Here is a 69,853-nt window from a genome sequence, read left to right on the forward strand (position 1 = left end):
TTTTTTGATTTCATGATGGATGCGTTGTGTGACATGAGGCGAAACGCCATTGATGGTGATTTGTTCATGTTGTCTGTTGTTGTTGATAGTTTTGTCAGGGCCGGTCATGTGTCTAGAGCAATTCAGGTGTTTGGGAACTTGGATGATCTCGGGGTGAGGCGTGACACCGAGGCTTTGAATGTGCTTTTATTGTGTCTGTGCCGGCGGTCTCATGTTGGTGCTGCGAATTCTGTTTTGAATTCGATGAAGGGAAAGGTGGATTTTGATGTTGGTACTTACAATGCTGTTGCTGGGGGGTGGTCTAGGTTTGGTAGAGTGAGTGAGGTTGAGAGGGTTATGAGGGAGATGGAGGCTGATGGGCTTCGTCCTGATTGCAGGACGTTTGGATTCCTTATTGAGGGTTTGGGAAGGGAAGGTAGGATGGATGAAGCTGTTGAGATTTTATGTGGTATGAAGGAGATGAATTGTCAGCCGGATACTGAGACTTATAATGCAGTGATTTTCAATTTTGTGTCTGTTGGGGATTTTGAGGAGTGTATCAAGTATTATAATAGGATGCTGAGTGATAATTGTGAACCTAATCTTGATACTTATGCTAGAATGATTAACAGGTTTCTCAGAGCGCGGAAAGTGGCTGATGCACTTCTGATGTTTGATGAGATGTTGAGGCGAGGAGTTGTGCCTTCTACTGGGACCATAACGACTTTTATCAAGCGTTTGTGTAGCTATGGTCCACCGTATGCAGCTTTGATGATATACAAGAAGGCAAGAAAATTGGGGTGTGTGATATCGATGGAAGCTTATAAGATACTGCTTATGCGGCTTTCTATGGTTGGAAAATGTGGAACGTTGTTGAGTATCTGGGAGGAGATGCAAGAATGTGGGTATAGTTCGGACTTGGAAGTTTATGAGTGCATCATTAGTGGTCTTTGCAATGTAGGACAACTGGAAAATGCTGTTCTTGTTATGGAGGAGGCTTTGCGCAAGGGGTTCTGCCCAAGCAGGCTAGTATATAGTAAACTAAGTAACAGGCTGCTTGCTTCGGATAAATCAGAAAGGGCTTACAAGCTGTTTTTGAAGATCAAACATGCCCGTTCCCTTGAAAATGCAAAAAAATATTGGCGTTCTAATGGTTGGCATTTTTGAACAGGCATGCTAATCAGAAGCTCTTACAGTAGATCCTCTTGTTTGCTCTTCACTTAGCTGGTCTTTGAGCCTGCTTGGATGCTTATTTTGAAGCTGATCCCAAGTGCATCAATCTTTCCAACTTTATGCGAGGTTGGGTAAATTAATTGGAGAAAAATAACTTTATCAACTTCGAAATACAATTTTCAACTAATGTTTTTCTGCCATGTCTTCTACTGTCTCTATCAGATATTTCCGCCACCATTGAGTAGCTTTGGATTAGTTTTTTTTGGGGGATTTATTTAGGTATCTGGTTGCTTCTCATTGCTATTTGGTTGATTGTGAGAATCGTAATCTCCTACATGATTGATTGAGTTCAGCTGCAATCTGGTTTTTCCAATTGTTTCCATTTGATTTTTGGAAGATTGTGAGGTTTGAAATTGAAAGTTTGTTTTATTTTTCTGAAACAATGAGTTTAGGGATTTCGGTTCTATGCTAGAGTTTCTCCTAAGATGTTTTCTGATAAGTCAGCCAGACAAACAATAGTTTGTGGTTTGGTTATTGGAACTTGAAGGATTTATCCATTACAAGTTGAATGATCTTGGTTTGGTTATGCTGTGCCTTTGGAAAAAGATGACTTTGAATGGGTTTGATAATTATCGTTGCTGAATGACCTTTGCTTACACTGGTTGGGAAGAATGGAAGGTGACATGTCATTCACACAAAGGGGAATTTCGTCCAGTCTCATTAAGAAATAATTTCTGAAATTGTATTCATTTAAAGATGAGAAATCAAATTTATAATAATATAAGAGTTGATTATACTTAAAAAAAATCAGATTCAGAATTATTGGATAAATAATGCAAAATGCTGATATAGGAAAAGCAAATGCTGCAAAAAGTGTTCCAATGAAAAGATTCAGTTATTTGAAGTCGATCTTATAACAAATTAAAAAGAAAAATAATTTTGCATAGGACTAAGTAAAAATGGTAACAAAAGAAAATGGCAATAAAAAATAACAATTGAACGCATTCACAAAAATCAAATAAAACAAATAAAAAATGAAACTGACCCCAATATTTTTCTATTATAACCTTATAAGATGAAAACTACTGCCTAGTTGACATTTTCTTCTTTGAAAAAGTAGAAGGAATCATAAATCATAATATTATTTTCTAAAATGAGAGATTTATCTTAGGAAATAAAGTAAGAAATTATAATTATTTATTGAAATATTAATAATTGAAATTTTTATAATTATGTAATTTATTCTTTAGTCAATGACTATATCCCTTTAACAGCAGCAAAAAATATGTTAGTAAGGTAAAAGGGTACTTAATTAACCCTTTACATATTTGTTCAAAATTAACCTGCTGTTATCTTAAATAGCCTAAATGATAATATCCTAAGCACTCCTTAAACAAAATATTAATATATTGTAGTCATCATAAAAGAAAACCAACCCCCTACATATTTAACTTATATTCCTATGAACCTATCCCCCATAAACCTGATACCTCGTATAACCGTATCTCATCATTTCCTATACCAATCACAAACCAAAAAGAAAAGTATCATCCCCTAACACCCCCACTCGCCACATGTGATAGGAGAAGAAAAAAATCTACAACACATAGAAAAAGAAAGAAAAAAAAAAGAGCATGAAAAATCTTAAAGAATTTGATCCAAATTGTTTGATGAATGTGTTATTTATATTTTTTTATTAAATAGTCTCATAAAATTCATTAAAATTTATCATAACAAAAAATTCATAAAAAAATTAACTTTTAAATATCACATGATTTATAATAAGTTTGAAAAAAAATTAATTGAATAGCAACTAATTTTATTGTACTCTTAAAAAAAAATCTTAATTGTCTTATAAATTATCACAAAACTTATTTATTTTTATTATTAAAAAAAATTAATTAAATACCACAAAATTTTAAAAAAATTAAATTCTTTAAAATCTTAATCCAATACATCCGTTGATCAATGTTTGACAAGATTTTTGTAATATCAATATGAAAAGAAAATCCAAAATATTTGTGACTAACAACTTATATATTTTAAAAAAATATTTAATTTGACAAGGTCTTCACAATCCCTGTTATGCATTATAGAAGGAGTTCTGGTGGAGGGGTTGCGCATACAATACTTGTCTGCTTACGAAGTTTTTATCGTTCTATGACTTATTTTGATGCGCCATTGAGGTGTTTGATACAGTGTTGTGACATCATGACGCCGCCATAACGGCATTTTGATTTTGTAAGAATGGCCTCCGCCATCCATTAGGCTCTATTTGGTCTCATATAACGGTGTCTGCCATTTGAGATATAGCGCAGGCCATGGCCGATTGTAACATTGTGGCGGTTTACGACCATTAGAAACAACCCAACCCAACCCAAAACATAACTCTTTGTTATTATACACCAAACCCTTCATGTGCATATCCGAATCTCTTCTCACACTCACTCCAACCCTATATGCGAAAAACCTTCCCTCTGTGCAAAGCCATTTTTCCATCTGTATGTCTTAAAATAAAAAGTAATGGCAAGAGTTATATTTTGAAGGTTGATGAGAGAAATTATATATATTAAAAGGTAATTTAAGAATAAAAATTATGTATACCAAAAGAAATAATTATTTTTATTAATATATATATTTTGTCCATCACGCCATCCGTCATATTGACATGACACATAAATGTGCTCACTGTTATCCACCATAAAATAGTATATTGATAACCTTGCTTTGATATAATAATATTGAATGTATCTGACATCAGAAAGATTAGAGATTAAACGGTCTTCTTACTGAATATTAAATCAATAATTAAAAAATAACAAAAATATCAAATTTACAAATAGCCTTTTAGACTTTAATTACCAAAAAAAATCCTTATATTACACGACAAAGACTATATATCATTAAATGAACAAATGAGTTAACCTATGTTATTTGCAACCTAAATAGAAGTAAAAGTATTTATTGGGTGGTTTGATTTGATTTTAAAATTAAAAGTCATCTGGGTTAAAAATAAAATAAAAATACAGTTTGAATTAGTTTGATTCAAACCTTAATCAAATCAAATTAATCTTTTATAATTCTATAAACTCAATTTATATAATTATTATGCAATATTATTTTTAAAAAAAAATTCTATTAAATTTTGTTTAACATATTTTAGTTAAAAATTATTATTTTTACTTCCATTTCACAGTAATATAAAATGATATTACCAAATCTTTTTTAACATAATTTATGTATCACTTATATTTAACATTATTTTTTTTAACATTATTAATACATTCTTTTAAAAATAATTTAATACAAAGAAAAATACGTATCTTAATTATACAACAAAGAAAAATTAATAAATTATTTATTATTAATTACCACAATAAAAAACAATGTAATTACAATATATGATTTATTCGGTTTGTTTTGATTTTTATATAACAAAATCTGAAACAAAATTAAACTGCAAAAAATGTCATTTTTTTAAATTGTTTTGTTGGATTTTGGTTTAAGTGATTTTTTTTTTATCAATTTAATGGTTTACAGATAATTATAAGTAATGTCCTATTTAAAATGGTAATCACTAAATTTTAAGTTTTGTAATAACCAAGCGAAAGAAATCTAAAATAATTTAACACTAACTCCCTTTAGTTTTTATAAAATATTTAAGTTGACAAAACTCTGGTATTGACCAAATACAAAAGAGATTTAAAACGATTACCATTAACAGTCAATTTTCATAATAATTGTCTAAATAAGAATTATATTTAAACCAACTTTTATGTAGGGAGACAACACATAGTTTATTTTATTTTTTAAACTCAAGACAACACAGAGATGACGGAATGTAATTAAATCCTCATTTGTATTAATTGTTTTAACTTCTTAATGTGATATTCTCAGTTATTTCTCTTGGTTTATAATAAACAAGCTAAGTATTTTAATTTCAATAAAGATTAAGACATAATTAAAAAAAGACTACCAGTAATTAATATTATCACTTTTTTAAATCGTAAAATAAATAAATAAAACTTTTAGAAGTGGACGGTTAGAAAGATACTGAACAAATTATATATTACTAACATTTCTCTTACTCAAACACTACTTAAATGTTTTATTTTAAAAATTAATTATTGATTAATCCAATAATCTAGAAATAAGAATGGAATAAAAAAAATACAAAGACATATTATAAATCAATTTCAATTTTAAAGATAATAACTCAAATGAAAATTATAAATACTACTTATTTTTAATTATAATTCTTTCATTTTTAAATGATTTAATTTTGTGTAGTAGGTAAATAAAAGTAAAACATGACCTTGAGCAAAGAAAACTACATCAATAAATGAAAATATGTACCAAAAAACACATCTTAATTTGTCACTACATAATTGTACTTTATTTTAAATATTATTTATAGATTATTACATTTTAGATTTTTATACAATTTAAGAAATTTAATTAAAATAACTTAAGGTATAAAACATTTTATACTATTATTCAATTGTAGATTACAATATAATTAAAATTTTGAAAATTTACAAAAAAATATTTTGAAAATTATATCTAAAATAAATTTTTATTAATTAAAATATAAAAATACTTACACTAACATATATCAAAATTAAACTCAAACTTAAAACTTAAGTTACTTATTAATAAAAGTAATAATATGTTTGGCATACAAGAATAAAAGCCCACTAGAAGGAGAGGAAAATAATCTATAGACATATCTAATGCTAAATGATAGATTGAAAAGGAAAAAGAGAAAAATATGATAACTATTATAATATAATAAAAAATGTCGAAAGGAATAATAGATATTAATAAACTATTATAATATAATAAAAAAATGTCGAAAGGAATAATAGATATTAATAAACTATATGAGATTTAAATTTATATATCATTAAAAAACAAGACAACAACAATGAAAATTTATAAATATAAAATGTTATGAAAATTGTCAATTAATTGAATGAACCCTTAATTTCAATCGAGGTACACGGGGCCAAAATGTCATTCAGATTAAATAAAATATGAATGAAAATGACTAACTTTTGTGGAAGAAAAGATAAAACTCGGACTTTAATTATATTCCAGTTCAATTTTTTTATCATCTAATTGTATATTATTAAATGTTAAACCACTATTTTTATAATTAATTTTTTTTAATGAAATCATGACATGTAGATGGTAAAACATTAAAAATGCTGATAAGTTTTTTCTCTCTCACACCTAAACCAAAATAAAAATATATATTTGGACACCCTGATGCTATTTTAAGAAAATTATACGTATAATAAGTGATATGGAATAAAAAGAGAAATACAGAAAAAAAAATATTGATAAATGATTTAAAAAAATTAGGTGTGCAAACATCATGGTTAAACCAAAAATACTACATGGTGTCCCAAACTATTAATCGCTCTCATTTCACAGGTTTTGTATGAGTGACAAATTATCTCATGAAAATGAGTTCTTAAAAATCTTTTGACAAAACAAAATTTATTACTACAAAAAAGATATCATTTGTAAGAAAAATAAATTTTGAATTATTTTTTGTATAAATGTTTAAAGGCTTGATTTTCCAATTTTCCATGACATTCTCGTGTATTCGGTTGTAAGTTTCCTTAGAAAGAGAGATATCATGAACAAAAGCACCAAAAAGTAGAAAATTTCCTCGAAGACATGAAATGGTCAAATTCTACACATTAAATTGAACAAACAAATATACTAGAATGAGAAAAAACTATCGTATCAAGGAGAGGAAAAAATATAGCAAATTAATCATTCTTGACTGGCAAACGTACCAATTAGCACCTTGTACAAACAAGGCTCCAGTGAAATTCAACACCGAAATTGAACAACAAATATACTAGAGTGAGAAAAAAAAAAACAGTTCTTCCTCCCATAATTAAGCCAAGTTAAGTACCTAAAATATTTGAGGAGTAAATAACTTTTTTCACAACTATTAAAAAAAATTGTTAATAAAAGCTATGAGGCACCACCCACCACTTTGCCATGAATTGAAAAATGAAACAAGAGGATTCATAACTTGATATGTATTATGACTTGATTGAGAGATTATATATAACAAAAAAAAAAACCCTGAATTACAAAACCAAACGGCCATTTCTTTTTAGACATTGCAGGGTAGTAGCAGTGATTAATGTACAAAAAAAAAGGAAAAAAGAAAATAAGAGAGGAGGTGTAAATCTTAAAATCTAAACCTACCTTTCCTCTTCTTTTTTCTCTTCATTATCTAATTTTCTTCTTTCATTATTTTTTCTCTTGGGAATTCATCCATCATTCATTGGCTCACTGTCCCCACGCGCCCCAAATCCTTTCACCAACGAAACTCATGAACCTTCTCACCGACCCTTTCTCTTCAACCACAACCCCTTCACAACTTTCATCGCCACTAATATTAGTGTGAATCTCCACCACCGGTTCCGACTCGGCCGATTCGCGACTCGGCGAACTCGCTAACTCGGAGCGCTTCAACTCGCTCGAATGCGCGTGCTCGTGCGTGTGATTACTACTAGTAGTAGTGCTACTACACCCTTTCTTGTTGTTCCTCTTCTCTTTCTTTCCCTTACCGTTCTTCTTACCCTTGTTGCCCTTTTTCGAAAGCGAATCCTCGTAGGCGTCGATGATCTCGTGTATGAGCTGGTGATTCGGTGACTCGTCCCACCTAACCCAGTAACTCGTGTAGCAGCAGAAGCAACTGCAGCTGAATGAAGGGGAATGTTCGGTTTCCGCGCCGGTTTTCCGCCGCGCGTTGCCGGAGAAGGTGGAGGTGGAGGTGGCGGAGGAGGAGCAGGAGATGAGGTAGGAGAGGACTTCTCTGTCCTCGGGTGAGAGCGCCGCCGCGAGGGTGAGGATGGCCGCCGGGAGGAAGGAGAGTTGGTCGGAGATGAGGGGTGGCGACGGGTGAACCGTCCCTTTATGGTAGAGCTTCTTCATGAGGAGGGAGAAGCTGGTGATAGAAAGAGAGAGAAAGTGTTGTGGTGTGGTGTGGTGCGTTGGTTACTCTTCTCTTTTCTTTTTTCTTATCTAACGCTGAACAGAAAGAGAGAGAAAATGGGAGAGAGCTTTGGACTTTGAAGGGTTGGGACAGTTCATAATCAATTAATGAGGGTCTCCTTTTTCTTTTAAAAAAATTACTATTTTTTTTTTTTGAAAGCATGAGATATTGATATGTTAATTTTAAAAAAATAAAAAATTAAATTTAATCATTCAATATGAAAAATATAATAAATTAATTAGATTGTGTATGCTTGTTATTTATGGCACTTTTTAATTTTTGCTAAATATTGGAGAGGTTGGTGACGTAGATTTTGGGTTAGGGAAATGTTCCACTGCTTTATGTTATGAGTGACATAGTGTAGGCTTGTTATTAGGGCAGTGTTGTGATGGGACCATGTCTCTCATCTGCTTCTGGTTTTGAACCCCTTTGCTTGTAGGGATTTCATATATCTTATTGCAGTGCTGTTACTGTTATCACTTTGTTTAAGGAAAGAAAAGAGAAAAATAACAATCACCAAAACGCGAGTTTGGGTCTTTTTAATTACGCGTTATTTGACTTAATCACATTATTTATGTGTATGGTCCTTTTCTTCAATAAACATTCTCATTTAAAAGAAAATTCATGTACTTTATATTAAACTAATAAAAAATTACAAATCAAAGAAACCAAAAATAAAAAAATTTAAAACTGAACTCATATTTATGTATTTATTTTATTTATAAATTTATAACATTATTTATGATTATATTTTTATCTCTTATATCTTTATAACATTATTAAATATATTTACCAAGTTCTGAATATTTATTTTAAATAGTATATTGTTAAAAAATTATACTATTGCTAATCATATAATGTCTTATAGATGATATATTTGATATTTTAAATTTTTTATTATGTTTATTGTATATTTTATAATTTGTTAAATATTTTTTTCGAAAAAAATAAAAATAAAAAACTAAAAATTAATTCAATTCAAAGTACTTTTAATTAGATTGTATTTAAATTATAAAATTAAATTGATTGAATAATAGATTAAGAAACTTAAAGTTACTGGATTAAATTATTTTTCTTTTCAAAAGTAATTTAACTTGATCCATCAACACTCAAATTTTTAGTTGAGAGGTGTGTCTAGATGTAGTGTGTGATGGTGTCTTAAGCAAGATTATCGTTTGGTTGGTCGTAATATTTTTATTAATTACTTTAATTATTTTTATATTAAATAGTCTAATAACAGTAACTGTGATATTTTTGTTGAAATAAAAAAAATTATCCCAGCAAAACTAAATTTTCTCACGATTTTTTTGTTTGGAAAACTTGGCTAAAAATAGTTCCAAGAATTTTACTAGAATATTATTTTTTTAAAAAAATATATATACTAAAAATATAAATAGTAATTATTTGTATTGTAATTTATAATTATTTTTTTTCTTATTATGTAATAAAGAAAAAAAAATCAAATCATAAACGAATTCTCAAATTCTCAGACTCTCTTCTCCTTCTATTATTTTTTTGGTGATTTCTCTTTCTAAGTTGAGCCATCATAACATCGCCAACAACTGCCGCAAGTACGTCATAGGGTTTTGTTTGGTGGGATTGGTTTGGCCTATATATAAAATCTATGATGGCCTTTTTACTCCCTCACATGAAGTTGTCACTTCTATTATTGTTATTATTATTATATCAATTCTATATCGTTATCTGCATAATGCTTTATCGTGAGCAGACTTGATTTATCTTCTTGATATTTAGTTTTTATAAACACAAAATTTGTATTTCTTTAATTTCAGCTCAATTTAGTCGAAAGTAATATATAATTTTACCATAACTTGTTATTTAGATCGTGAACTTTTAACCTTGCGTGGAGGTGAAACTTGTTCTAGTTCAAACTTTCATTTCAAATTTAAGTCGTTTTTTCTCGTGATTAATATTTTAGTATTAAATTAAAAGATGATTGAGTCAAAGAGATCTAGTTTACCTAAATTATTATAAATTTGTTGATATTATTTACGATGGAATTTTACTGATAAAAAAGTTATTGAAATTTTCATGCCAAACCGATCCAAAATTCACATACACTGTTGGCAACGTTGGGCTTGAAAGTTGAAACTATATATATATTTTTTAATTAAAGGAGAAAAGGGAGCGAGAAAGGTGTGGCTGAGTTTATTTGGATTTGAAATTAATCAAATGAGTGTTATTTTCAAGTATTTTAAAAGTATAGGTTAGTAGGTTACATTAACTTTGGTATACATAAATAGAGTTTCAAATCATTTAGATTAATATAAAATTTTATAAATAAATATATATTATATAATTTTTAAAGGGTTTGCTATGATTTATTGTTTAGTGTAAAAATTAATTTAAAATCATTTTTAAAACAAATTTTAATAAACTTGTTGTAAGAATTTATAAACTTGAATAATAGCGTAAAACTTATTTATATATATGGTTAATATCAGGTCCAGACATTTTTTCTGACGGCAAGAAATAATTTATAATATATTACCACACAAAAAAATATCAGTAGTTATCATAAAATATGTAATGTTATCATAAAAAATCCAAAATAATTATGCTTTTATAAATTATCATTATCTTTTTATGTATTTTCATACTTTAAAAATGTTATATAATTTTTTTAGTGTCAATTCTATCAAAAATTAAAAATATAAAGAAATAAGATTAATATGAATTTATTTTTCCTTTTTTAATTCTTATATTTTCTTACATTCGTTTTAAAACAATTCATCTTATGGGATACTATCTATTTTTCTGAGGCAATTTTTTATTATTATTAAACTTACAAATAAAAATAAAAGAATCTTGCGGGGGCAATTGCCCCCACATCCTATGACCTGCATCCGCCAATGCTTAATATATTAGTTTTAGTTAAATTCAACTTTCAATCTAATGATATATTTTGAAATAAATCATTTAATTAAAATATTCAACAATATTAAAATAGATATATCTTTTACCAATATTTTTTATCCGCATTGAGATTTAAAAACACATTTTTTAAATATGTATTAGATAGACATTAGTAAGTAGTGGTGCATATTTCGGTCAACATTATTTTGTATATTAATCCTGACATAAATATGAAATATATACGATTTTGTTGAAAGCGATTATGATTGTCTGTTGTGAGTCATCAGCACACCAACAAGATGTGTATTTATTTTTTAATATAATTTATGTCAAAGATTAAGATTCAAATTAAATTATTTGGTTAAGAAATATAAATTGTTATTATTTCTAACATTTTAAAAAATGAGACATAAAAAATTGATGAATATATATTTAGAGGAATTAAAAAGATGTTTAATCCTAACTTATATTCATATATTATTATTTTAATACTTGCATGAATTTTCATAAAAAATTTTCTTGAACGAGAGTATTTTAGAGATTTTTCATTATCTTTTATTATTTCAATCTATCATTTGTATTATTTAGTTCTAAATCGAATTTTCATATTTTTAAATTTTTTATATATAATAAAAAATAATATTATATCATAATATAATTTTTTTATTATGAATGTAAAATAAAATATGTTAAAAATATTTGTTTATTATAATAATATAATTTTTAATTATAATATAATTCTTATGTTTAGAAGTATTTACATGTTAAAAAATTAATTATATAAAACAAATATTTACTCTGTGCAAGCACGTACTAAAATATTAATTGTATAAAAAAATTGTACAACGTAAAAAAATGAGGCTACGAAGCAAAACAAAGGGAAATGAATGAGCTAGGTTTCAATTCTTCCTTAAAGCCAAATACTTACTAACTAAGAAAGCTTAACAACCAAAAATATCTTATAAACTTTGACCACGCCACATCTTATTTAATGTAAGACAATATCCGAACATAATACTACAAAAAAGACAACATCCCAGCAAGAAAAACTCCACACTATATTTAAGAGAGGAAATAAAAAAAAATTAAGACATTTGGTTTGTTTTTATATTTTTATTTTATTCAATGTATTTTTTATTGATAATTATGAATTGTTATTTTATTTTTATTTTCAAAATTTCACAAATGAAATAATACAAACCAAGACAGAGTAACTAAGGCGACCATATATGGATGTGCGAAAGAAATATTTTTTTCCTTCCCTTTTAGTTCCTCCTTTTGGGCAAAACAAAATATAACACCTTTTTAAACTCTATTCCATAGTGTTTTACTTTTAAAATGCATCAAACACAAAAATAAAATTTAGGCTTAATTGCATTATTTTACCCTCAAAATTTTACAATGTTGCTAATGTTATATCCCCTTCCATTTCTTTTTTCCATATTTTGTCCAAAACAACACAAATTATGTTCTCAAGTTAAAAAAATGCCACAATGAAGACATTTTGTGGTAGTTGTTTTTCTTCTTTAAACAGCCTTAATTAAAACAATTTTTCATTAATTGTGATTTTTTTACATAGGGGTAAAATTCGTGATATTTCATAAATTAGAGGCAAAATTCACGGAAAAAGTTTTAGGAGCCAAAATTTGAGACATTATTATAAAACTTTTGGGACAAAAAGTACAGTTAAGCTTAAAATTTATGTTCATCTCATTCTAATATGTCAAACCTTGCTGGAATTCGTACTCAAGTTTTGAGCTGCAGATTGCAGAACAAGAGCGCAATGTGTACACCAAACATGAATTTAATATCGTTACTATTTATCTTGTAAGGCTCTAAAGGATTTTTGTATGGTGATGATGATTCAACTAGAACTTTGAGACCGAGGGGGTTATAAATTACTACAACGTGCTTGTTTACTAATCACTAGAATTAAACACCTAACCAACTAGTTTACGAGCTAAAGTGATTTTACAAATCATATATAGTAGTATAGATGAAGTCAAATCAAGCTTGCAAGTTGCAACCAACAAATTGTGGTTTGGAGGGTTCAAGATGGAAAGGAAACACGAGTTTGACAGTTGTTACAATTTATCCAGCTCTGAATTTTTGAGCAGTGATGATTCAAGTAGCACTTTTGGAATAAGAATAATAGGAGAGGGGTGGGGAACATTATTGATTACTACAACGTGCTTGTTCACTACTAGAACTTCAACTCTTAACCAACAAGTTTTATCAATGAGATAGTGACCAAGAGGCTTTGTATGCTTAAAACATGATAGCTATAAGATGCATTTCATCTGTCTTCTTTAAGGATTTCAGATGTTTGCTATTTGTTGGGTACTCCATCTTCATTATCCCAAAAGAATCATCCCTATTTATTGACTTCATATTTGGCGTTTTGCCTAAAGAAAAAATAGCAAGTAGAAGGATTAGGTAGGTAGAGAAAAGCCACTAGCAAGAGAGAGAGGAAAATTGGGTTCATAACGTTAAATCTGATATTGTAAAATTGGGCACACATGTTTTGGATAATTGGTTATAGATAATATTACTTTACACAGAGACAATCATGGCTTAAGATTTTCAATAAAGTCTGTTGTTATATAGATAGTGCTCAAAAGCCAACAGCTTTTTAGTAAAAAAACAGTTTTTGTCAACTCGTTGTCTCAAACCCTAGATAATATGGATTACCCCATAAGTAATATCCAGCTCTGAATTGGTCCCCCCTAGAAAGAAGCAGAAAATGCAGCATAGCTACAGTAGCAACTTGCAAATAAATGAAAAAAGAGGGAAAATCAAATTGGCCAGAATTCCAGAAAGTAAATAGGGCTCAGAAAATAGCATTACTGGCTATTTTGTTATTTACCACTTTTGCATCACAATTTTCTGATGAAGTACATTATGCACCTATTCATCCATCGTCAGATATCAGAAAGTTCCAGGCTTTTCAGTTGCTTACATTTAAGCTATTTTCAGCTCAAAGATTATTGATCCCCTTAATTATGATCCATGATCATCATTGCTTTAAATTTCATAAATTAAATCTTTAGCTTAAAGCAGATTATTCCATTCACCCAAAGCGAAAAAGAGCAGAAGTATAGTGTTTTTGTGAGATATAGGAAAAAGAAAAAACTAATGGTTAGATGTATGAAATGTTTAGCTGAGGTCAAAGAAATTTGTTAAATATTGACAAGAATCGAATGCAAAGATCAATCAGAAGGTTTCCCCATTAGATCTACCATAAATATGCGATGCAAGATACTTATCACTTGTGATTCTCTCCTCACCAACATCTTTCAGCCATTGAGTTAGAATAACTGTCTCTCAAACCATGACTCTAGATATAGTAACTCCTCATTGCTTATAGAGTGGTCAAGATCAGGATAAGGCTGCAATTAAAATACATGCTAGTATCATGATGAAATCAAGGGGTTCTATTGGAGGTTATAGAAAATTAGTATTCAGTTAAGAAGTTAGATAGGAATGTGCTCTATAAATAAGAGCATTCCATTGTATAACTATAATCTTTTATCAACCATTTTACACTGAGTGTTTTCTATGGAACTCCTCTACTATTCTTCGAGTTTTATGATCTTTGGCCTCATCCAATGGGGCATTACTTGCATTTCTTCTCTGAATTCTAATAGGGTCAACGAATGAATTATTGAATTGTTGAAAACTTGAAATCACAGCCACAGCCAAACACCAATTTTTTCAAGGAAGGGGAAATCTTATTGTCCGGCTTCGAACAAGACTGTTCAATCGACCATTCCTTGGGACCACAATATGGATGTCTGCAGTCTGCAGACTTTTATTTACACTAGGTCTATAAATTAAATGGATGAGTTTTTTTTTTTTTTTTGACAGAAAATTAAATGGATGATAAGCATATACCGATTGAATAAAATAGTATTTGGAGACAGAGTATACAAATTAGTATAATGCCTTAATTAAAAACCACATACTCCCCGTTGACTGATATAAAATCACGTATATTGACTGATGTAAAGCACCTATTTGGTTTAAGAAAACATTTCCTGTTTTCACAAAGAATTATAAAAATGTGACATGAATATTTTTGTTTTCACCATTTTATATACGAATATTTGAAAATAAGAAATAAAATGAAAACAAGATGATAACTATTTACGAAAATAGAAAATAGTTAAGTTTGTGCCAGCAGGCAGCAGTTATTTCCTTGTTTATTGTGACATGCACATTGTGAACAACTTTAACATAATTAAAGAGATGAAGAGGTAAGTTACAGTTGCAAGGGAGTGGAGGGGAAGGAACAAAACAAAGCTTGGAGCCATCTACTCCTCACCAATTGATGATGTATTCTTCTCAATTACCACTAAATCCTAAGTCCTAACCCAGCGTCCCAGCCCAACTTTTAAATCATACAACCATGCCCAAAAAACAGAAATATAATATTTTTATTAAAATTTTCGATAAAAATATGCCAGCTAAAACCCCAAAAACTAAACAAGACATATCATTTACAATTTTAATAAAATATTTAAAATGTTAATTTAATTCAGTTTTTAAATGTTTAATTTAATGATCATAAATACATTAATGTAATACAACTAATACTATTTTCATTCATTTATAAATTATATTATCTTTTAGTTTGATTATTGTAAGTTTAAATGATTAATATTTAAATAATATTGATTTCATTTATTTTTTGGCATGCTTAATTAAAAACATCTGTATATAAGTATTTTTTATTTTATACTATTTTTTTTTTATAATTTCGGTCTACAATTGGAAAACAAATTGCAACTGAAAGTACATTAAATAAATCAATAAAATACATTTTATTACATGTATGGATCATAAATAAAAAATATGATTTAAAATTATTTGTGGATATTGTTATCTTTTAATCATTATTTGTTTCTAAATTTTTAAAATGAATAGCCATTAAAGCCATATTAATTTTTAACAAATAAAAGGTATATATTTTATTATCCATATTGATAATAATTGGAAAAAAAATTCTTAATATAATATGAGTAATTACTATTTTAACTTATTGATACACTTTTCTTTTTTTAATCTTATTATTATTATTTTAATAAAAATATATTCAAACAACATCGATTTAATTGAATTCATAAATGATTAGTTATAATGCCTTTCAATTTGTTTACCCACAAGACGTTACACAAGTTAAGTTGTTAGTAGTTTGGACCTTCTAAACATATGATAGTGGTTTCAATTCCTAATTTTGTGAATAGAATAATATTTATAGGGAAGAGAAGTTGTCCTTTAGGGATTAGTATAATTATCTAAGACTTTTAACTTTTCAAAAAAAATATTTTTTTTCTTCTAAATTTGTATAACAAACCGCAACTGAAGTATTAATGTAAATTATAATGATTAGATATTATTTTAAATTATTTATGATTACTGTTAACTTTTAATCTTATCCTTCTAAGTATTTACATTTTTATTTTAAAATTTTCAAGCACGTGATTATACTAGTTTTCCTCCCCAAACCAAAATAGGTCAACGTGAGAAAAGTGTTGACCGAGTTCAAGACACGCGTCGCAAAGTGATTTGACTACGGTTGCGGAGTGGATCTCCTACATCGTAGATGATTACGGTATATAATAATAATATAATAATATTGTATATAAATATGTTGTTTTTCTCTCTTTGCCGCAGTGTTAGAAGCTGAACCCGTTTCGCCTTCGATCAAAGGGAAGAACAAACATTCAATTCATGGCGGCTGCAAAGCTTCAAGCTTTATGGAATCACCCAGCTGGGCCTAAAACCAGTGAGTTGATTTCGTCGAATTTGTTATTTTCTCGCGCTTCTGATTTTCATTGCTGAGTGGTTGATTTTTTTACCTGAACTTTTTTTCTATACATAAATCAGCGGCAGGATTTGGCATAGATTACGAATTTTGATTTATTAATTTGATAAAAGGTCATGTTACTGCTTGATTTACAACCTAAGTTTTTTTTTTAAAAAAAAAAAAACCTAATTTGACATTGGATTGCATCTTGAGAAAAGGGTTTTTTTGTGGTTGAAACGAAACTGTTGGTTAGATATTTGGGAATGTTGGAAACTTGGGCTTCGTCTATTAGTTTAATTTCTGAACATAAGGAGACGGTTGGGTAGATAAAATGAAAATGAGATGGATGACCTACAAAAAATTGAATGTTAATATTTTGTAATCTGGGTAAAGTGGAAGACACCAGCAAACAAACTTGTGCATTCAAATGAGATGCTGCTTTGAAGGGTATGATCATATTCAAATATCACATTTTTTTTAAGTATAATGTTTGCTAGATTTTGTATGAAAAAACTGGAAATGCAGTCCTTGTTTGCAGTAAATTGGAAGTATGATCTTGGTGTTGTATTCTAACTTGATTTAAAGAGTGCAGTGGAACTTGAATTTGTCTTTCTGTAAAGAAAAAATAATGGTAATTAGTTTTGGAGTTGCAGTTGGAAAGTTAACAATTGTTGAATAAAGAGTCCAGTGCAGTCATTTATATACATAGATTTGCTTGTGTGATTGTGTTGTACTTTGTAAACATCACTTGCTCAAAGTACCAATACCAAGTAGATTGTATTTTACAAGTGTACGGCATTAGTTTCCCACTGATTCAAATTGTTCTCTCTTTTTATGTTTTTAGTGACCAATGTTATTATCAAGTGTTAACATTGTCATTGTCGTCCTATATAAATGCATAGATTAACCCATTACTTTATGCAGTTCACTTCTGGGCACCTACCTTTAAGTGGGGCATCAGCATTGCCAACATTGCTGATTTCTCAAAACCACCTGAGAAACTTTCCTATCCTCAGCAAATAGGTATGCATGTACATAAACAACCACATTTACTGTTATCTATCATAGACCAGTCTCCCTTCCTCCCCTCCTCCCCCCCCTCTCTCCCCCTGTCTCTGTCTCTGTCTCTCACGCATGCACCCACATATGCTTTTTCTTATATTTGATCCTTATCTGCATATCTGGGTTCCCTGAAAGGTGTAGACTACACTTAGTATTCAAGTTGCATGCAGTTTTAGGGTATACCATTGTGTATTGGGTTTTGTTTATATCCATACATTGCTGATTACTTTTTTGGTTTTTATGCAGCGGTCACAGCTACTGGAATTATCTGGTCTCGTTACAGCACTGTAATCACCCCAGTAAGTTTGATTTTTTCTAAAGACAGATTTCTTTTAACTGGTCCATTTAGACGTGATTGACATATTTCTTTTAACTAGTTCATTTAGACATGATTATTTATGGACCTCCAAAGAAAGCAAAACTTTGTTATTACCTTCATCACAGTACATGATGTGTACATAATTCTGGTTTGTAGTTGCATAATTCTCTTGTATTGCAAAAGTATGACCTTGTTACAACTATTTTCCATGTTACAGAAAAATTGGAACCTGTTTAGTGTAAACATTGCAATGGCAGGGACAGGCATATACCAACTATCACGCAAATTGCGGTAAGGGATATTTATTTAATTTTGTTTTGGATGATTTCTACTTGATGACCTTGTGTTCTTGGGTTCTAATCACAATCAGATTCTTCCCTCATGTGAGATTAAGTTTGCATACATCTCACTCATCCTATGCCCCAAAATATTGGGTCCATTCATCAAAAAAATCAAATTTTGATATTTTTGCACAAAGTTTAAAGAAGGCAATAGGGAGTGAAGAAAAACAATTGCAATTTTATTTTAAACTCTGCAATGTGATAACCTTAGCTATATTTTGGTACTGTTGCAAAAATTGTTGTTGACACTAGAACCTATTCTCCATGATAGATATATTAACTTGTGTTACTTTCCAGGCATGATTATTCCTCAGAGGCGGAGGTGAAGGCCGTCACAAAAGAATGATGTTAAATTTTTTAAAATCTCGAAAGTTATTGTGTACTTGGATGCAGATGCCCAGGCTGTAATTTCCGTTATATAATTGTATTCTTACTTGGTAGTTCATTTGTACTTTTGCAAGTTTCAAACTGTCAAAAGCATTCTCACTTGTGTGTTTTTTCCATCTGTATTTGATTGGGGTAAAATAAGGGAATCAAGATAAGTGGGCAACTGAATACAACTGGTCCCTAATGGGCGTCTTTGATATTTCTTATTATCATTATAAATCACAGGTCTTAAAGCAATCACACTTGCAGTTCATCTGCCACTTAAAACTGGTTAGCATTCTAATGCACCACGGTATATGTGCTTTTTAGATAGCTTAAATATTGCCTAGATTTCGAATGGCTGAAATTCAATTCCTGTTAAACTTGTAATTTTCTGCTTTTAATTTTAGTTTTTTTGTAAGTATTTTTAAAAAAGAAGTGTTGAATTGATCGTTTTTTGTTTTGTTGCTAAATGATAGTGTTAACGTGACGAATGAAGTCGTTAAGTGTCATCATCAAATGATCAGTACCAAAAATTGTCATCAAATGATATTAAATGTCATGTTATTCATGTCACAGGCTAAAAAGTAAAAAGTGTCATATTATTAGTACAACACCAGTAAGATTGCAACATTTTATACTTAAATTTTTGTAAATACAAAATAAAATATTACAGAGACTAAAAATAAAATAAATTTACAGGATTTAAAAATAAAAAATTAAAAAGTGACATTTGTTGGGATGGAAAAATATTCAAGGCTTGATTTGGTTGAGAAGAAATGGAGTGATAAGGGACAGAAGTTTTTAAAAATCAGTGAATCTAAGTGGGTGATTGGACAAGATTAATAAACATGAATTCAAGTTTCTCTCTCCACGTACGTAGTTTAAAATACACACAGGAGCTATGGAGATTAACTTCTAATTCTCGAGAATCTATTTTGTAGAAACAGAAAACAAACATGCTATCACGCTTCTACACTACTTTAATTCAATTACTTTTTTCTCTATTGACTTTCTTTTCTTTTCTTTCTACTCTACCAAATCAATCCTAAGTGTTACCATTACCATTAAACCACCATCTCCATTAAGTATGGTGGATCTGAGCTAATCTTTGAAATAATCTACCAAAAATGAAAGATGAAATAAACTCAGACCATACATGATGAGGAAACCATGGTAGTAATTGTAATTCAAAAGGCCAAATGATTTAATTCTAGTCACTAGAAAAGCATCAGAAGCACATTTGCATCAGGAATGCTATTTATTTTATTTTGAAAAAGAAAAAAAAAAAACAATTTAGCTCCACACCATTGTAGTTTCAAAGTCCAGAATATCCTATTTCAATAAATATCTGGAAAAAATCTGTCCAATGATTGGGAAAAAGGTACACTATCCGTTCCTCCAATACATATTACATTCAGCCCGGCAAAGAAACTCAACAAAAAAAATCCATATTATAGGCATATTCGTTACAATAATCCAACCTAAAATAACCAGTGGTTGAACATAAAGCCAGGGGAAAATTCCCTCCCATCAACAAGGTATATAGACTGAATCATTTATGTTCTCACTATCTGGAGAATCATGAGACCCCTGTTCATGTTTCAGTACCACTTGAGTTAACTTGCATTACTGGCCATCTCTCGTTTGATTAGTTTTTGAATCAGAATCATGTTCATCATCATGTGATGTCAAGCCCAAACTTAAATCCAAGGTGCTTTCATTCAGATCTTGGCGCACCACCTGATTTTTGTACTGAGACTGAAATATAAAAGACCAAAGTCGCTATTAACATATTAAAAAGAAATGGGATCAAGCCCTTCACTAGTCACTGCTATGGACTTTAAATTTAGTAACAGACACAACAAATTAGAGAGATGTAAATCACTTATTACATGATTGTAATGCCCAATCCATAAATTTTTAAATTGCCTAATTTGAAGCATAAAAAGTGTCCAAAGTTAAAAATGAAAGATCAGAACCTTCATTGTCTGATTTTAACCTTTGTAGAATAGATTGTGGGCTGCAGTTATTACTTTCTAGACGATACTTTAGAAAAATGGAAGAAAACGTGGAAAAACATGAAGTAAACAAAAGAGACATGAAAAGGTTTACCTGACTTTCTTCCATTGGGACATCATTTATGTCAGGTTTTTCATCCAAAGTCTCATTCTTGCGAGTTGCCTCTGCTGCACCTGAATCAACATCAATTGGTTTAGATTCCTCGTCAACCTTCTCAGTACCCTCATTTTCTGCAGCCTCATTTTTTTGCTCCTCTAGTAGAGCAACCTGCATCATCAGACAACCAAGATTACCACACCTTCCCAAACCTAATTACCAATTTGACAGAATAAACCAGTATTGATTTATTATCATCACAAAAAGCATGAATACAGAATTGATTCATAAATGGTGTAAGTGTACCACAGATGACTTCAAGTACACCAAGGATCAAAAGCTCTGGCTAGTCCAGCATAGTTATTACTGTTGAATATCATCAGTTCTGTGACAATTTTTAACAACTCACAAATACAATACTGTGCATTTGAAAGCAAAATAACTGGTGATTCTTGTTCTGAGGATGTGTTCATACTTCATGGGAAACATGACAAACACCAATGAATGTTGCACATACGATTTCCAACATTAGTGCATCCAATGCAACACTATAGTCTACAGCAATACAACACATAATTATGTCCCTCAAAAGACTATAACATCCATTTGGTTTGACATCAAAATTAGTCCAGAAGTGTCTGTTTACTTGGACCAACAACTTGATGTGACTGGTTTGACACCAACAATTTGTTCCCAAACACATGCATATTCAACTAAAAACCATCTACCGACAAGGAAGTTGAATTAGCCCCTGCCCCAAAACAGAAATACAGAAGTTGAAGAGAGAGATTAGGATCTACGCATGCAACAAAATAACAAATGATTGAAAACCAATTTGGCTGTGTGAAGAGTTCTCACAAATGGACCCCCTTTCCATCTCCACCAAAACAATCCTGGTCTCCAACACTTTGGTTATCATTCTATTTTTCTTTTTCTTAGAACTTTAGTTCAGATATTTGAGTGATTGAGTAACTTAACTTTCAGCACTAGAGTTGTTCTTTTCATCCATCACATAAATTGCAGACTTGCCATTATCATAAGTTGTTTCTAATCCCAACCTTGGACCAAACTAACCCCCCTTTTTGATAAGTTTTCTCTTTGATTAATCTTTATTTTATCATCACTCATCAACTCGAGGCTCTAGCTCAAGAGAGAATTACCATACTTCCACACCATCTTGGTGCATTCAAACTACATTGACTTTCATTTCTTAAACAAAGAACTTAGACACTTGGGATGGTAATAGCTAGGTGGGGGATCATCATCTGTGTTTCTTGTTCTTGATTCAAGTTTCTTAAAAGTTTAGACCAAATGATAGATCAAGCAGTACTGCAGAGAGGGTAGTTTCATACTATGACATAAGAATATAACCCAGCTAATTTACACCCCCCCCAATCCCTCGATTTTTTTTTTTTGTAGGAGTTAGAAAACAAATCTGTTCTATCTTAATGTTCAGAAAGTCACCAAAATAAAAAGGCATTTTCATATTTTACAGAGCAATGAGAGAAAATTTGATCTTAACAAATTAAAGATACTAGCATTTCTTATCTTTCTTTCTTTCCTCCATTGTTTATAATCACTGAGAAAAACAGATTCTATGATATATATGTCCAAGAATCAGAAATACCCTGCACTGTCTTGATGAGCTGATTGTAAATTCCAATCAGAATTACACCTTGGAAATTCAAATACTCACAAATACATACACAGGAAGCAACCAACGAACAACAATCTCGATTGAGTATCAATTAGATTCCGCCTCCCAATATCCGAACAAGCAAATCTTAACAGGAAGAAACTACAGTTAACAACCAACAATTTGTAATCCGGTTATTCCTACATTTGCTCTCATTATCTTTTATAGATAAAAATAATTAAGAAAAAATGGATTGACATCAGGACACGACTTTCAACCGTGTTCCAAAACAAAGGGACAAAAAGAAACAAGCAAAACCGAATAAGACACAAATTATCATGACATTGTAATAACTACAAGCAAACCCATTTATACAAATGCAAAAAAAAAAAAAAAAAACATATCACACGTGTCACCAACTATACAAGTGAAATTTCCATCCCATATATTTTAAATTTAATGAGTTTTCAGTAAAACCCTAAACTAATAAAAGGAGCAGAAGAATAATACCGGAACATATTTGAATTTTCTTCGAGGCGGTTCCGCGGGTGGCTCCGGCGGCGCGTCCTTGGCATTACCGTTAGCGTTGGCGTTGTTGGTGGTGTTCTGGCTTTGGGTGAGAGGGGTCCACTTGTAGAGGAGAAGATGAGAGGCATTGGAAGCGTGGTTATTGGCGTTGGAATTAGAGGAAGCAGAAGAGGGGGACACGTGGATCCATTTCTTCTTCCACTTCCGCACCGGTCCAGTGAACACCGTGGCCGGTCCGTACCGGGTCGAGGACCGCCCCAGCCGGGCCCCAACTCCCTCCATCTAGCACAGATCTCCCAACTTCCCGCTTCCGATCTGCCTCCGCTAACACTAACACACACACACACACGTTTTTTTTTTTATAAAAAAAAAGTTTTATTTTACGATAATATTTTGGAATTCTCTCCCTCTACAAAACCCTTTCCTTTCCTACACATTCTCTAAAGACAAACAGAGCCTTTCTTTTTATCCCCTGGCTTCCGTCTATGGGTGAAAGATCCAGTGCGTCACTTTTTTTGTGGTGGTGTTTACGCAGTGGCCAATCGAGACCGTTCATAATGTGCAATGTGTCACTGTGTAGTGTGTATGATGGAAATGAACCGTGTCGGATCTCATACGCTTTTGTTAAAATAGAATTTTATAACTTTATTTTTTCAACCACCACCATAATTAAGTCTTTGATTTGAAACTTAATGACACTTAAAGCTAAGTGTATTTAATCAAGTCTTTCTTCATAAACTCAAGGTCAACTCAAATTCATTCATTGGATACATGTATAACTATCAGTAAGTTAAAATTTAGATATTAAGTTCATTTGTTTAAATTTATTTATTAAAAAAATGTTTTTTTTTTATAAAAAAACTAGTGTGTTTATTTAAACTATTTTTACTTTAAAAAATAGTTTTGTGCTTTTAAGAAACAAATTTTATATTTTTCTTAAAAAATCATTTAAAAAAGACAACTATATTAGAAGTATATTTTATATTTTAAACAAACGGACGCATAACCTTTAGATTCATATACTGTGTGACTTACTGGCAAAAAGAGTCCACCATAAAAGTGGTGGGAACAAATTTATCATTTCCTATGAATGATAGTAAATGATTGTTTTTAGTTCTTCCTATTCATAGAAATAGCAGTGCTACTTCTCATCATTATCTCCAAGTGATAAAGTGAAAAGATGAATACATACAAATACAAATGACACTCCAACTTTTAAGTCAAGCTGTCTTCCAATAGAAAGGCAATAAAGGAGGAGATTATGTAGTAAAGTCTGAATGAGTTTGGTAAGCTATCATTGTTTACTAGGATCCAAACTTTGTTCTCTCCCTAATGGCTTTCGTGAGATGTCTTTACACCATTAACACCTTGAGTCACATAATAAAATATTACCATTTAAAATATCATATTTTATCCAAAATTAAAAATCCCAATTTTTTCTATTCAATTTGAGTCTTTTAAATCACATCAAGTTTTGAACTTCATCATTTTTCCTTAATAAAAATGGTGTCCTCTTCTTTTTGTTTATGTTCTTTCCACCGGAATTCTATTACCTTGGTAAACTGTTTTTGCAATTCCAGAAGCAGGCAAAGCTTGAATTTCATTTGGAATATTTTATTTGTTTATTTAAATTTCCAATTCACCATCCTTCCTCTTCACAATTTTTTTTCAAGCATAATACTATCCCAGTGCTTAACTCTTGTTTGTGTTTTGATAATTATTCCAATTGAAAATGTTGGGTTATTTATTAGATTTAGATGTTGTGTTGGTGGGGCTACATTTACCAAGGGAAGGGTTGGAGCATAAAAGCTGTACCCTTGATCTTGAATGTGCCATAGTGGCTGTAGCTATATCAATTCCATTGCAGAAGCTAACTGGCCCGTTGTTGTGATATCCTTTTGGGGTCTCTGTCAACAAATCTGCTTACCGAGCTTCTCACATTCACTCTCTTCCTCTTAAAAGTTCATTTTTCTTACCCTTTTGGGTTTGTGCTGAGAAGGGGAGAAGAGGAAAGTAAGCCTAAGATTTCGCTTTTTTTGAAGACCCTTCTAAACACTTGCAAATTACAATGGTCACTTTCCAGGCAATCTGCTTTTGATATTTCAGCAGCTTGCGTCTATGGGTGCCTACATACATATTGCATACACTCTTTATTTTTTTCTTTGCCTTTGCTAAAATTTGAAATTCCTATATGTGAATTTATCTGCTTCCAACTGTCTTTACTTGTCTATCCAAATTACAGTGTAGCTACCACCTGCCGATGATGATAATAGTCACCAAAACCATCTTTCAGGACTGAATGGCATTGTCATGCCTTGCTGTTATTATTCTGCGATTCTGAGGCCGTGGCTATATAAGTTTAATTTTATTTTCGTTCTCCCTCATGTATTTTTATTAGTTTCAATTAATCACTTTGTTTTCACTCTTGTATTAATTAGACTTGCTAAATAATCTTAAGGCTTGCAGATTTCTAGTGACTTGATATTATGCTTATAGATATTTGCTATGAATATTATAGTACTGCCCGGACAGAAGGAGCCTTGGAAATTGGATTGTAAAGAAAGGGAAGATATTAATTTTTAAAATAAACAAAAAATATGTTAAATTTATTTTAATTTGTCAGCCCTCTTCTAAAATCATGCTCATACTTGCCCTGGTCCTTTTTATAATAAATAGATTTTAGTGTAAAATACTCGGCAGTGTTCTAAAACAGCAGGTCTCTGAGCTCTGTAGTATGAAAGGACTAATTGCCTGATTGTATTTGTATCTGAAAATGTAACTTCGTTCGTCCGCAACGAATTTTTCCTGCTTGAAATACTGCATGCAAAATTGAGTTTTTGCCGATGAAGACAACTTCTCTGTTTCCCTCAATGAGCCAATACAAACAATCCCTCAAAGAGCGATACTGAATTGGTGGTTAGCCTATAGTTCCTTGGATCTCTAAAGTAGAAAATTAAGGGGGTGTTTGGTTTGATTGTTTTCTGTTTTTATTTTCACTAGAAATAAAAAATGGTGATGAAAATGTATTTGGTTGGATTTCTGTTTTCAGTAAAAATATTTTTTCGAACGAACCAAAAATTGAAAACAATAAAATCTCATTTTGAGTTGAAACTAGAGACTCATTTTGGATAAAATGAAAACGCGATAACAAAAAATATGATTTTAAACAAATTTAAAAATATGATTTATTTGATGCTTGTACATTAGTGATCTTACATGTAAAACAGCTTTTTCCGAGGCTTGTGGCTCTCTTTCTACATGTCTAAAGAACCCGCATATCGATGCCGTCTTCCTGGCATGGACTGATTCAGTGAAGAGGACTTTGAACTTCATCCTTGAAGTTTGTACTCTTTTCAAGTTTCAAATATTGACATGATAATATTTAATTATAATAGATTATAATGTAATTATTAAAGGAGACTGAATTGTTGTAATGGTCATAGTCATTATCATTATTATTATTGTTTCAGACACAATTATCATTATTATTGTCATTATTAGTAATATCATTATTTTAGCTTCTATTATTATCATTACCAATATTTATTATGATTATTTTCATTATCATTATGATTGTTATCACAATTGCGTGAAGGTAGTGAAAGGTGTGAAAAAGATATTGAAGGATGAAGCTTGAAGGAAAACCTTGGAGGAAAAAAAAAAGGGACAACTAAAAAAGTTTAAAAGTAGAACAAGTTTAGATAAGGATGATAATGGGTAGGATATGAATATAGTACTTACTTCCATACCTGCATTTAAAAATAATATTTGTACCTGGTTTCAAATCCACACACATAATAATTTTAATTTTCATTTTTGTATCTATATATCCATGTGTGTGAGAGAGATTAAGATGTTAATAAACTAATATTAAAGCATTTCTTTTGTTTTAATATGTCATTTTTTATTTTAGTCCCAATAAATTATATTTGTGTTAATTTTAATTCATGGGGATAATCATTTTGACATCATCAAGTGATGATATAACATGATGACATAATCATTTTGTTTGTCATATCATTTTCTTTTGTAACCAATAGTAATTATAATGAAAAAAAAAGAAAAATAAACTTAATTTGGAGGAACTAAAGTGAATTTTTTTTAAGGATGAAAATATAAAAAAAACACTAAATTATGAAATAAAAAATATATTTAATCCTAAATTTTTAAAACTTTTAGGCAATTTTCTTGATCATATATTTTTTCATTTTATATTCTTTTTGAAGTTTTGTTGAGTCATAAGCTTTTGTCTTGTTTATTGTTGTATGGTATGAAAATAAAGGCATCTAAACTACAATTGTTATTGAATAAGGTACTGCATCATAATTACAATACTTACAAAATAATACATTGATATACGGAAGATGTTTAGATAATATTATATTTAAAGTTTTAAGTCTGTTTTTTTCGCAAGCTAAAGTTTTCATTAAAAGTCAAGCATGAGATGCAACTTAGCAAAACACCACAAACTGAAAGTACAAATTGGACAAAATAGAAAGTTGATATCTAAGTGCACTATACCAATCCAAATGGCATCAACCTACCAAAACCCTATTTATGAGTTTGTCTAAGTGATAAAATTCTTTTATGTGATATCTTTTATGGATTCTTATTGAATTAAAAACTATTTTCTTTATAGTTGTGTAATAATAATCTTAAACCAATGCTAATTATCATATCACATGACCATAAAGAAGACAAAAATTTCAACTCAATAAGAGTCATCAAAGGATATTATATGAAAGAATCTCTTAAATTTAAGATAATACAACCATTTTAATTTAAGTTCTAAATACTCGTATAGTTTCTCTTGTCTCACACAACTACAATTACTTCCTTTTGCTGGTGGGTACATATATTCCCCCTTTTGTGACAACAGAATATAACAGAAATGAAATGACTCTCCCAAAGTATAGATTCTCTTGATTGATAAGTTGAGCTTTTATGGGTTTGTCCCCCATAACTTTTTTTACATCTCATCCCCACTTTTTCTTTATTTAATGATATTTCTTTGGCTTGTGTTTCCTTTCAGCTCCAATTAATAGTTGTGTCAACCTGATAGATATTACTTATTTGCGGCTGAGTATTCAAGTCGATCTTTATTAAAAAAAATTAAGCTTTAAACAGATCTTTGTAATCCTCTCTTTTAAATAATCGATCCATCCATCTGCTCTCCTTATTTATCTCTATTGAGGGATATCCATTATTTCTCAATTTTCATTATTGGAATGAGCTCAAGCTTTTGTTGATGTTTGATCAGAGAATGATGAAGACACCTCGAGTTCTAATGATATCAAAGAATTTGATTAAGATATCATGATGTTGTAGAGATGTAAACTTATTGTCAAGAAGAATTAAGGTGGCATTTGGTTTGAATATTTATTCTCTGTTTTTATTTTCAAAATTTATAAAACATATATTAACAAGAAAATATTCTAAGGTGTTATTACATTTTTACTTCTTCAAAAAAGATGAAAAAGGTTGATTTGTTATTTTCAATTTTGAGTCTGTTTTTTAAAATATTTTCTGAATTTTAAACAAACATAATTTTACTCTTATTTCTACTTTCTTTGAAAATAAAAATAAAAAACACTCAAAGCCCTACCTAAGAAATCTTGAATGATCATAGGCTTTTCTTTCCCGTCTTAATTGGAGAGTTTTGAACAACTTGGACCAAAGTAATTGGCCTTAATAGAACAAATGTTGAAACTGATGTGATATTCGTGAGTGATATTGTGACAAATTTTTTTTTTTCTGGTCATAAATGGCAATGTTGAACACCTGAAGTTTTGAGACTGAGTTGGCTGTGGCAATAGAGCAGCTAGCAAAGCATACAGACTCGTACTAGTACTAATTTTTCTTCTTCTTTGGCTTCGATAAAAAAAAGAAATTGCCTAGGAATCATCATCTCATTAAAATTGCAAAATTAAAAAAATAGTAAAAAAAATGATGCATTTAATGATATTAGAATCTGAGAACAATGAAGAACGACTTTTGAATGAAGCAAACTTGTTATTGTGTTGCTTCTGCTGGTGTTCATTATTGAATTTGACGATCTAAACTACTGTAATTAAACTGATTTGAATTAGTTTAATTTATATTTTTCCACTTCAAATTTGAACAAAATAAATTGAAGCATGCATCTAGAGACGAGAATGGTGAAGTGGTACACTCACTATATATGGTCCGCTCACTATACACAGTTATTTCAATTTTAAAGTGAGACTATCTCGATCGTTTTCTTGAAGTGCTAGAGAGTTGAATAATTTATATTGTAATTTAGCTTTTGGTGAATAATTTATCCACATATGCTATACTAGTAGTTTATTCCTGATGATGTGCCACTGCGTGGCGCAATGCAATTCATTTTGGGGGACCACTGGCACTAGGCATAGGAAGTTGGAGGCAGACCAATAAATGTCTTTGCAATTATCTTTCAACTGCTCTCCCAATGCCATTTGGATTGGATTTGAAGGCTGTATATATAGATCCTTTTCCATTTGCCAAGAAAACGATTCTTTATCTTACTGTACAACAATTTTTCTTTAACATTATCTTCCCATATAAATAAAAGAAATGCTAGCATAGCAATGAACCTTGCTTACTAGTTACCACATCTATGATCTACCTATAAGACAAAAACATGCCAGAGCTGTGCATCAAAGAAATTGTTCTCAATTCAGCACTTTTTGAGGCTAAGGCACTTCACAGTTCACACCACCACTCATGAAATCCAATTCCAACCATCAAGAAAAGCACTTCTATACAAAGTATAATGAATATGACTTCAATCATGCACCAAGGTTATCAGAATTAAGCACAGCTGTCAAATGGCCGATTCTGAACCCAGTAATAGTGGCATAAACATCCCTGCAATTGTGTGCTTTAACAGGTCGCACTTCAAATCCCATGGACCTTTTAGGAAACAAAGACTCATCAGAAGACAATGGCAATGATGCCCTTTTAGTTGCAACTGCATTGGTTGTTCGCTTGTAAGCACTGAACCACTTGGCTTGCATGTACATATTTCTCCTCCATGGTGGTATGTGCAGGTTCATTCTTTTCATGGATCCCTTAAGAGCAGTGCACATCAGCCTTGCAACCTGCTTCATCTCTTCCACTTTACCCACAAATATCAATGGGAAAACATCTAGCAAGGAAGAATATTGATCTGTGGGACGAGCTATTTCGAACTTCCCAGCAAGGGAGACTTCAACTATGTAGCGTTTTCCCTTAAAATTGACATCAATGTACTCATAATCACCAGCTGTTAATCTTCCATTTTTCTCCCACTTGGATTTGCAAAGACCTGCATAGAGAGGGGTATATAATTTATTAAACCAAGTTCCATAACTAGATGACCATTTCAATAATATATTATTTTACTACAATATAAGTATAGTATATAACCATATACTTATTGGTATATGCATGCGGCTCATCAATTGGCAACTTGATATGTATGCTATTTTGAACGTAGAAAATAAAAAATAAAAAAAATACTGTACGTGCATCCTGACTGGGGCACATGAGTATGATGAATAACACTTTCCCCTCTCGAACGATCTAGATGTAGAGATAATATAATAGATTAATCAATTTAATGAATTGATCCAAGGAAATAAACCAAAGGAATGGGAATCATTTTTTTTCTTTCTAGCCAACCATTTTGAAATGTGCCAAATTAAATTGATGATCGAGTTGAATCAAAATTAAGCTCATTTAGCTTGGAGCAAGACAAGAAACAAGAGCTAAACGTTAATAAGGTAGGACAAAACTTAGATGTTGTTCTTAAGTATGTTTGGTACTGTTCTCAAATAAAAACTAGAAGAATTTTATCTTAATAATTGATTTTTAATGTAATTCCAATTCTGATGCTAAAAACACATAAGAAACTGTATGTAATTTTTGTTTGAATGCTATAACAAATCAATTATATATAAGGACCATAATATTAGTAGCATGTAATACTAACCAGCATCAAAACCTTTTTCTCTCAACAGAGACATCAACCTGCGTTTGGAATAGTTTCCAACAACAACTCCAAACGCAACTTCAGCCTCTCTCCTAATTTTTTCTTTGTCGTCCCTTTCATCCTCATCATCATCATTCTCATAAAGCAAACTCCGCAACATTTCCCTCTTCTCCGAATAAGACCACTCAGTTTTTTCAAACTCTTCTTCATCGTGACCTTCACGAACATCACCAACTTCTTCTTCTTCTTTTTCTCCGGTTGTTGCCTCGTTCTTCTCCATGAAAGACTTCACGAGATCAGACAAATCGGTCAAACTCTCCGGCGAGTGCTCGCTGCCGCTGCTCTCGCAGAGCCCCACACGTGCCACATCAGCGTCAAACGCCGCCGCCACTCTCTGAAACCTCACTGGAATCCTTGCCATATCTAAAAGAAAGAATACTATGCAATATGCATCACTGTCACATTTTTCTATTATATATATCTTTTGTCTTATGTTGCGAGGTGTTGTGCATGCAGATGCTTGTGTTGTGTTTGTTTTGTTGTTTGTAGAAGAGGCCAGGTTCAATGAACTTCAAATAAGCGTCTATATTCATTGAATCAAACTCAGATTTTGCCACGTGCAGAAGTCTGGGATGAATTTAAGTTGTATTAGACATGATAAAGTAAAAAAAATAAGGTAATACTATAATATAATGTGATTTTATTAGATTTGTTGCAAGTAATTAATGTATGTGCTGTATATAAGTATGTATCAATTTTTATATGGTATCTTAAAAGTTAAAATAATTAAATTTGAGGCTGCTAATATCTATCATACTCTTTTTTAGCTGATGTGCATTCGTAAAATATTCCAAAATTTTAAGACAAAAATATCCTATTGGCCTATTCATTTAATTGATTTTTTTAGAACTGTTATAGTTATTTTAAAAGGAATAAAGAAAGCATTTCTCTCTCCTTCCTCATCTCAGCCATCTCTCCTTTCCATTATTCATGCAGCATATCTTGTAAACTCTAAATTGAATTAATGTTTACAACAATAATCTCAAGACAGGTCTCTCTCTCTCTTCTGTATGTACGTGTCTTTGTGAGAATTAAACGGATTCAGTGTTTGGGTTCCGTTAATTTATGCTTTGTAGAGTTTAGCCTTGATATATTGCTCTAAAAATTCACTTTTTGGTTTCCAGATTTGAGGCTTCATTCCACAAGGAAACTAGTGAACCAAAGCAATGATATTTTTTTTTTATGATATTCTCCTTGTGCTATACCTTAGTAGGTATATTAAACCGATTTTTGTTGCAAGCTTAAGTTTAACTTAAGAAATTATTACTAGTAAAATAGATTGTTGTTGTCAAATTATGTTTTGATTCTTTGTAATAATAACATTTACTCATTGGATTTGCCGTTTACAAAGGCTGTAATTTTTTTCCCATCTAGTTTCACTATTAGCCTTATGTTAATTTTGTCGATTAACTGTTCATACTTTTTGTTTGTTTTCTAGTTCCATTAAATATCAAGACTTTTCCCTGTGACATTTTTAAACAACATTTTTTTTTCATTTGATTTCGTTAAGTATTAGGAGTTTCTTATTTAATCTCTCGTTTTGTTAACATACAAAACAATATACGGGAGGAAATTTTTGAAGGGATAAAATAAAAAATAAAAATAAAATGGGAGAATGAATAGAAAAATCATAATATTTTAAAGACTAAAATATAATTTATTTATTTATTGTCGAAGGGGATAGAGTTTTAATAAATACATTTATATACAAATTAGTGAGGCTTTTCTTTTTTAACTGTGAAAGCATATATGCGATCTAGCCCTTATGCTTTTGTTGGGCCAAATGGGCCATGCCTGAAGTCGGGCTATTTTCTCACTAGTCCATATATCATGTGCAATGTCATTAGGAAATTGCTATATATACCCTCTTTATACTAATGCACTCCCCCTTTTCACTTTTTTCCTCCCCAAACTATCCTACAATACACACTCCCCTTGTCCCTTTCTCCCCCATTTAATTATTTTTAGATCTTCAATTTCTGTTACAATCTAATTATTTTTACTACCCCTGTTGATTTTTGCTACCACAATTTACATGAATTAGATTTGATCTAGATATAAAATTTGTAAGTAATTCCAATTGAGTATAGAAATTGTTTGTGACACATTCTGGTCCACGTGTGAGTTTGGGCAGATATTAATGTGCTTCACTTTTCAGTTTTGATTTCAGATCCGAGAGATTTGGTGGGAGGGTCCAATGAGATGGAGAAGAGGAACAATGGTTTGGTGCATGAGTTGTTAGCTAGTGTATATCACCTTACGAGACTAGAGTATGGTATAGATCAACCCGAAAAGGTCTGCATAAAAATATTTGTCGCAAGAAAAAATCCCAGAATTCCTTCCATTTTCTGGGTTTGGAAAAGTGCGGATTTTCAAGAAAAGGAATTGTCTTTGACTCTTTGGAAGAATGCTTCAATCATGAAGTTGGGGCATTTTAGGAGGGAGTTTGTTTTGCCTGATAGGTTGAGTTGAATGTGTTTGTTGCTTAAGCATCCAGGCGTTTTGTGTTTCCATTAAGTATTAGATTTACACTACTTCTTACATAGTCTTGTGTTGGGTCACGGCTTGTGTAGATAAGGATCCTTTGGAGAGTTGATGCTCAAGGGGTTCATAATACAATCAAAGATGGTGCCTCCTCAACGTGGAAAAGAGGAGGAAGACATGAATATATTGGTTAGGGTAAAAGGATGGGAAGTGTTTTTTTTTTTTTTAAGAATTACAGAGAGGAAGAAAGAGATGAGAATGCGTTTAGTAGGGTAGTTTGGGAATAAGAAATGAGAAGGGAGAATACATTAGTATAAAGGGATTGTGGAAATAGCAATTGCAATGTCATTATTGGCAACTTTTGGTTTTTTTTTATCTTAATCATATGATTCAATAGTAAAAATGGATTCTAATTAATACAGAGTTTAACTGGATAATAACTGGATAATAAGTAAAATTTGACTATAAATTATTTTTGTTAAGAATCAAATTTAAATATTATTCGAACTTCAACCTTAATTTTAACTTATCTGCAAACACTTACCAATTATGCTAATGTTTTGTTTCGTGCTTCATTATTCTAAAAGGCTCCACTGTCCTTTTGTTTGGCCGGGGAGGCAAACTTTTTTATTTATATTTTTTGCTAATGAAAAATTTTCACAAAAAACTTCTAGGAGAACTACCAGAGCAACATCCGCACCAAACGCATTACAAATAAATTTGATTATGAATTGTATTATATTGCCCTCATTTTAAATATAAGAAAAAAAACAATTTACCGTAATTAAAAAAGTTAGATCACTATATTTAATTGTATCAATTTCAATTAAAAAAAATTAGTTTATCCTTCATTAGAACTTGGTATCATGAATAAAGAAGAGATATTGAAACTAACACCTTAATTAAATGAAGGATAATTTATAGATATTAGTATTAAATAAGGTAAAATTATTTTAAACTTTTTTATATTTGATACCAATAAAAGAGTGGTTTTTTTTTTGTATTTGAAATCAGAGGGAGTATATGTTAAGATTGTGGATGTAAAAAAAATGCAAAATTTTTTAATAACTATTTGCCTTAAATATGTTTATCATACTTGAAAAATAGATTATTTTTACTTTACCACCTAAAATTCACTTTTGTTCATCTCCGTGTCTAACATTTTTTTATGTTTCACTGTAGTATTTGTCGTTAGTCTTATTCGGTTAAGTGATGGTATGATAAACGAAGTATCACGTCATCAACGCCTAATCACTGACACATGTACCCAAGTTTTCCACATCATTTTTTATTATTCAAATTATTTAAAAAAACCAATTTTTATATTAACTAACTAATAAAATTGAAAAGAAAACCCTGAATTGTCTCTTCCCCTTGTCTTTGTCTATTAAAATTTACTTTTTTGTCTCTCTCACACCACCTCTATAAGCATGTCATGTTTAGTGCTTCACTACCAAAACACTCTCTCTCTCCTTCATCTTCTACTTCCTTCTATTACCTAGTCTAATTCTACTCTCTTTTAACCAAATTATCTTTTCTCTTTTCTTCTAACCAACCATGTCTACAACATAAGGTTTTTCATGTTAGTTCGCTTTATCTTCTTCTTCATCTCCAATTGAGTTTAAAGAGAAGAAAGTGATAGCTAAAAGGGTTTGTTATAGTTGTCCTTAACAATGATTATGAATATGATCTTCTTGTTAGCTGAGAGATAGAGACTATTAGTAGTCTCTCTCTCTCTCTCTTTGTTTGTCTACTTGGGAACAAGAATGAGTGGCGGCTTTTGGAGTGGGTTGGGATTAGGTTGAGGATTACGAGTATTGGAAGATGGACTGGGGACTCGGAGTGCCGCTAAAAGCGATGATGCACGACGACACTGACAGGCTGTGAGGATGGTGAGGGTAAGAAGAGAAGTGCGTGGTGGGAGAGGAGCTTCGAGGGGGGCGTTAGCAAGGGTGTCGACGAAGATGGGGCCAAAGACGTCATGGCTGAGGTGTGTGGAGAAGGAGTTGGTGGTACGGCGAAGGAAAGAGAAGAAGAGGCAGTGCAATGGTGGCCAAAGAAGGGAGTTAGTTTCGGTTTGTGGTGGAGGAATGGATCTTTGGAAGAGGGTGAGAAGATCGAGAAGGAGAGGAGGAAGATGACGAAGGAGAAGGGGAAGTAGGAGTGCTTAGGAGTTGATAACGTGAAAATTTTGGATATTTGTTAATGATTAAACATTGATGACGTGACATTCCGTTTGACACGTCATCACTTAACAAAATGAGACTAACGACATGTACTAAAGTAAAATATTAAAAAAAATTAGGTACGTAGATGAACAAAAATCAATTTTAAGTAATAAAATGAAAATGATCTATTTTTCAACTATGAAAAACATATTTAAACCTAATTATTTAAAAAGTTATATCTGTAATATTTTTTTAATTAATAGTATAAAAACCTTTATATTAATAATTTATCAAAATTAAGCTCATCTTAACATTCTATCACTTTTCATTTGAAAGTTTAATGATCAAATAGAAAAGATATCTTTTTTTAAGAGAAGAGAAAAGACATTTTGAAAACTGTCGTAGTATTCGTTTAGAGAGAATGATGTATATACAGTACAAAATTTTAAATTGTGATCTAATTACAACTTATAATTTATAATATATAATACATGATAAATTTATTGATTTTATAATAAGATTTCACTACAGTTTGGATTTGTTTTTTATTTAATTGGTTTAATTTGATTATTTTATTAATAAAAAAATTCAATTTTATCTCTTAATTTTCAAAATCGCATCAATATTGTCTTACGCCTAATTGATTGTAACAATATTAGTGAAATTGGACAAGTATCACTTTCATTCAATGTGGCCTCTTATACTATTACGATCTATTAGATGGAAAGCATTATATTGATGTCATTTTGAAAATTACGAAATCAATTGAACCAAATAAATAAACAAATAAGATTAAAAGGGTAACTTAACCTCACAAGTTAATAATAATCTTATGATAAGTTATACGTATAATAATTTATGATTAGTTGATTATGTAAAAAAAATTACATTGAAAGTGAATATAAATTAAATTTTTCTTTTTACCTTTTTCGTTAATTTCTTTTTTTTTCCTTCACACTTTGTACCGAAGTCTCTTTTCTAAGAAAATATTTGGTAAAATTGAATTATAAACCATAAGTTAGGAGCTAAAAGCTTATAAGCTACTTACTCAATTCCCAAATAACTTATGTTTTAATGTTAATAGAGGAACATGGAGCAAAAACACGAAAGTCACAAGTGGGTTCTTAGACTTGTGAAAATTTTGGGCCTAACTCAATTCTACTCCAACGATAATAAGAGGATAGGCACGCCAAAATGTTTCTTTAAGTAAAAAAGGATTTCAGGTAAATAAGCTAAGATAAACATGGAAAAAAAATTAGGAACTTATAAATAACAAAAATCTCGAAACTTCCCTCCTTCAAATCCTAAATTCTTATTATATAAGATCATTCAAAATTTATCAAACTTTCACCAAATTCATACCTTGCAAAATTTTAAAAGAAGAATCAAATTCAAAATTCATCATAAACTCCAATTATTTTATATTTTAAATTAATCTCATAAAAGATAACATAATATTTTTGTAATTAAAAATAAAATTATATTTTTTAAAAATCAAACCGTTGTCAAGGTATTTTTATAAGTTTGGCCCATTTTAGGTTCATAAAATTATATTCTTAAAAAAAGAAGTATTCATCAAATAATATTTATTTGAGTTTAGTGTTCCCTTTATGATAAGTATTTCATACGATTGATATTCATGTTTTCATCCCACATTGCCAATTCCCGGAACCTCCCACTTAGAGGACACAAATGAACCCCATAAGTGACTGCTATTCTATTCCCATTTTTTCTTTTTCTTTTTCTGGGATGGTTGTTGGTTGCATAATATTTCATTTTTATCACGGACTCCCCTTTTTATTGTACCGAAAGTTTTTCAGTGGGGCTGGGGAAAAAACCTTTTAAATCAATTTTTGAGTTTGTATTAGTTGGGCATTTCAATTTTACCTCTATAAAGAGTTATTTATTTTAATATTCTTTCATTTTATTTTTCATTAGCATTTTACACCAAAAATGTTAAAATAAGTAGCATCTTATAAAATTAAAAATTGTCAGAATTTTTTTAAAAATTTTCAAAACTAAAATGCCTAAACTAATTAAAGTGTCATGAAGGGTTACTTACACATTTCTCTTAACACTCTTTCTTATTAATTTAAAATATAGGTTTTTTTTTCTAATTTATTATTTTAGTTCGATTTAGTCATCTATTTTTTTGTTTAATTTGATCTTCTATTTTTTTTGAAAAAGTTCAATTTGGTCTTGTTACCTATTCTCGCAAAATTGTCAGCAATGGAGTACACGTGGCAAATGACATGTCCTTCCCTTAAGTGAACACGTGAACACAAATTTAACGACGTTATGCAAAAATGGATGATGAGGACCAAATTGAACCAAAAAAAAAATAAATTAAAAATAAAAAACTAGTTTAACATAAAATATATAAAATTATGAATAATATTCATAAATAAAGAATAAGACCTACACAAATTTATAATTTTCAAAAAATTTGGATAAATAACAAAAGTTTATTAATAATTGTATTAATTAGTAACATTTTTTTCTTATGAGAAAAATAAGGAATACAATCAAATGTGATGAAGGGTAAAGTAGGGGGGCAAAATGGTTTGGCCCACTCCACCATCAACCTCCCCCCCCCCAAAATATATCAACCCTCTTACATTTTATATATATATATATATTTAAAGTATTTGTTTGTCTCGTTTTTGTTGAATTAGTCTATCAAAATTAAAATATTAAGAACAAAATAAATAATAAATATATTTTAATTAATTTTATTTTCTTATAAATATTAAATAATAAGTACTTGTTAAAAAAATTGAATGTATCACCTTAAATTTTTTAATAATAATTTATTTAGATAAAAATAAACTAATTAAAAATAAAGAATCCAATAATGTGATGGAGGGTAAACCGGTAAAGTGGTCCATGAATGGTGAAAATCATGGAAGCCCTTCACATTATTGTGGTAAAGGGCATAGAAATAGAAACAGCTAGAATAAGAGTACCTTCCATATACACACATTGACACTACGCAATTGACAATTGGTTACAGTGAGTGTGGGAGGAGAGTCACAACTCACAACAACCAGTCCTTGCTTTGCATCGTGTGAGTTTGGGAGAGGAAGGAAGCTACTCGAAAAGTGATTCCTTCCTCGGCGAAAAAAAACCAAACCATTCCTTTATAACCATAAAGTGCCTTCTTTTTTCTTCACCACCACTCCATTACTCTCTTCACACTCCACACACACACACATACATACCTCTACCTTGTGTTTGAGATTGAGGAATATAAGAAAATGAAAATGGGTAAAGGGATGATTTTTATTGTTGCTCTGGTGGCCATTTGCCTTGGTGGGAAATGGGTGGAAGCGCAGGTGCACCATGTGGTCGGAGCAGACCGTGGTTGGGATCAAACCTCAGACCTCGTTTCCTGGGCTGCAGGCAGGGTCTTCAGGGTTGGAGACCAAATTTGTAAGTCTCTAATTCTCTCTCTTTTTATTTACCAAATTATAGGCAAATGCCCAGTATTTTGTTCTGTTTTTTTTTTTTTAATACTTTTTTATAAGCATAGCTCAAGGAACTAAAAAAATATTTATCGTGTAAATCATAACAAGATATGATAAAATAAAAAAGATTATTCACAGATCAAATTTTATTTATTTCAATAAAAATATTTTTACTTTAATATTCTTGACCATTTTCCTTAAATACCGGTTAGCATTTGTCTATTTTTTTATAGAATTTTTTTCTTACATGATTTGGGGCTTGCCGTTGATTATGTTATTGATGTTCTTCCCGAAAAGCAACGAATTAATGAAAGACGAGTATAACACGTTTGCTTTCATAGATTGGCTTTCCCCGTCTGTTTATGGTTTCATTTAAACGGCGGAGCCCAGGCACTGCGGTTGTTAGATTGCGTATCTTCTAGGTTTGCTTTCGTATATGTACCATTTTTTCTTTTCACAATGGTGATATTGATACTGGTGAAAGCTTATTACAATATTACCTCGTACAAATTACTCAAATTCCCAATAGATCTTAGTTGTTTCATATGTGTGCCATTAATCAGTGGAAGCATAGACTTGGCTCCTTTTTGGAATCGCTTTTTAGGAATTTTTTTCAATGTTTTTTTGTCAACAAATAAAACCTACTATCTTTTAATTCAAGCACCCACTTAAATAAAGGAAATAAAATGAGTTAAAAATGTATGGCATTATTATTTGAACAGTGTTATTAGTAGGTAGCATTTATTTTAATTTGACGCAATACTTGTATTATAAATTTATGTTAGGGTTATAACATGCAAGGATGAAATGAGGAATCAAACAATGACCTCAAAGATAAAAATGAATTATAAAAATATTTTTTTAGAGGAAAAATGTATCATAAAAATAATTATGTTATATATTTATATATATAATCTTTCTATAACTCCTTATAATTTATTTTTCTGCCTTTCTCTTTTCATCTTATTATATTTTTTTTTCTCTTAAAATTTTTTATGTCTCTATTTTATAAGATTTTGTATAAAAATGATTTATGGAATATATGTCCCTTATAAAAACAAGTTTTGTAAGTATCAATATCATGAGACATTTAATTTCTTGTCCTTATGCAGTGCTTCTCTATTTAAATTAATAAATAATAACTCTAGGATTTTGTGGGCCTGTGCACGTGCCAAAATGAGCAGGGCTTACCTACTCCGTGACTCAGGGATTAGTCGCAGAGCTGAAAAGCAAAGAGGAATATGAGGCATGTGATGTGAGCAACCCCATCAAGATGTACACAGAGGGTTTGCATACTATCCCACTTGAGAGTGAAGGAATGAGGTATTTTGTGAGCAGTGAACCAGAGAATTGCAAAAATGGTCTCAAGCTACATATTGAGGTTCTGCCCAAGGCTGATGAACGCATCATAGAGTCTTCTACCCTAACAGATGAGGCTGTGGCGCCCACCACTCCTTCTGGTTCAGCACGTTATGGGCACAACACTATGTTAATGCTCACGGTTATATTGTTTGTCGTCATAGGCCTTGCTTACTGACACCTGTCCCAAGCCTATATGCGAGAACAATTGGCTCTATATATGTATCTAAGACACTATTTTGGGATTTGGGACCTTGCTATGTGCTTCTAGTTTAAGAAGGATATTTTTATAAGACACTATTTCAGGAATTTTTTATGTCTCTATTTTTCTCTTAAGAAGGATATTTTTTTTGTCTTGTATTTATGGATTTACCTGTTATCTGGAGTCTTGAACTAATGCGTTTTTAAGAGTAGGATTCTTAATTCCTGAAATTACAGTGACTACCTATTGCGCTATCAGTAACTATTTTATTTTCCTAAAGCATTTCGAAATATCATGATTGATGAAATTGCTCAAGCTACATTTTACAGTTCACAACATTTATGAATGGCCACATAACACGAAAAATAAGTATTGTTACTCTTGTACAATTTGCATCTCCCAGAAGAAAACTGATCTTCAACGAGTTTTAAAGCAAAAGTCGTACACTTAATGGGCATTAACTTAATAGTATAAATCTCAAAGATTGGGCCCAAAATGTGAAAAATATACATGGTATATGAACTTATTTTCTTCTTAATGCTGCATTTTCCGTCAAAACCAATCATTGGGGTCTACATTGTCACTTATCTCTCAGGATAACATAACTGGCTCCACTTGTAGTCTTCTGTATCTTAGAGATTCTCTTAAGGATCTCAGCAAATGCTTGCTTATCCTGCATGTGGCAAAGAAGCACAGATGCAGTTTAGCCATCAATCCAAATGGATCACCCGAAAATTGCTAGTAAATAAAAAATACAAAAAAGTCCAAGTTAGAGAAGACTATTACACCTTCACCAAAAGGGGAAAAACTTTTAAAAAATTCAGGAAAAGAATATAAAATGTTGGCGCAAGCTGGGTGGTAGGAACAGTTCCTATGTTAGGGCAAGGGAGAGGTGTTTTTACCTCCCATTTAATGCAGCTACCTATTCGTTTTGCTTTTGAGCAAAGTAGCAAGCCATGTTGGGCTTTTACAAGCTAACAGTTAGTTATAGTAATATTGTAGAAACTACCATTCAATTTGTGGTTTATCTTCAAACACTGTTTATCTCAATATCTGGGATGGAACTCAAGCTAAGAAAAGGTATCAGATAAGCATTCTAATCCTTACTTAATACATATTTCATGCATCCAACATCTATCCAAAAGAACAAGGCAATAATTCACTATATGATTATTAGTTAGATTGCATCATTTTAATCCAACATTGACAGAGTCACAAATTCATTCTTAAGAGTTAAGTGTATTAAAGTGAGCCCCATAAAAATTCTCTGTATAACATAATTTCCAAAAACTGGAGCCAATTTAGGAATTCTAGTAGACTAAATGCTGATTAGGAATTAGACTGGGGCATGGGGGAGTATGGAGCAGTGAAAAGCAGACTTGGATTATAAAGATAAACATATTGTGACCATGACATACATTAATTGGTTATAAGAATAATTAAGCAAACATATCAAGTTCTATCGAGGATAAAGCAAAAGTAACACTAACCTCTGAACATCTTAGTCTTGCCTTAAATTTAGCTACAAGATCCTGAGTGGTCACCGGAGTCTTCTGCCTTAAAACAGCCCTAATTTCTTCCTCACTCACAGGTCCAGAAGTGGTTGTGGAAGACCCGGCCTTTGATGACAATGGAGGTGTACCTTTTGGAGGTGCACTATTTTTAGATGCAGACCCATTTCCATCTTTGGTGGACACTTTTGGTTCCTGATTTAATAAGATAACAAAGAATTTCTATGATATCTATAGGAAAACCTTTTGGATTAGCATCTAAAATCAAGTTCTTTTTGTAACAGAAAAAGTTTCTTTGATAAAAGAGTCTTCTAAAAAAATCTCATCTTATAAACAAAACAATAAAAGCCATATGGTGTTTGAATCCATCAATGGAAAAATTGCTTCCAAGTTAAATTAAGAGCATTTTTTGTCCAAATCTTCTCAAAAAAAGTTTTCCAATTAAGTAGTTGCAATAAAATACCTTTCTAAAATAAAGCTAAGTGCTAAATTTATCAAAGTTAACCAAGCAGCCAACATTTTTATGAAAAGTTAAAGTAAAGCAATAATTGTAATAATCAAGAAATCTCACAAAAATCAGTGACTTACATTTTCTACCTTCACCTTCTTTGGAGGTGCAGTATTAGATGGCTTTGCTTCTTCATTTAATTTTCTCTTCCCCTTTGAAGACTTTGAAGAAGGTGTTCCACGAGCAGGTCCTGTTGCTGTTGGCTTTGAAGGGCTGTTGTCAACGGGTTCTTCCTTAAGAGCATCCTTTTGCTTCGTAGCAATGGCAGGAGGAACACCAACATCATCCTCCACCTAGGCAAACAAAAATGACTCATTAATCCATGAAAAATGCTCAAGTCCAGTTCAAACCATATGCAAGGTTTTCCAGAATTCCAGTGAAATCAAAACAAATTAACCACTTCCCCTATCTGAAGTCACAAATGCAAAAGGCTCACCACAAAAGGGATTGCTGCTTGCACTAAAGCTATGTTTAACTTTTTCATCTTATCAGTGGCACAAGGAACAATTAACAATTATAGTACATCTATCAAAAGTTAAAGAAAATGGCGAAGTGAAAAAAGAAGAGAAGGAAAAAAAAACCCATACATCATCGTCATCATCATCGTCATCCTCTGCATCAGATTCATTCAGACCACTAGCTTTTCCAAGCAGCTTCTTCAGTTCTTTCCCAGATTTACTCAGACCTCCCCCCTCTTCATTATCTTCATCCTCTTCTTCCTCATCCTGCAATTGCAATTATAGGAATGATTTATGAGGGAATGCTGTCCACTCCAATTTATACCATATGTAGAACATAATATAATACATCAAGGATGCCTGTAACCAAAATGATAATATCATAACATGGCTGAAAGGATATAGCATAGCATACTACCATGTAAAAAGGAAACCAAGCCACTCATGCAAATGAGCAAAGTAAACCCCTTAATAAAATGTAGCTTAATCAAGTACTGAAGTTCTAATCCTGGAATCAATAAAGAGGCCTCTCTGTTGAAGGTTATTTCAGAAAGAAAATTCTCTTCAAATTTATCTTTTATGTTTTCCAACCAAGAAAATGACTTACTGATTTTGTGCTTATTTTCTTCTCATAACAAAGTAATTAAATCCAGTGAGGATATAGCATATGGAGAGCTACAAGATAAAAAGGGGGGGGGGGGGGGGGGGGGGCACAAAATGCTGTAGCCATTGTATCACAATAATTTGACATCCATAAATAAATCCATACCAAATACATAACATCAATTATAGAAGCTAAGACATGGAAGTGGCAATATAATGACTAAACAGAGCACCATTAGATATCCAAAACTAACCTGCTTGATTTCAGGAGGAGCAGGAACTTCAGGAGCCAAATCCTCCCTTTCCTCGGGATCATTGCCAACAGCTTCATCATCATCAGTGAAAATCTCTTCATGCTCCCAATCATCACCTGTAACAGATGTATGATTCAGAACATTGTATAATTCATGGTGTCATGTTTATGGCTTACCGTGCATGATTGACTGATTTTCTAAGAAATGTTACATGGGAAAAGATGAACAGCTGCTGCAACATGCAAATAGATGCTTTCTTGACATGAGACAGCCAAGTCTAATGTGTCTATCAGTCTATTACTTATTGGTTTGCAGACTGTCAAGTCAGTCAACTTTCAAACAAGATGTTCTCATGAGTTAATTTTCAAAATCTTTTAATTTCTTTGTCAGCTTTTTTAATAGTATTAATAAAAAAAAGTCATATTACTAGAAAATAAGTAAACTTTATTAGACACATTGAAGATGCACCTGCCCTGTAATATTTTTTACAATTCAAAACTTTTGATAAATCACGCACACACAGCAAACTTATGGCCACCAGTATTGACAAGTTATATGAATTCTATAATCCTAGCTAGTAGCTACATCCAAGTTCAAAATAAATACTTAAAAACAAGAACTATATGAAGCCTATATTTGATTCATGGAAGCATTAGTTTATTTATTTATTTTTATTTACTCTCTAAGCAATATCCTCCAGTGAGTAAGCAGATACACAAGTCACAACAATGAAGTAATCAAGTTAGATACTGTAAAAGAAGGCCATTTTGAGAACTCCTATAGAACTGAATCATATTCAGAAGAGAAATAGTTGTTTCCTCTCATCTCCAACATTTTATGATGCATATCCCACCTCAGCAGTTGCATAAGTGTTATGCCTATCTGACTGATTATGGCATGCAATTGCATAGTAGATAGGTCAACACTTCATAAAACTAATCAGAAACATCATGAACAAAGAAGGCAAGATACTCACCCTTCTCAACATCGTCGTCATCTAGATCATGGTCCCCTCCCCTTGGACCTTCTTCATCATCATCACCAGCTCTTTTATTTAGTCCAAGTCTACTCTTCCTTTCTGATTCCTCCTCTTCATCCTCCTCTCCCTTATCAGAGACATGACCTTCATCATCCTCACCAGTTTTTTTACGGATTCTCACTCCACCTGTGTTGCTTTCCTTGTCATCAAATTTCCCATGTTCACCAAATGCAGCTGGGCCATTATTTGCTGCTTTCATCATCCATCTTTGATATCCATCTGCAGTTTTCTTTCTATTCTTCATCTTCTCTTCTGCTTCCTCCAATGTCAATTGCTTATATTGAGCTACCTTGTTAAAGTTGTACCTAAAAAGACAAACATGCCATACAAGTTACAACACATCTGCTTACTATTTTTCAACCGGTAATAAAAAAATAGGACATTACCAAAGAAAAGAAAAACAAGCAAATTTCATAGGAGCATTCTTCTCACAGTCAAACACAATCCTTAACACAACAAGCATACCAAGAACCAGCAGGAATGGCAACAAACTCCTTCCTTTCCTTCATTAGCAGGTAATATGTAGCCGATTGGGAACCTTCTAGATGACCCTGGAACTGGGACTGACCCGTTTCGTCCTCCAAGAGCCAAGGCTTGTTCTTGTACTTCTCCTATGTAATGCAACAAGAAATTATGCATCAAGAAAAACACGATCTATTACAATTAAATAGAAACTATTCACTTCCGTTTTTATTAACGTAGATCCATCTCCCTAATAATCATCCACTTGGCAATTCAAGCTTTGAACTTCGACATTACCGTGACATGATATGTCGTTGTATTCCTAAGCATAAAGTAATACTTAAGTATTACAAGTTTCCAATTTTTCAGAGAGCATTTCTTTTGAGAAATACAGTGCTTTAAAGCACTCCTTCTAACTAAATACCACGCTTGGAAGCTATAACGACAAAGCAACAATAATAACACAAGGATAGATTTCAATACCCGCAGAGTATCAGTAATTTGGCGTCCGTGCAGTCCATCCTTCTGCAGAGACCACTTGTTCTCAGCACTTTTCTTCTTCGAAAAATCAGGCAAACCGTTTATGAACCTTCCAATGAAGTAATTCTTATCATTGGTAGAACTTGCACGAACATTATATTCCTATCACAAACAACCGAATATATCATGTTTAATTAGCTTGCCAGCGCCGAATAGAGTAAAATTAGAAAGCGCCAAAGTAAGAGGGGGAAAAAACCGAACTCGAATGAGGCGAGTGAGGGTGGCCCCACAATCGAAGCATTTGGCGCGTTTCTCCGCCATGGTTTTGCCGCAGCTCAAGCACAGAGTCATGTGCTTGCAATTGCTTCCGTAGAGATCCGTCGTTGATCCGCATCCGCTACAACTCGACTTCAATTGCAGGTCCGTCGACATTTTTCTCTGCGTCTCAACACCACAAACCAGAGAAAACGTTCACCGATTCCGAGAAACACACAAATTCTAGGGTTCCATATTTTAGATTTCTGTTTAACAATTTTGTGCTCAGCATCTGAATCTCATGGCAAAATTCCAACGCAAAGCTGATACAGCCAAGCCCAATAGACAGCCAAGCCCAATATATATATATATATATATATATTACAAGTAAATTAGTAAATTGGGAATAATGACTCAGATGGTCCTCACAATGTTATCAGACATGAGAATCGGACTGGTTATTATTGAATCCACAGGGTATTGGGTCAACAAGTTATTAGTTGATTCTATTTATATTAAAAAAAATTAGATAAATCTAAAGTATAATAAAATTCAAAATATATTTAGAAAATATATAGTTATAAATTAGTTTAAAATTTTAAACATATAGCATTTTTTTAGAATTTAGTGTAAATAACCTTAAGTTAGAATTTTAAATATATATCAATGTTGTACAATGATAACCATAATTTAATACACACAAGTTAATGAAGAAAAAATAAAAAATTATCATAATTTTATTAATCTTAAATTTTAAGATGTGGTTATATTTGATGAAACAAATAAGTAAATTTATAAGTGTAAAATATAAATTGAATTTTTTAATATGAGTGATGTTGTTTAACTATATAAAAAAAATTAAAAAATACATGACCTGTCTAGTTATCAATTCAAGGTCACGTAACCGATCCAACAAGTGACTTAGAATAATTGGATGTCTAATTTGCAAACAAGTGAATTGACATGACTAGTTCGAGTTGGGTCCAATAATTATAATTCTGAAATTTTTTAAAAATTATACTTCTTGGAAGTCTTTTTCGTCCTGAACCATCCTTTTAACAAACACACATACTTTATATACAAATCAACATTTAAAATTATTCATGGTGATTGAAATAATATTTTTTTAAGAGGAGGTAAAATATCTCAATTAAAACAAAATAAAAGACTAAAATTACAATTTTTTAAAAAACGTGAGACAAAATGTCTCCATTAAAAAAATAAGGAGACTAAATTTACGATTTAAAAAAATAAAAAAATAAAAATTACATTTTAGTCTATTGTTAATCTTTATTTTCCACCTAAAATAGGGTTAGTTTTGTCAATTTATTTTAACATTTCAAAACATCAATTATCGTTAATGCACATGAGTGACTAAATTATTAATCTCCGAATTATGGAATTCTTAATCATTAATCTCCGAATTATTTTCAAATTTCTATTTGAAAAATATTTAAGAACTAAATATGCACAATATTAATGTTATTAATTGGCACAATATTAAAGCTATATATTTTTCTTTTGTTTTTTCTTTGTAAGTGGTTTGATCACAAACATATTACATGCATATAGCTCTTATCATAATCCAATAAACGCATCAGAAGATCGAAAAAGATTTGTAAAAACTTTCAGGGTTTTAGGACTTTTGCTTTCTTGTTATCTATGAATGACTTAACGTTTTACATTATTTTTTTTCTTTTTGTATTTTTGTCTTTTCTTCTTAAAGAAGTATTTTTGTCTTGTTAATTATTGTGTGCTTGGCTTTTCTTTTTAATTGGTTTGAGTACAATTGCGAAGCCTTTATTCAAAGGCAGATTTTTTCAACACGTAATGTTTTTTTTTTTTTTTGTATTTTTCTTCTAATAGTTTCAACAATTTTTCTTTTTTTTTAATACAAAAGTTCGAGCACAAAGTCGTTGCCTGCCACTACCATTACAAAAGAGCAAAAATGAAGATGAAAATAACAACTTCTCATGAGAAAATGACTACAAAACCGTTACAAAAGAGCAAAAGTGAAGGTGAGAATAACAACTTCCCATGATATAATGAGTACAAAACCATTACAAATAAGGAATTTGATACATCTCTTTATACATATCGGTGGGCATGCAGGTAAACCCATGAAATCCGTTACCTTGAAGCCTGTGCTGCGAAACTCGCTTTCTAAGGGACATGCTAGGTGTACATTGTTGGTGCACCCAGCAATTAGGTGAATGGACAAAATTACCCTTGTGTTAAAAAAAATAATTTATTCTTCCGGAAGAACAATTTGTGTTCTACCAGAAGAACCTTCTTCCGGAAACTTTCCGGAAGAACAAATTGTTGTTCTTCCGAAAGAAGGTTCTTCCAGAAAGTTTTCAGAAGAAGGTTCTTCCGGTAGAACAATCCGGAAGAACCTTCTTCCGGAGAAGTTACCGGAAGAACTTCTTCCAGTAACTTTTCCAGAAGAAGATTCTTCTGATAGAATAAATTGTTCTACCGGAAGAACTTTCTTTCGAAAGAAGGAATTATTTTTTTAATACAAGAGTAATTTTGCCCATTCACCTAATTGTTGGGTGCAATAGCAATGTTGCTGGGTGCACCTAGCATGTCCCGCTTTCTAAATAGGTTCATTTTTATTGAACCCGTGGGTTTTGCGGGTAGCCCACATTCACAAAAAAAGAGAAGAAGAGGAGTGCGAGGGAGATTGCTGCAGTGCAAGCCGTGTGGAGGTTCATTTAGGTTTAGTGTAGTGTTGTGAATTAGAGTTGGACCTTAGGTCAGGGGTTTTAATTTTGCTAAAATACCCCCATTTTTTGCTAAACCACATACCTTATTTTATATTTTAATCTTTAATAGAGATTAAAATATTGGTGGGACTCTTGGGTAAGGCTAAAAAGTTCACTTTTAAAAGGATTCAAAAAATGAGACTCATATATATATATATATATGTAAGTTTCGTGGGTAGCCTGTGCACCTGAAGCCATTTGTCCATGTATTTTTATACATCAACACGTGAGAAACATTATCCTAGAGAAATAAAAATCCAATAAACAAGCCTGACACACCTAAGGCATTATCTGTTTAACTCTTACACGCTTCATCTCCTATAAATATTTATTTAAGCGTCGAAATCCTTCCTTGTAAATACACAACTAGAATTTGGCTTATGTACAGACTTCGAATATTCCACCCCAGATATTTGATCTCGTGAACTAGTAGTGTTGAAAAATAATAAATCTAATTATCCACAAAATATAATAATAAATCCTAATTGCTATTCCCATGGGTATTAGTCTAGGGACAAACATATTTTTTAGGACATGAGATTTTGGTGAGCTCATGTAAGCCTAAATAATTATAAAAAAAATTCCCCTTAAAAATTTAATAGTAATCTTCATATCATGATTTTTTATATAAAAGTGATGATTAATCTTTGTTAAAAATTATAAATATATTTAAGGTGAATATTTTTCTCTGAATACAAATTATTTAATATCCAAAAAATAATTAAAATTTAAATCGCAAACTACTTAATTAAAAGATAAAAACATATAAATAATTATCATATGTGAACTAATTGGTTTCCAATCATGAGTTGGTTTCAAATCATGAGTTCTAATCCTATTCAAGGTGAGCGGATGCTTCGAGTGGGAGGTAGTTGTGGCTATCCAGTATCTAACCCCTTGATACCTTCTCAACAACCATCCCATAATTCGAAATTATGATTCAATAAACAAATACTTTAAGCCAAAAAAGCCAAGTAAAAGAAAAAAAAAATCTTTGAAACAATTATTCAACTCAATATAATTTTTAAAGAAAGAAATTACTTAATATTCCTCTATAAATATAAAATACTTTAATTTTATTTTCATTTTTAGTACATAAATAATTTTTAAAAATATAATATTACAAATTTAAATAGTTTTTTTTTATAAATATTATACTTGTATCAATAAATCATTAATCCGAGTAAGATTTGATATCGTAAAACAACTAAACAAGATCTCAACTTTAAAGTTCTGTGAAAAAAAAAATTAATTAAAAAGAGAAGATCTCATTAATCTTTGACGGAAATCAATTACGACAAAATGAGTTAGTATGTAGTATCAAATAACATGATTAGAAATAATAAAAAGAATACTGTAACAACTGTATAAAATAAATCATGCTCTTGTTCCTGATACGCACTAGTCTCTCTCTTTCTTCTCGGTCCAGTGTCTCTTTCAAAGTGCTGCTGCTGCCAGCATTGACCTGAGCTAGAGCAGTAACCGTCATCACCACTGCCAGTACGGTACCATGGCTGTGCTTCAATCTTTCGTTTCGGTCCACCCAGATTCTCACTTCCCCATACAGAACCTCCCCTACGGAGTGTTCAAGCCCCAATCCGCTTCTCCTCCTCGTCCCGGCGTCGCCATCGGAGACTTCGTCCTCGACCTCTCCGAAATCTCTTCCGCTGGTCTCTTCGACGGCCCTCTCCTCAAAAACTCCGATTGCTTCCTCCAGGTAACTTCCTCAACTTCAATCTGCCTTTCACTTATGTTTGGGTACAAGTTGGTAACGTGTTTTTCTTTTTTTGGGGATTTCAATGCACATTTCTGAATTCCAAGACACAAAATGAAGAAGGAAGAATTTGTTGCTTTGAGAGTAGAAGTACTTTTGAGTTTCTTTATTTGTTATCCAAACATGCACTAACCAATCTGGGTAACTTCAAAGCTCAAAAAAAAAAAAAAAAAAAGAAGCGAAGGCGGAAGAGTGTACCTTAATTTTAGCCTAAGATGTCGTAATTTATGGATTTGTCACAATCTTTTTGTTTCCCTGAAAAACTTGAAGGAAGAGAAGAATGTACGTACCTTAATTAATATTAGGATGAACACTTTTACTCTCTCTCTCTCTTACATCTTTTTGTGTAACATGCAACGTTGTTTTCATTTATTTTTTAATTTTTAATATAAGGTTTTACGATATTGGGTCGTGATGGGTATGGGAAATGGGAAACTCTGGTGGTCTAACTGTATTATCTCTGTACTGTGACAGCCTAATCTAAATAAGTTTGTATCACTGGGAAGGCCAGCTTGGAAGGAAGCTCGTGCCACTCTTCAAAAGCTTTTATCAGGTACATGTAACCTTACGTTGTTTCTGTTTAATTTTTTAAGGCTTGTATGATTCACTTCTTGCTTTTTTGTTTTAAAAGCTGTTTTTTAAAATGATTCTACATCACTCACAATTAATTTTTCATCCAAATTCTATTAAGTTTTGAAAATTGTTTCCAAAACAAGTGTTTTAAAAACTAAAAACCCAGAAATGGGAGATGTTTTCTCATTATTTGGACAAACAAATTTTAGAAAATAGAAAAGTATTTTTGAAAACAGTAAACAAACAAGGCCTATTTGTTCACTTTTTTACACTGCACTGCTTATGAGGGTGTACATGCATGTTAAAGTTTGTGTGAGCTGCAATGGCTGGTTCTTATGTCAATTGGGTTGTTTTTAAATGCAGCAACTGAGCCAACCTTGAGGGACAACGTGGTTTTGAGGCAGAAATCACTACTGCCTGTGGTATTGTAAATCGGCATTCCTGATTTATTATTTTAAAATGGTTGTGTTGTGTTTGTCACTTCTTTAATGATTTTGGTGCTTGAATTTTCAGAGTACTGTGGAGTTGCTTCTCCCTGTTGTTGTTGGGGACTATACCGATTTCTTTACGTCTCTGCATCACACTAAAAATTGTGGGCTCATTTTTCGTGGGCCACAGACTCCTGTTCTAGATAATTGGTGCGTTGATTTAAAAGACTTTACAAATTTGATTAATTTTTTTTCTGTAACTAAAAAGTTAATCTTGTTTCACAGGTATCGCCTGCCTGTTGCCTACCATGGACGAGCATCTTCTGTTGTTATTTCCGGAACAGATATTGTTCGGCCAAGGTGATAAGTTTTGACGCTAACTGTAAACTTTTCTGGTTGAGTTTGTGTGCTTGCTTAAATGGCTTTATGAATCTTCTGTTTTTTTGTAAGTCTTATGGCTATGAACATATAAAGATATATCACATCAATGTTTGGTTGTTTATCATACTTCATGTGTTGTATGTTCATGAAAATAGAAACATTTTATGACAGTACCGGGTTCTAGTTCCTTTTGTAGACATTATGCATTTAATTGCTCTGCATTCTATCTCACAATGTCATGCCACTTTGTGCTTTCCAGAGGTCAAGCTCATCCAATTGGCAGCTCTACTCCCTACTTTGGCCCTTCATTAAAGCTAGACTTTGAGTTGGAAATGGTTAGCTTGTTTTTTACATATATATTCTCAGGCCATTTTACTCACTAAAATGCATATGTAAATTTTTATTTTAAAAATATGAAACTCAAGATTAAACATTGTTTCAATTTCTTCTTTGTATATAGTTTGTTCTAAATGAGTTATCTTGGTACTGCATTGTTTTTCATTTATTTTATTTAAGCTTAAAATCTTAGTTTATTGGCAGGCTACTATTGTTGGACCTGGAAATGAATTGGGAAAACCTGTTGATATTAACAATGCTGAAGATCACATCTTTGGACTTGTTGTAATGAACGATTGGAGTGGTAGTTTTCCAATTCAATATATTATTTATTTATTTATTTATTATTATTATTATTATTATTATTATGCCCAATAATTGATGCTCTACTGAATTGTATTTGGCAGCTCGAGATATTCAGGCATGGGAATATATTCCTCTTGGTCCTTTTCTTGGCAAGAGTTTTGGTAAGATGTTTCAAACAATTACTTAATATCTTTTAAGTCCTAATTGAAAAAAGCTGGGCATTTGGACTTGTGCAGTATATCCAACATGGATGATTGCATGTGCCATTTGCTCTAGACAGAAACCATCACCTTTTGGTCATTATTTTAGAGTTAATCTTCCTTTATGGTGCTAACTATAATTATACAGGAACAACAATATCACCTTGGATTGTGACCTTGGAAGCATTAGAACCTTTTGCTTGCGAAGCCCCAAAACAGGTAACTGGTTTCTTTCTTTCGAGATTGACATTGTAGGAACTTTATAATTTGGTTGTTCATGTCTAAAGTTCAAATTAACCTTAGCACGTTATTTACATTATCCATAAAATGCAGGATCCTCCTCCACTTCCATACTTGACTGAAAAAGTATCCAGAATCTATGATATTTCCCTAGAGGTATTTCAGAGTACCTTTATATGCATGTGCTTCATATTATTTCCTCTTGTATCTCAGATTAATGGCATTTCTTTATGGTCCTTATGTACTGCTGTATTTGAAGTAGACTTTAGGATTCTTTTTCCTAGACAATAAATGATAAGAACTTTGGGAAAACCACACCACAAAAGCTAGTGAAAAAGCTAGCTGTTGTCGTTGGAGAGCCCAAAACCTTATAAACCCCACACTAGAGTGTAGAATCCCATGCTTCCAGTGTGGAACTAAAGTCCCATACCTTGCAATTGGATCCTAACAAAATACAATTAATTTTTTAGATTATTATGTTAATCATAAAATTGTTTTTTTCTGCAAGGCTCACATAAAACCTGCGGGGCATGAAGATTCAGGTGTGGTGTCACGGACTAATCTAAAGCACTTGTAAGGAATTTCTCTTCAACTAATATTGACAGCTCAGTTTATTTAATTAGTTCTCTCTCTCTCTCTCTCTCTCTCTATATATATATATATATATATATATATATATTAGCTTGGAAGGCAATTGCGATCATGTTGTTGATTTAAAAGATGTGAATGGCATGGAACTTGTTAGTATTATTTTGTGCATAGTTTGACTTATGTTTGGTGATATATTCTCCTGGGTACATAGTGCACAAGTAGGCTCTGTTACATCTTTCCATTCCATCGTATAATTGCTTGCCCTTGCCTATTAGAGAAAGTTATACTTTGAAACAGTTATACATAATACAAAAAAATCACACTTGTTCTGCCTCTTTGTAGATATTGGACATTGACCCAACAACTTGCTCACCATACAATCAACGGTTGCAACCTTAGGCCAGGCGATCTCCTCGGAACTGGGACAGTTAGTGGTCCTGTAAGATTCCATATTTTATGCAGTCTAACTTTTTTTTCAGTTAGAGGGAATTGTTCCTTTTCAACTGGTCAACTAATTTCAGTTAAAATACGTGCTTTTCACTATAGGAGCCGGAGTCCCGGGCATGCTTGCTAGAATTAACGTGGAATGGACAAAACGCGGTACCAGTGAATGGGTTAAATAAGAAATTTCTTGAAGATGGAGATGAAGTTATCTTAACTGGATATTGCAAGGTTACAATCAATTAAGATCTTCAACGCCTCTGTTTTGCTAAAATGCTGTTATCTTTTCAGTTTTTCTTGAGAGATTTGTTAGTTTTCATTTCCCAGTATCTAGTTTTTAACTATTCAAATTTATGAATTTCAAACTTAGGACCATGTTAGTTTTGTTAATTTTTGTTAGTTGTTAATATTAGCTAGTGAGGGAGTGAGTTAGTTGTTGATGCCTATTAGTTTGCTGGGCTGAAGTTGAGAAGAATTAAGACATATTGTGTATAAATTTGAGGGTAGTTTGAGAGAGAGATCATCTCGTCATTTGTGAGAAGATAGAGACCTTTGGGCATTGGGAAGTGCAGATCCTTGAAGAATTTCTGCAGTGCTTTAATTAGGGAAGATTTTCCCTACTCTCTGTAACAACCAGATTTCTATCAACTGGTGTCAGAACTTTTATCTTGTAGTAGTGGGTATTGAATCTTGAAGATGATTCAATGATTGGTGGGGTACAATATTTTGAAGCCGTTGGAACATGATCCAGAATTAGCTTGTCAGCTTTTGATCCAGGAGAAGCTATCAAAGGCTTTGAAAGCTCTGAGAGGTGGTGCTCTTAATTGGTGGCTAACATGGAAATGGCATTACCCAAATGCAGCATGGTGGATCTTTGTGAAGGTGCTGGTCAAAAGATTCCAACCAGAGCATGATTTTGATCAACTAGTTTGGGTCTGGAAAGAGGAACAAGAACTATGGGAACCAAGATGCAGTAATGAAGATATGGAGGTGGAAAACAAGAAGAAGCATCATGGGAGAGACGAAGCAAACCTTTGTAAACCAGAACCAGAAACAAAATTAGAGATCAACTAGGATCAAGGTGACGGAGAAAGAAGCTATATTGTGGATGCAAAAGAATAGAGAATAACAAACCTTAGAATTGGAACTCTTCAAGAAAATTATTTTTCAGACTCAACAGACCCAGCCCAATACACTAAAGAGGGAGAAGGGAAAGAGGGAAATGAAAAACACAACAGTTAGATTGTTTTCATGATCTATATGGAGAGTACTCAGATTGAAGAGAGGGACTTTGGGGTAGAACTGTTGAACCAGGAAACATAAGTAGATGATGCTATGCAATTGGTAGTGTGGGCAAAAATTTTAGGGTATCAAGAGCTCTACACTGCCTTCAAGAATTATGACTCTGTTTTAGATATAAAAAAGGTGGACTGTGGTGGGTTAAAAAATGCATCAGAGTTCTCAACCATATCAGAAGATAAATTGGAAGATTTTGATAATTTTCAGCGGCAACAGGTTAGTAAAATAATTTAGGGTATGAAGAGCACTACACTATCTTCAAGAAGTATGACTCTGTTTTAGTTATCAGGGTGGACTCTGGTGGGTTTAAAAATGCATCAGAGTGTTCAACCATATTAGTACATAAATTGGAAGATTTTGATAATTTTCAGCTGCAACAGGTTAGTACAATTACAGAGACACTGAGGCTCTGTTTCATGGCAAAAAAATGCCTTAGCAAACAGGGCACCTGTTTGTGTTTGTCCCAGGAGGGGTTGGGGCCATTTTGAAACTGCAGTAGTTGAGTTGGCTTGATTGTTATGCTGCAAGCAGCTGGAACCTTGGTGAGACTTGTTCAGCTGTTCACCTTGAGGACAAGGTGAAACTTTAGTGAGAGTATTGTTATGTCTGTTAATATCTGTTGGTTGTAAATATTTGTTAGTTGTTATATTAGCTAGTGAGAGAGGGAGTTAGTTGTTTATATCTGTTAGTTTAATGGCTGAGATGGAGAGGAACTAAGGAAGATTGCCTATAAATTTGAGGGGAGGTCGAGAGAGAGACAAGTTGTCATTTGTGACAGGATTTAAGTTCTACATTGCTGTAGTTGGGGAAGAATTCCCCTACTCTATTAATAAGATACCAGGTTTCTATTTTTTTTTGACGGAGATACCAGGTTTCTATCAGACTATAGCATATGGGACCAATAACGAAAACATACAACAGAATCACTGCTAATTTACTTTCTCAAATATCTGATTAGTTGTGTTGTTAGACCTGAATTGCTGCAGCAGTCCTGCTAATTTAGTTACTTGTTGGCATATTTCCAAGGGGAATATCATTTCCCCAATTTCTCTATTTTCCATATTGGTATTGTTCTCACTTATGCCCCAATTATAAGCATTCCACTACAATATTAATCAGCTTGATTTTTAAGAATGTTATTTTGATATGAAGTTCTTGAATAGTTGCATTTTTTTTGACAGTTTTATAAGTGAAGAGTCAATGGCTGAGCATTTGCAAAATTGATTTTGGTTAAGATTGATCTTTGCTTGGAAACTTTTACAAATTCTCCATCCAATGCAAAAGCTACATAGTTGCTTCCACTATAATCAAATTGGGCTACATTTTGCCATTTGAAACATTCACCAAACATTTTTCTAAACATGTTGAAAATAGCTTCAATTCCCGTTTGAGCCTTCCAAACCTACACATAGTAGGGGTTTTCTTTTCCTCTTTGGACTATGGCTGAGCATATATGACTGCAGCATACCTCTAAATTAGACTGCTCAGATTGTTTTAAAACGATGTGCCGTACTTATTTTGATTATAGCCGAGGCAAGTTTCTTGATTGTCACATTGAAAGTTTTATTATAATCATGAAGCAGTTCTTGATCTTTCTTATTTACTAGTTGTATGACTTGAATTTTTATGGTAAGATATAAAATTCTTGCTTTGCAGGGAAATGGTTACACTATTGGGTTTGGTACCTGCTCGGGCAAGATTGTTCCCGCAGCTCCCTGAGGTCAGTATCATTTCATAGTCTTTACCAGTTGTGGTGGGAGGAGTTGTAGAATCAAGTATCTGGCTCCTTTCCACATAGCGTGTTTTATTTACTCGGCTCATAATTTGACTTTAATAAAGCTGGTGTTTTATATTTTTCTTTTTTATGCTATAGTGTGGATCCAACATTGGAATAAACCAATACTTATAAAAAAAATATTATCAAATTCTACAAAATCATCCTGCTGCACGTGGTATAATAGTCGTATGTTTACAAACAAGGCGATTTTCGTGCCACACCAGTTGTACGCTGTAATGCCAAACCGAACCGACCGCCCAATGCTAATAATGTCCAATGTATACACAATTACTGAATATACGCCGGGTGACATGTTTAAGCAAAGATTTCAGAGTTATGAAATAAGTCTTTACGTGATTTGGGTGTTTTTCTTTGAAGTCTACTTTAATAACTTGCATAATAAAAATTCACCTTAAAAGTTAAAATTTTCAGTTAACAGTTTACACTTGACACTAATTCTAATTGGGAAAAACAACACAAAACATTTTTGGTCCTATTCAAATCTGTTTTAACATGATAATTATAACCCCCTGCGAAGTTATCAATATCTCAGTTGGATAAATGTCATTTTTGATCTATTATATTTTAGTTTTTTTTTTTTTTTTACTTTTGCACATTAAATTTTGAAAGTTTGATTTTAGTCATTTATGTTTTCAAAAGTTTTATTTCGATATATTAAGTTTTAAAATTTTTATTTTGACTCTTTGTGTTTTTAAAATTTTTATTTTATCCTTTGTTTTTTTGAAAGTTTTATTTTGGTCTTTTTTGATTTCTGTTCTAATAATTTTTAAATAATTAATTTAAAATAGTGTAACTAAAAATTGAAGCAAAATTTAAAATTATGGCAATGCTACATTTGAAGCTTCTCATCAGTGTTGGGATTCAATGTTTTTTATGTGTTGATGTTGGGTCGCAGTATGGCTATTGTGTTGTTTGGTAGATGGATGTCGTGGATCTGATTGGTTTGCTGTTGTAATGTTGAGAAGGTTGTAAATCTTAGTGGAAGGTGGTTGTATTATTTAGGTTGTGGTGGTGATCATGGAGTTTGCATAAAAAGAGAATGAAGATTAGGAAAGTAGGTATTCAAATGTTATAAAGAAAATGATGGTTTTAGTTGTTATTATTTTAAATTAATTATTTCAGAAATTAAAAAAAAATCAAAATAAAACTTTTGAAAATATAAAAAATCAAAATGAATCCTGTCAAAATAAAACTTTTGAAAAACATAAAAAAATATAAATACTAAAATAAAATTTTAAAAATTGAATATATGAAAATAAGATAAGGCCGACACATAATAGTAAAAAATGACACTTAAATATCTAATAATAATGATTTGCTTATGGAGATAATACGATCATGTGGTATCCATCCATCCATGGACGAAAAGTTATCAGAGGATTTGAATTTAAACATGAAAGAGAAGAGTAGTGGGAGCCGAGGAAGGTTGGAGAAAAGCAAGTGGGGTCCCGCATCAACCAAAAGGTTATCATCCATCTCATTTCCACAACACCTACGCGCCAACATATTTCAACTTCATTCCCTTATTTTCACTCTTTTCTCACTCACTGTCCAATCCAATGTGTGACTATCAAACTCCCCTTTTCCCATGAAACCCTCTTCCACCACCGTCACATACCCCTACCACCATGGCCACACTCCACAACAACCAACCAATTCCCCGTCCAGCGCCGCCGTTTCCATCCAATCCGCCTACCGCGCCCACCGCATCCGCGTCCTCTACCGGAAAATCGCCGCCATCGATGCCGAAGCCGATCGGCTGCAGCGCCTGATCCAGCGGCAGGACACGGTGGACGCCGTGCGCGCCAACCACCTCGAGAAACTGCGAATGAACGAGGCGCTCATGGCCCTGCTGCTGAGGCTGGACTCCGTGCCCGGAATTGATCCAACGGTCAGGGACACTCGGAGGAAAGTCACCCGTCGGATCGTGGGCCTCCAGGAGATACTGGACTCTGTCTCCGAGGCCCAAATCGATGAGTCCAGTTGGTGGCCCATGAAGAATTGGGACGAAGTCTTGGCCGACATGGAAGAAAGTATTTGTCTGGAGAACGGTGGCGATGAAATGGAACGGTTTTGCGCTCAGAATCTCGGATTTCGCTGCCTACAAAGGTTTCTTCGTGAACCCTGATTCATCCCCCTTTTAATTATGTATGTACGATTGTACGTACACACACGCTTTCTTATGTGTTTTTGTAATTGTACAATATAATTAATCTCTATAGTTGCTTACCTTAAAAACTTTGTGCTTTAGCTATAGACTATATAGTAAATACAAAGCAGTGAAATAAATATGGTCTAAAGGAATTAACATAATGTCAAAGAAAGTTGATTGGCTTACTTGGTAAGAATACCTCTCCTTAGAATGTGAGTTTGAATTTTGTAAGTATATCCGAATGTGCTTTTTGAGCTCTTATCGTGACCCTAATGAGTTTCTAATCGAGTCGGGATTCAATTTGGTTAAACTTATTTTAAATAAACAAAAGTAGCAAAGATAATTAAAACTAAAATGAACTGATTTTACAAGTTCCAATTCCACTATCATGTGAGAACTTAGAAGATGGATAATAATAGGTGTGAATATTATGCAAGCTTTATTTCAGCAGCGAAGTCTGTGTTTGGCCTTAATAAGCTCCAGGTAAGGGCGGGCAATTTACCCAAACTTTTTGAGTAAAAAAGGTAATTAAAGTAGAGTGAACTGCTGATGAAAAATTCAGAACTAGTGCAAGATACATGGATTATTGGACTAGCTTAATATAGTTACACATAATGGTGGAGCCAAGACGAGTAATTAAGATGATGAATCGTGTGATAGTTTGTTGGGGGGAGGTGCTAGTTGACGCAGCTGCACTTGCACTTGGACATGCATCCCTTGCAGTCAGAGAGGGTGGGGTAGGTGGTGTTGCAGTCGCATTTCTTGATGCAATTGGGCCTTGAGCTGCCATCCCACAAGCACCGAGCCATGCAGTGTAGGATTGGTGTGCAGGGAGGACAAGCGTTTTTCATCTGGTTCACAATGCAGTCTTTGCATCCCCTTCCATCTGTGGGTGGACAACTCATGATAGGTGAAGCCACCATCATCATAACCAGCAACAGCGCCTGTGCTTGTAATTGGAATGATACTATGCGCTTCTTCGTCTCCATGTGAACCTCAACACTTTTGCTCTTCACAAGTTGTGGAAAAGAATAATAGTGTATGCTGACAGATATATGGTAGCTATGCATAATGCATGCCACTTCGACATGTGTATAAAATTTGGACCGAGGTTCGTGTCAAATACAGAATTCCAAGATTCACATAAGGCATCGGTAGTGTGGAAGCATTAAGTTTCTTGGCAGGCCTTGCAATTAAACACAACATTTACTCTTATATGACTCTGGCAGCTCATGGCTCTCTCGGTTTGCACAGCCATATCTATCCCATCGCAATCCTTTAAGCAAACAAGCGTAATCAATGGAGAATAAATATTTTTTGTATTGAACTTTTTTCCTGTAATTTTATTTGTAAATATTTTATATTTATAGTATCTTTTTAAAGATTGGTTCCTTTATTAATATTTGTGAATATTTATATGCTGATAGGAAAGTTAAAAAAATTTATGCGACAATGTCATGTAAAAAATTAATATAATAGGATGAATTCTTGCTAGAAACTACTCCCCCCCGCTACAAAATACAAAATAAGTGTTATCCTTATTATTTTACATGACCTAGGAAAATTAATAAATAAATGTTTAATTAATATTACATTAAGAAATTAAAGTCACACTTATTAGAAGTATTAATAAAAAATCATTTAATATTACATTAAAAAATTAAATATAACACTTATTTTAGATTTTTTTTCTAAATGCGACATTTACTTTGTTAAGCGAGTTATACTATTTTTTTTATTTTTTTTTTTAGATTTAGAATTCGTGTTATTACTGAAATGATAATGTCATGATACGAGAGACGATGGCATGAAAGCAAAATTGATCAAGCCTTCGGTTAAACCCATAATTAAATGGATTGGATTGTATAAGTTTGTATTTGTCTTTTCATTTGTGAAAAATGACGGATTTAGAAATTTTAAGGTGTAAAACATGGCAGGTGGCTTACGTAATTATGCGTGAATATAGGACCGCTGCCGCTAGGAGGGAATTTTCTCAATTTATACAGTCAAGTTTGGAAAATGAAGTGGAGGCTATTTGGCATGAAACAGGAGGAGCAAAATATCCCAATCTTGAAAATGATGGATACTAGTAATAAATTCTGGGGCAGTAACTCATCGTTGCTGAAGCTGTGGTCCATACCATGATGAAATTGTTTATCTCTCCCTCCATCTCCATTCCTCCACCTTCTCTCTCCACCACAATTGTATAATAAATTTATTTTTTTGGATTTTAATATAAATAAATTTATTTTTCACCTGAGAATAATAAAATTAAATTATTTTAACTAACTTTCTTAATTTATGCAAAAAAAAATATTTTTGTTTATATATAAGTTTAAAATACTTATATATATATATATTTCGTTCAACTTAACAAAAATTGAATTTTTTTTTCATACACACACAAATAATTGAAGGGAACTTTCAGAAGAAAAAATGGATTATGAGAGTGTGTGACTTGAACCTCACATAGATATCTGACTTTATCTTATCTGTCACATTTGAATTTATAATTAAATGTGTTTTTTTTTTCAACCACCAAGTAAGGCTCTTACAGTGAGGGTAGGATGGTTTTACTTGAAAAGAATCATTTTCTGTGATCAAACTCGATTATATTCTACATGAACAGGTTTTGTAAGATCCAGTAAAATAAGTAATGTAATATAGTCTGAATTATATCATATTTATTTCAGTAAACTTAATAGTATGACAACGCATTCATTTCCTATGCATTGATTCGATTTCTGATACTATCGGAGTGAAAAAAGTAGATCTAAAGAAAAACGCGGGTTGGATTATCTTAGTAACAAATAAATTCTTTGTACGTAAAAAGTTCCAAGATTTTGTTGGACAGAATAACAATTGCAAAGTTTGAGACCACCCAGAAAGCATTATCAATTTTAAAAGCCTCCTCGGGTATTGAGCGTTTATCAAAGTTTACTTAATAAGAACTTTTTTTTTTTTCAATAAATAATTGTTTGTAACTTCGAAAAAAGAGAATCTAGTTTATTTTCTTACATAGAATTCTCATATATGTGTGAATAACACGTACATTTTTTATATAGATACATTCGAAATCTTTGATTAGTGCTCGAGCCGGATGATGAAAAATTATCATATCCAGTTCTTTCAGAGGATGGATCCATAAGAATTCACCTATATATCCCAATAACAAACAAACCTGACTTAAATGATCCTGTAGTAAGAGTTAAATTGGCTAAGGGAATGGGTCATAATTATTATGGAGAACTTGTATGGCCCAATGATCTTTTATATATTTTTCCAGTAGTAATTCTAGGTACTATTGCCTGTAACGTAGGCTTAGCGGTTCTAGAACCATCCATGATTGGGGAACCCGCGGATCCATTTGCAACTCCTTTGGAAATATTACCCGAATGGTATTTCTTTCCCATATTTCAAATACTTCATACAGTGCCCAATAAGTTATTGGGCGTTCTTTTAATGGTTTCAGTACCTATAGGATTGTTAGCAGTACCCTTTTTGGAGAATGTTAATAAATTCCAAAACCCATTTCAACCACATCTTTTTGATTGGTACTGTAGTTGCCCTTTGGTTAGGTATTGGAGCAACATTACCTATTGAGAAATCCCTAATTTTAGGTGTTTTTTCAACTTATAAAATTGATTCAATTTTGAAATAAAATAAAATAGAATATCATGTGTATTATGTATCTAGGGAGAATTCTTTTTGAAGCGATTAATCCCTAGATACATCTATTCCATTTTAAGTCTATTCCAAACATATGGATTTTTTTTAAAGATCTAAATTACATATTTTCATCCCTATTGTAAGTTTAGAAAAAAAAAATCTATATATATATATACTACTGCACAGTACAGTCTAGACAACCAGTGCATCCTGCATGCATACTATTATTGGTAAAAAAAATTCAGGTCCAGCTTCGAATTAGATTTGTTTAACCGCAGGGTCTTTAATTTTCGGTTTTTGTAACTTGCTGTGGTGGGTTTTGAAAGTTGAAACTACAACGCGGCTTTACTGTAGCTGGCGTAACGTTAACGTTGAAGGTGTCCCATGTCCCGTGGGAAGATAATTCGGTAGCTAATAATATCCTTGCTAGTTGGGTTCTATCAGTTCTGGAGTACAGCCCTCACACTGTTTTAGAATGACTTATATATTTTTGCTTGCTTTCTTTTAGAATGACCGACAACATTAATTTGTTTAAAATCAGACAATATCAACATAACTCAATTTTTATTTTACAAGGTATCTCCTTTGCGTTAGATGGAATGCAAAGTAAAAAACCAAGGGAATCAAACATATACTAAATTAGATGGAGCGCGGAGAAAAAATCCTCTGCAGTATAGGAAAAAACTTGATGAAGAATTTTGGATCATTAGTGGTGTGAGATTTGCAAACTAATCACTAACGAACAAGACTCGGAAGAGCGTAAAGATGTTTCAGAAACTGGGTCAAAGCGGTAAACTCTGTGGTTGCCTTGTCATAAACGCGACATCGCGCTAGCGCGGGCAGAAACAACCCCATCGCTGTGTAGACCACAAACACCAACGTTAGCAGCCACGACAGCAGCCTCGGCACCTGCCACTGTTTCCCTCTGATGAGAAGACTCTTCTTGATTCCGACCTCGACGGCCACACACACCCCGTGGATGAGAAAGAAACACGTGGCGTCCCACGAGGGCTCCCATGCCTCCCACGTGCGTTTTTCCCGCTTGATGTAGTAAAAAACCAGTTCATGCATCAATCCGGAAACGGCAAAAGAAGCGAGAATGGCAGGGAGTGGGGCCCACTTTCTCCCCAGGGCACGGGCAGAGAGATTCATCACGGGTTCGTATACGGTGGGGTGCAGGACGCGGTTGACCATGATGTTCCACCTTTTTCCCCAGAAGTCTTGTAGGGATGTGCATAGGTATGGCTCGTTGAACTGCGGCTCCAGCTGAACCCCGATAAGCTTTGTAGTTAATGCGGAGATCATGGCGAAAATGAACTCCAATCCAATGTACATGTGGAGGCCATACAAGAAAAGTACAAACTTTGGGTGAAAATACTCTTTTTTCCCGTATATAGGAATCAGAGCGGCTAATATGATAACCATTGAGGTTGAAGCGTAATTGAGGGGAGATTTGTGTTTCTTTTTGGGGATTTGGTCTTTTGGGTCATTTTGGAATTTGATGGGGAAACATGCCACGGGGACGAAGTGAGATAAAGAGAGGGAAGGGTTGGAGGATAAGGGGCCCTTTCCAAAGGCAAAGAGGATGAGTTTGAAGGTTGAAAGCCAACCAAGGAAGAAAGAAGAAGGGCCTCCAAGGTGAATGGAGATGAGTCTTAGAGGGAGGAGAAGGAGGATCACTATGGCTGGGAATAGGGCTATGAGTCTTGATGTGCCTTCTGGGATTAGCTTCCCAATTCTGTGGCAGTAACACATTGTAGCTGGAGCTATGGTCCATACCATGATGAGATTCTTAATCTCCCCCTCCATCTCCATTCTTTCTCCACAATTTTTTTTACTGTATCAGTATTAGTGTACCCCTGCGGTTGGAAGCAGTGTGCAATGCCATTATATAGAGTATTTTTATCGGCAAACTCAAGGACAAAAAACCCAAGAGTATGGTTTTAGGTTTGTTAACTGCGAGGTCTTTAATTCTTTATTTATTAGTTAATAATTCTTTATCTATTAGTAAATGACTTGAGATTGTATTAAATTAAAACTAAAATACAAAAAATGTCAAGTCCTAACTCTTTCACTTTTTTTCTTTCTTAACTTGCTATGGTGGGTTTTGAATTTACGATTTATGACACTGCTTTTACTTTAGTGGTGAATTTGAACAGGCTAACGATGACGTTAACGTAGTTCAAATGGTCAAGGAGGCAAGTGCGCGGTGGTGGAGCTGGAGCATATGCAAAAGTAAGTAAGCATATCCTGTTTGCTTGTACTAATTTGTTAATCTGGCACTACGTTGACCCAGTTGGGTTTTAGCTCCAAAATAAATTAATAAAAATGAGGAATTAAACAAGATGGAAAATTTGATCTCGTGCATCACACGGAAAATGAATATTCTTGTAAGATTTTCTTCATCATCTCTATGTCTTTTCAACTCTATGGAAAAGGTACATGAGAATACCTACCAATGCATTTCAGCCCACTCCATCAGACGATGGGACCACATAAGGCCTAAAAATTGCGGCATAAAAAACACATCTCTTTAATCAAACAATCGGCTATCCACAAAATACACATTATATATGGCTAATGGGCTAAGTACCCTTCCACTCAATTGACTACCAAACCAAATAGGAACAACATCTTTGCAAAACAAAGAGAAAAACATGTTCGATGGTCTCCATAACAAGGACATTCTGGATCAACATCTTGCATTTTCCTATGGAGATTCATCCTAACAGGCACAATATTCTGGTAGACCCTTTCCACACTAAGTTTTGGCACTTTGGAGCAAATTTGACTTTCAAATATCTTGCTATAAGTATCTTTTTGTTGCACTAGAGACAGTTTCAAAGTTCCAAATGATAGTCCATTTTCACTAAACACACCCCATTTTCTATGGCAAGAATATTTTCGATTTCCTGATTTGGAAACATAGTTCTAATCATGTCTTCCTTCCAAGATATGGTTTGTGGATCTATCAACTCAAACACCATCAAGTTTCCATCATCACTTATTTGAGGCTGTGTGGAGATTCTATTGTCAAATCAATTTGGGATCCATCTGTCCGACCAAACCTTAATATGTTCATCCCATTTCCCACCTTCCAAATAGTCCCTTCATCCATGATTTCCTTTGCTAAGTAAATGTTGGACCATGTGTAGCTAGGAGAAGATCCTCTCCATGATTCTAAGGCATTGGTATGTGGAAAATATTTTGCTTTTAGAACTCTAGCCATAAGAGAATTGTTATTTGTTGTGTGTTAACAACCTCCACCATTACTTTGCTAACATAGCCTTATTTATTGAAAGCAGTCACCATTCTAAACCCCATGCCTCCTTGTTTTTTTTACTTTAGCCATTTTTTCCCAATTGAACCAATGGATCTTTCTTTCTTGCACATTCCCACTCCAAACCAAAAGAATTTTGCTGTAAGGGACTCAATTTGATCCCCTCATCACCTATTTGAAGAATCCAATCAATAATTTCTTTTATTTGCTCACTTGAGAATTCAACATTTAGCTTATGTTTGTTGTTAATTTTAACATTTTGCATGACTTTTGTATTTTTATTGCAATATCATGAAATTAAGAACGTGTTTGACTTTGATTAATTGACTGCCAGGTCTGTTCAGTACATCCACGTGTTTGACAAAAAAACAAAAAATATATACTAAAACGTTTGAACCTAAGACCGAATTAGTACGGGGTTTTACCACACTTTTTTTTTTCCTTTTGGACTTGGCCGTTTGGGTTGAAATGTTGAATGTTCAAACTGTGAACTAGATATCAACAATGAAGTGATGAACTCAAAAGGAGGAGACAGATACACTACCAATGGAAGCAAGTCAAAAAAATAATTGGACAAAAGAAAAGGGGCCGAAAATATTGCTTTCCTTGGACTTTTATTTTTTCCCCAAACAAAGCAAAAAAATCATTTTTTAATAAAAAATGTTTGAAAACTAAAGTTAATTTGAAAAGGGTTTAACTATTTCCGCATAAAAGATAGAATAGCTTCTGCCATAAAAAAAATTATTAAAGAATCATACCATAAAAATATATTTTTTAAATTGTTCATGCGTGGCCGTGCTCACCCAAAGTTAACAATTCCCACAAGTTCGCAGAATAGATAACAAATCAGAATTCAAAACCATATTTATTACTTACATTGCTACCCTGAGAAGAAACAAGGAGCATAGTTGTGCACCAAAAGGCAAAACTCAATTTTATTGACAAAACTATCTATCTATCAAATGAATACCACAATTTCATCTTCAAATCCTCTCATCATTGTTCAAATTACCGGCCTCAGACAGGATTAGAAATAATTAAACAATGAAAAGGAAGCAGCTAAACACTGAAGGAGATTTCAGCACAAAATAACAATGATTTAGGATTGAACATGTCACTTAAGGACAAGTCCGTTGACTCCTACTGCCATTCCTTTCGAATATCAAAAGTGTAGTTAATCTCTAAGTAGCACTTGTTGTCATCATCAACAAACTGAAAAAACGAGAAACAAAATCAGAAGTCAATTAGGTTACATTAATCCATATGCAAAGACTTTCATTACAACAGAAGTTTCTACAAGAATTAAATGAGTGTCTCGTAAATTTAAACTTTAAATAAGTGGTTGAAGGTATGCACATGAAGTCCGGCATCAAATTTATTAGAACACTTATTGGTGGGCTGATAGATCCAAACTAGGCATTAATTCAGCTTCACTAGATGTCCAAAATAATGTCATAATATCAATAAGGAAGCAGTAAGAGTCTAGTTTAGAATGAACTCCTTTTTTTGTAACCCATATACATTAACGCAGTAACTCTCTAGTGAAAGAAAGTAGTTGATTCATTGATAAAGTTGCTTGAAAAATGCAATGGGATAGTAAATACTAAATGCACAAAAGTTACTAGTTTCTTTTTCTTTTTTTTTTTTTTGCCTTTGTCTTGGGTCATTGTCAAACAGTATGCAGCGAGAAATAATCTCTTCAGTGTTAAGGAAGCACATCGTGATACATTACCTTACTTCTTGCTGAATATTGTCCTCTAGCAAACATCCCAGATGGTGTTGTCTCTTCAGGCATCTCATGTGTGTAAGGTTCTGCTTGAGGGCTGAAGGTTCCAATCATTTCTTTACTGCTGTCAACTGTAACGTAACAAACAAGGCTTAACAATGAGATAAACTTATGGACAAAATCTGATGATTGAGAGAGTCATATTGCACGTACCTTTGATACCAGTTTTCCACACAGTGTTGGTGTATTTGAGACCTGAAACTATGTTATTCTCAACCTGGAAAGTGAACATTAGCCTATAACGACTACCCTCTTTCAAAGTAAACCATAAACCCTTGGGATTTCCTCCCTCTGGTATTGCAAGAACAATGTCAGGTCTATCAGCAGACTTAATTGCAAGGCTAAGGATCTTCACATTTGGCTCCAGAGTTTCTGAATTATTCACATTACAAACAAGAAGTTAGGTGACGAAAAGTTTCACCGGAAAAGATTTCATGAGGGCAAGTTACAATGGAACCATATACCGATTCAATTGTTTGTTGAATCTCAGTAAATGAAACCATGTTTTGAATATTCCCAGTTCAAATTATATCACTAATATGTATAAACCATTAAAAGAACCTTGGATATGAATACATTTGCAATTACCAAATAATGATAACATGTTAAAATGGTAACAGTATCAATGTTAAAAAACTGAAATGAAGAAATGAGATATTCAAGTCTCCAAAAGGTGGTATAATTTTTATTTATTTATTTATTTTTCTTTTCTCAAATCCATGACCAAAATAGTTAATTCAATCTGGGAAGAATGATATTTCTTCGGTTTTAAGACCATGATTCAAAATGCTGAAATAATTCATCATATAATAGGATAAATGAATAAATGGAAGCCAATTCTACACGGAATTACCTCCAACAGAATTTATGTCAACACTTCCAAGAAGCTGCTCCTTCCACCTCCTCAAGCTCTCATCATCCTATACACACACACACACACACACAAATGAGAGAGTGGTTGAAAAATTCATATATCTTTCCGAAGAGAAAACAAAGAAAAACAAGAGAAACCAAAACCAAACGCAACCTTATCCTTCTCGAGTTGTTCCTTTAAAGTGTACTGAGGGCCTAATTCAATCTTCCTCTCCTCATCATCATCATCTTCATCCTCGGTAGCAGCAATGGAACTCTCACTCCTGTATCTGCTGAGGGTCCCTCCTCCTCCTCCTCCTCCTCCTCCTTCATCTTCACTTTCTTCATGATCAGTACCAGCTTTTCCCGCGTGCACCCGAGAGGCATCATCATCCCCTGCACCCTCATTGTCTTTCAATTTGTCATCAAAACCCATGTCTTTCGCAATGCCCAGAGACA

General features: G+C 32.5%; 11 protein-coding genes and 2 non-coding genes across 15 annotated transcripts in view; 7 read left to right on the forward strand and 6 right to left on the reverse strand.

Moving 5' to 3' along the window:
* LOC100806557 (putative pentatricopeptide repeat-containing protein At5g43820) overlaps window positions 1-1,721 on the forward strand; it is a 2,215-nt gene extending 494 nt beyond the window's left edge. The window contains 1 exon segment of the mRNA XM_026125797.2: window positions 1-1,721. This exon segment is cut by the window's left edge and continues 41 nt beyond it. Within this exon segment, the coding sequence (XP_025981582.2) occupies window positions 1-1,146 (1,146 nt within the window). The 3' untranslated portion in view covers window positions 1,147-1,721.
* Window positions 1,722-7,265: 5,544 nt separating this feature from the next.
* On the reverse strand, window positions 7,266-8,308 carry LOC100810643 (uncharacterized). Its single transcript, XM_003546128.5, has one exon. It carries the CDS (start codon window positions 8,116-8,118, stop codon window positions 7,471-7,473), a length of 648 nt encoding a protein of 215 aa, XP_003546176.1. The 5' UTR covers window positions 8,119-8,308; the 3' UTR covers window positions 7,266-7,470.
* An 8,409-nt stretch (window positions 8,309-16,717) lies between these two features.
* LOC100306167 (uncharacterized) lies at window positions 16,718-19,143 on the forward strand. The gene is given in 5 exon segments (NM_001251690.1): window positions 16,718-16,844; window positions 17,790-17,888; window positions 18,174-18,226; window positions 18,464-18,537; window positions 18,885-19,143. Coding segments are annotated over 5 exon segments (330 nt in total). The 5' UTR covers window positions 16,718-16,789; the 3' UTR covers window positions 18,934-19,143.
* A 1,163-nt stretch (window positions 19,144-20,306) lies between these two features.
* Window positions 20,307-23,670, reverse strand: LOC100527395 (uncharacterized). The gene is made up of 3 exons (NM_001248546.2): window positions 23,218-23,670; window positions 21,069-21,242; window positions 20,307-20,714 (listed from the first exon to the last, which is right to left on the reverse strand). Exons 1-3 carry the CDS (start codon window positions 23,515-23,517, stop codon window positions 20,583-20,585), a joined length of 606 nt encoding a protein of 201 aa, NP_001235475.2. The 5' UTR covers window positions 23,518-23,670; the 3' UTR covers window positions 20,307-20,582.
* Window positions 23,671-25,073: 1,403 nt separating this feature from the next.
* On the forward strand, window positions 25,074-25,178 carry LOC112999663 (small nucleolar RNA snoR109). Its single transcript, XR_003264873.1, has one exon. It is a non-coding gene; the product is annotated as a small nucleolar RNA snoR109 (small nucleolar RNA).
* A 311-nt stretch (window positions 25,179-25,489) lies between these two features.
* Window positions 25,490-25,581, forward strand: LOC112999677 (small nucleolar RNA SNORD96 family). The gene has a single exon (XR_003264887.1). It is a non-coding gene; the product is annotated as a small nucleolar RNA SNORD96 family (small nucleolar RNA).
* A 4,198-nt stretch (window positions 25,582-29,779) lies between these two features.
* On the reverse strand, window positions 29,780-31,675 carry LOC100807096 (uncharacterized). Its single transcript, XM_003547229.4, has 2 exons — window positions 31,211-31,675; window positions 29,780-30,544 (listed from the first exon to the last, which is right to left on the reverse strand). The coding sequence occupies exons 1-2, from the start codon at window positions 31,629-31,631 to the stop codon at window positions 30,027-30,029; spliced, it is 939 nt and encodes a 312-aa protein (XP_003547277.1). The 5' UTR covers window positions 31,632-31,675; the 3' UTR covers window positions 29,780-30,026.
* Window positions 31,676-38,876: 7,201 nt separating this feature from the next.
* Window positions 38,877-41,054, forward strand: LOC100811710 (uclacyanin 1). Its single transcript, XM_003546130.5, has 2 exons — window positions 38,877-39,354; window positions 40,574-41,054. The coding sequence occupies exons 1-2, from the start codon at window positions 39,180-39,182 to the stop codon at window positions 40,924-40,926; spliced, it is 528 nt and encodes a 175-aa protein (XP_003546178.1). The 5' UTR covers window positions 38,877-39,179; the 3' UTR covers window positions 40,927-41,054.
* A 217-nt stretch (window positions 41,055-41,271) lies between these two features.
* Window positions 41,272-46,866, reverse strand: LOC100812247 (transcription initiation factor IIF subunit alpha). Its single transcript, XM_014767953.2, has 9 exons — window positions 46,527-46,866; window positions 46,269-46,427; window positions 45,789-45,934; window positions 45,261-45,628; window positions 44,285-44,400; window positions 43,557-43,694; window positions 43,050-43,262; window positions 42,441-42,656; window positions 41,272-41,623 (listed from the first exon to the last, which is right to left on the reverse strand). The coding sequence occupies exons 1-9, from the start codon at window positions 46,695-46,697 to the stop codon at window positions 41,531-41,533; spliced, it is 1,620 nt and encodes a 539-aa protein (XP_014623439.1). The 5' UTR covers window positions 46,698-46,866; the 3' UTR covers window positions 41,272-41,530.
* Window positions 46,867-50,658: 3,792 nt separating this feature from the next.
* LOC100812790 (fumarylacetoacetase) lies at window positions 50,659-62,067 on the forward strand. 3 transcript variants are annotated; one of them, XM_014768018.3, is made up of 15 exons: window positions 50,659-51,005; window positions 51,537-51,615; window positions 51,999-52,057; window positions 52,149-52,273; window positions 52,349-52,423; window positions 52,704-52,779; window positions 52,985-53,084; window positions 53,188-53,247; window positions 53,435-53,505; window positions 53,620-53,682; window positions 54,035-54,099; window positions 54,460-54,556; window positions 54,664-54,789; window positions 57,514-57,577; window positions 61,745-62,067. In XM_014768018.3, exons 1-14 carry the CDS (start codon window positions 50,799-50,801, stop codon window positions 57,574-57,576), a joined length of 1,266 nt encoding a protein of 421 aa, XP_014623504.1. In that variant the 5' UTR covers window positions 50,659-50,798; the 3' UTR covers window position 57,577; window positions 61,745-62,067. The 3 variants fall into 3 exon arrangements, with proteins under 3 accessions (XP_014623504.1, XP_040865923.1, XP_040865922.1); XM_041009989.1 differs by having other exon boundaries at window positions 61,774-62,067; XM_041009988.1 differs by lacking the exon at window positions 61,745-62,067 and adding an exon at window positions 57,731-57,792.
* LOC100814935 (uncharacterized) lies at window positions 59,205-59,980 on the forward strand. Its single transcript, NM_001253170.3, has one exon. It carries the CDS (start codon window positions 59,244-59,246, stop codon window positions 59,781-59,783), a length of 540 nt encoding a protein of 179 aa, NP_001240099.1. The 5' UTR covers window positions 59,205-59,243; the 3' UTR covers window positions 59,784-59,980.
* Window positions 62,068-64,013: 1,946 nt separating the features above from the next.
* On the reverse strand, window positions 64,014-65,440 carry LOC100815465 (acyl-CoA--sterol O-acyltransferase 1-like). Its single transcript, NM_001317542.2, has one exon. It carries the CDS (start codon window positions 65,289-65,291, stop codon window positions 64,212-64,214), a length of 1,080 nt encoding a protein of 359 aa, NP_001304471.2. The 5' UTR covers window positions 65,292-65,440; the 3' UTR covers window positions 64,014-64,211.
* A 2,151-nt stretch (window positions 65,441-67,591) lies between these two features.
* The window catches only part of LOC100813326 (rho GDP-dissociation inhibitor 1), a 2,949-nt gene continuing 687 nt past the window's right edge, over window positions 67,592-69,853 (reverse strand). Inside the window, exons 1-5 of the mRNA XM_003546133.5 lie at window positions 69,570-69,853; window positions 69,396-69,462; window positions 68,696-68,914; window positions 68,489-68,613; window positions 67,592-67,968 (exon numbers count right to left, since the gene is read on the reverse strand). The exon at window positions 69,570-69,853 is cut by the window's right edge and continues 687 nt beyond it. Of these exons, the coding sequence (XP_003546181.1) occupies window positions 67,897-67,968; window positions 68,489-68,613; window positions 68,696-68,914; window positions 69,396-69,462; window positions 69,570-69,853 (767 nt within the window). The 3' untranslated portion in view covers window positions 67,592-67,896. The remainder of the gene's footprint in view (window positions 67,969-68,488; window positions 68,614-68,695; window positions 68,915-69,395; window positions 69,463-69,569) is intronic.

The sequence above is a fragment of the Glycine max genome, chromosome 15, assembly GCF_000004515.6.
Source record: "Glycine max cultivar Williams 82 chromosome 15, Glycine_max_v4.0, whole genome shotgun sequence".
Classification (NCBI taxonomy): Eukaryota; Viridiplantae; Streptophyta; class Magnoliopsida; order Fabales; family Fabaceae; genus Glycine; species Glycine max.

Bases quoted from the DNA above. Each gene is read 5' to 3' on its own strand.
- LOC100810643 (XM_003546128.5), bottom strand. From the start codon at position 8,118: ATGAAGAAGCTCTACCATAAAGGGACGGTTCACCCGTCGCCACCCCTC.
- LOC100527395 (NM_001248546.2), bottom strand. From the start codon at position 23,517: ATGGAGGGAGTTGGGGCCCGGCTGGGGCGGTCCTCGACCCGGTACGGA. The intron at 21,243-23,217 runs GTATTATTCTTC...CTGATGATGCAG, and splicing joins GAAAATTCAAATATGTTCCG to GTTGCTCTACTAGAGGAGCA. The intron at 20,715-21,068 runs GTAAACCTTTTC...TTTATATTTCAG, and splicing joins TCCCAATGGAAGAAAGTCAG to TCTCAGTACAAAAATCAGGT.
- LOC100807096 (XM_003547229.4), bottom strand. From the start codon at position 31,631: ATGGCAAGGATTCCAGTGAGGTTTCAGAGAGTGGCGGCGGCGTTTGAC. The intron at 30,545-31,210 runs GTTAGTATTACA...CTCTCTATGCAG, and splicing joins AGAAAAAGGTTTTGATGCTG to GTCTTTGCAAATCCAAGTGG.
- LOC100811710 (XM_003546130.5), top strand. From the start codon at position 39,180: ATGAAAATGGGTAAAGGGATGATTTTTATTGTTGCTCTGGTGGCCATT. The intron at 39,355-40,573 runs GTAAGTCTCTAA...CAAAATGAGCAG, and splicing joins CAGGGTTGGAGACCAAATTT to GGCTTACCTACTCCGTGACT.
- LOC100812247 (XM_014767953.2), bottom strand. From the start codon at position 46,697: ATGTCGACGGACCTGCAATTGAAGTCGAGTTGTAGCGGATGCGGATCA. The intron at 45,935-46,268 runs GTATTGAAATCT...TGCATTACATAG, and splicing joins AAATTACTGATACTCTGCGG to GAGAAGTACAAGAACAAGCC. The intron at 43,695-44,284 runs GTTAGTTTTGGA...TTGCAATTGCAG, and splicing joins CTCCTCCTGAAATCAAGCAG to GATGAGGAAGAAGAGGATGA.
- LOC100812790 (XM_014768018.3), top strand. From the start codon at position 50,799: ATGGCTGTGCTTCAATCTTTCGTTTCGGTCCACCCAGATTCTCACTTC. The intron at 51,006-51,536 runs GTAACTTCCTCA...GTACTGTGACAG, and splicing joins ACTCCGATTGCTTCCTCCAG to CCTAATCTAAATAAGTTTGT. The intron at 54,557-54,663 runs GTAAGATTCCAT...TTTTCACTATAG, and splicing joins CTGGGACAGTTAGTGGTCCT to GAGCCGGAGTCCCGGGCATG.
- LOC100814935 (NM_001253170.3), top strand. From the start codon at position 59,244: ATGAAACCCTCTTCCACCACCGTCACATACCCCTACCACCATGGCCAC.
- LOC100815465 (NM_001317542.2), bottom strand. From the start codon at position 65,291: ATGGAGATGGAGGGGGAGATTAAGAATCTCATCATGGTATGGACCATA.